Below are 72089 nucleotides of genomic sequence, written 5' to 3' on the forward strand. Positions count from 1 at the left end.
ACTATCATAGCTTCTCTCTGAAATCTTTCCTGGGACGACCATTGAAATTCAATCCAAAGTGTATACTGGCTTGTACCATCCTAAAAAGGCCTCAGTAACCAGGTTTGTTTTGGTAACAGCTTTAATTCCAGATTATATTACTATCTTATTTAAAAATAGAGATAAATAAGGGTTTTAGTGGGAGTGTTCTTGTTTTCTTTTCTTTTTTGTAGGGTCATACCTGGCAGTATTTACAACGTAAATAGGTAAATTTTACATCTTATTCTTGGCTTACTCAAGTATCACTTCTGGTGGAACTCAAGGACCATATGTTATAGTGCCAGGGATAGAAACCTGATACAGGATTTGAGGCAAGTGTCCTGCCCACTGTTTTATTGCTCTTTTATATACTTTAAAAAAAGTTAACCTTAGTAAGACTTCTTCTTTGGCAAATTTCCCAACCCCCACTCTGGAGAAACCTAGGCATATTTCTGTTTTCCTCCTCTCAAATTTTTTCTGTGTAAATTGCCTTAGAGAAAACTCTTTTTCAAAGGAAAAAAATAAGCCATCTTTATTTAACAAAACATGTTTAAGATGTATCATGTAATTTTTGTTGTTGCAATAACTGGGGTGGCACAAGTGTTTGTGTTATATATTTGTTTTTTTAGTGTGTGTAGACTTTGCCAGAGGTTATAATATATGATGTTTAACCCTAGTTTGTTTTTTTATTAAAAGAAAGTAATCAAAGTACACATTTTAAGCTGCCACCATTAGCTTATGTTCAGCAATATTTTTGTACAGCTCTGCCAATACATCTATTTGTACATCTATCCAATACTATATAGCAAGGGAAAGAAACTATTCATCAGAGCACAACTTAAGGACTCTATATACCTATATTTTAGGACATCTCTTCCACTTATTTATTTTATGTTGGACTACACCTCTTAGTGCTTGGAGCTTGCTCCAGATGTGCTACTGAGAATCAAACAGGATGTAAGAAAACTACCTAAATCCATGTATTCTCTCTCTGCCCTCCATGTCTTATATGATAAAATTTAATATAAATAAGCCTTAATGACAGAAATGGCAAAAGAGAATCAGAGATAAAGGTTTCATGCAGAGGCAAATGGAAGGAAAGGAAAAATCAGTTGTGGTGAAATAAATGACTCTTGCTGATAATTGCATGCACATATAGGATATTATGTAATACAGAAAAATCATATTTGGACACTACCTGTTACAGTCTCTACCTTTGTCAAAACAAATCACATCTTTATGCCAATAAATCCTTTTCTTTCTTTCTACATGCCCACAGATCATCTTCCACTCTAAAGCTTATGTTTTACATATGTAAAATGGGTATATTTCTCTGGTTGCTCATAGTATATTTTTTTATCTTTTTTAAAGTTTTTTCAATGTTTTCACTATAATTTTTTTGTGATTTCCTGAATATTTCCTTTTGTGTTTTATTGGCTCTCTTGAGTTAAGGAATGAAGACTTTCATTTATTTTAAAATACTGTCACTATATTTATAAAACATTCCTCTACTCTGTTTTTATTTCTTCTTTCTCAGAATCCAGTGTCATGCATGTTAAAACATCTAATATTGACTCTCAGATCTCAGATGTTTTGTTTCAACATGTTGAATATATTTTTCTGTGTTTCAGTTTGAAGAATTCACTGACCTGTTTAACCTTCAGTCATCTTGTAAAAAAGATTAAAATTATATCAACCCTATTTCATGGCTAATATACATTTAAAAATTTTTAGCAATTAAGCTTGATTTTTGTAATCCTTTTTTTGTTTTGTTTTTGGGCCACATCCTGTGATGCTCAGAAATTGCTCCTAGTTTGGGGGACCATATGAGATGCTGAAGGATTGAACCTTGTTGCATACTAGGTCAGCCACGTGCAAGGCAAACACCCTACTGCTGCGCCACCACTCTGGTCCCAATCATTTCCATTTTCTTTAAAGAAAATTATTATTCATTTGGTTCACTGAATTCCATTTAGAATCTTGAAAATGTGTATTACAAAGAGTGTATGTCTATTTTTAATCTTTACCATTGGTGAATTTACTTAGAATAAATATATCTATTTCAGTCTATGCCTATATATTTACTTTTAAGACTTTTTTTTTTTTTTTTTTGGTTTTTGGGCCACATCCAGTGATGCTCCGGGGTTATTCCTAACTGTGCGCTCAGAAATCACTCCTGGCTTGGAGAACCATATGGGACACCAGGGATCGAACCCAGGTCTGTTATGCGCAGCTGCATGCAAGGTAAATACCCTATTGCTGTGCTATCTCTCTGACCCTTTTTAAGACATTTTTAATTGAAGCACTATGTATTACAGTTACAATGTTGTCCATGATTGAGTTTTATTCATTCAGTGTCCATCTGTTCATCAATGCACTTTTCCCTGCAACAATGTCTTCAGTTTCCCTATCACATTCCCCTTTATTCACCCATTCCTGAAACTATCACAGACATTTTCTTCTCTCTCTCTCTCTCTCTCTCTCTCTCTCTCTCTCTCTCTCTCTCTCTCTCTCTCTCTCTCTCTCTCTTATTTCCTCTGTCTCTTCACATGACCTTTTTTTTTATCTTTCAGGCACTGTAGTTTTCCACTTTATTGCTGAAATGGTACAATGTCTATTACCTCCAATTCTTGTCCAGAGTTATCATTTCCAACTATCATTGTAATAGTGATCTATTTTCTGTTCTAAATGCACTCCTCCACTCATTGTGGCAAACTTCCTGCCATGGAACCGTCCTCCTAGTCCTACTCTCTATTATGTTTGGTTATAACCACATTATCTTTCTTCTTATAGAATGCAATTATTCTATGTATTTCCATCTTCCTCTGACTGATTTTGATCAAAATTTATTATCCATAATAACTAATATATAAAAAAATTTATGGCTTCCTTTTTTCCTAACAGCTTCATAGTATTTTATTGTGTAGATGTACCACTCTTTCTTTATCCACTCATCTGTTCTTGGGTACTTGAGTTGTTTCCAGATTCTGGCTATTTTAAATATAGCTTTATTAAACATAGTTGTAAAGATACCTTTTATGGATTGCTTATTTGGGACCCTACGCTATATTCCTATGAGTGATATTGTTAGATCATTGAGATGTCAATTTTTGAGGAATATTTTTGGGAAGTTTCTTTGAGGAATGTCTAAATTATTTACCAAAAAGACTGGAATGATCAAAATTCCTATCAGGAGTGAATAAGAGTACCTTTCTCCCTGAATCTGCAACAGAACTAGTTGCACTTATTCTTTTTAATGTGCTTAAATTTTGTACTGACAGAGAATATTTCACTCTTCTTTACTCTTTGCATCTCTCTGATAATATCTGAAACAATTTAATGTCTGTTTGGACATCTATAATTCTTTGAGGAAGTTTCTGGTCATCTCTTTCTCACATTTTTGGTGGAGTTCGCTTTTTTATCTTGATGAGTTCTACTACTGACTTATATATCTCAGGTATTAACCCCATAAGATGGATTGAGTAAGTCTTTTTATCCTGGCCACCATTTCCTTGGAGGTGCAGAAGCTTCATAGTTTAATGTAGTCTCATTTGCTTATCTTTGCTTCCAGGTGTTTCCCTAAAGGTGTCTCATTCTTGAAAATGCTTTTAACTTCAGTTAAAACTTGTTCTGTTATACCAAGATTAATTTATCACATACCTTAGGAATTTTTCCAGGATATTAATTTAATTTGACAATCTTTATTATATTACCATGTTTTTTAATTACTGATACTTTATAGGAAAAATTGAAATTAGAAAAAATAATGCTTCTCATATACTTCTTCCCAAGGATCATTTTAGCTATTCATGAAAGTTTATTGTACCATATTAATTTTTGAATTATTTGATCTATTTTTTAAATATGTCATTCATTAGTATACCCGAGCTATTGCATGAAATCTGTACAGTGCTTTGGAGAGTATTTTGATTTTAATTATGTTAGTCATCCCTCTCCATTAGAATGGGATTGTCTTTATTTGTCTTATTTCTTAAAATAGTATTTTGTAGTTTTCTTTATATAGGGCTTTTAGGTCTTTTGTTACATTGATTCTGAGGCACTTACTTTTCTGAGGCAAATTTTTAATGAGGTTGCTTATAAATGGTTTTCTATTCTTTTACTATTTGTATATTAAAAATCCATGTATTTTTGTATATTAGTTTTGTAGCATGCTACATTATTGTAAAAATCTATTAATTCTAGAATAGATTTGTATACTCTTTAGGGCTTCTAATGATAGTGTCATCCTCAAGTAATAATAATTTTAATTATTCTTTTCCTCTGTGTTACCCTTGATATCTTTTCCTTCCTAATTGCAATGGCAAATACTTCCAGTATTATATGGAAGAGAACTGGTAAGAGTGGGAGAACTTTTCCTGTGCCAAAAAGAAAAGACTTTCAACATTAAGTACAATGTTTTCTTTGGCTTTGTGGTAAATGCCTTTAAGTATATTGAGGAAAGTTCCTTCAGATACCATCTTGTTGAGAATTTTTATCATGAATTGATATTGGATCTTGTAAGATGATTTATTTGCATTGATTGATATAATAATATAATTTTTATTATTCCTATCAATGACATGGTATTATATAGATCTACTAACATATGGTAATCCATCCTTATATCTTTGAAATTAATCCTATTTGGTCATGATGTAAAATATTTTAAATGGATTGTTGGATTTTACTTTGTATAATTTTTGTTGAGAATCATTGCTTCTGTGTTCATCAATAATATTGACCTATAGGACTCTCTTTTTAATATATCTCTCTGTTTTTTGGTATCATGGTGATGACAGTTTCACAGAATCAGTTTGAGAGTGTTTCTTCAATTTCAAGTTTCTTTAATTTCCTGGAGGAGATTTAAAAGCATTTCAGTAGGTCCTTTTGAACGATCTAAAAAAAATTCACTAGTAAATGCACCGGTTCTGTTTTTTTTTCTTTTACTTTTTTTTCTTTATTTAAACATCTTGATTACATATATGATTGTGATTAGGTTTCAGTCATGTAAAGAACACCCCCCTTCACCAGTGCAACATTCCCACCACCAATGTCCCTAATCTCCCTCCTTCCCATCCCACACCCACCTGTACTCTAGATAGGCTTTCCAGTTCCCTCATTCATTCACATGATTATGGTAGTTCTCTTTGTAGTTATTTCTATAACTGCATTCGCCACTCTTTGTGGTGAGCTTCATGAAGTGAGCTGGAAGTTCCAGCCCTCCTCTCATTGTCTCTGAGGATTGTTGCAAAAAATGACTTTTATTTTTCTTAAAACCCATAGATGAGTGAGACTATTTTGCGTCTCTCTCTCTCCCTCTGAATTATTTCACTCAGCGTGATAGATTCCACATACATCCATGTATAGGAAAATTTCATGACTTCATCTTTCCTGATGGCTGCATAATAGTCCATTGTGTATATGTACCACTGTTTCTTTAGCCATTCGTCTGTTGAAGGGCATCTTGTTTGTTTACAGAGCCTGGCTATTGTGAATTGTGCTGCAATAAATATAGGTGTGAAGAAAGGGTTTTTGTATTGCGTTCTTGTGTTCTTAGGGTATATCCCTAGGAGTGGAATAGCTGGGTCGAATGGGAGCTCAATTTCCAGATTTTGGAGGAATCTCCATATCGCTTTCCATAGAGGTTGGACTAGATGGCATTCCCACCAGCAGTGGATAAGAGATCCTTTCTCTCCACATCCCCACCAGCACTGATTGTTCTCATTCTTTGTGATGTACGCCAATCTCTGTGGTATGAGATGGTATGTCATCGTTGTTTTGATTTGCATCTCCCTGATGATTAGTGACGAGGAGCATTTTTTCATGTGCCTTTTGGCCATTTGTATTTATTTTTTATCAAAGCGTCTGTTCATTTCTTCTCCCCATTTTTTGATGGGATTAGATGTTTTTTACTTGTAAAGTTCTGTCAGTGCCCTGTATAGTTTGGATATTAGCCCCTTATCTGATGGGTGTTGGGTGAATAGTTTCTCCCACTTGGTGGGTGACTCTTTTATCCTGGGCACTATTTCTTTTGAGGTGCAGAAGCTTCTCAGTTTAATGTATTCCCATCTGTTGATCTCTGCTTCCACTTATTTGGAAAGTACAGTTTCCTCCTTGAAGATGCCTTTAGTCTCAATGTCATGGAGTGTTTTACTGACGTGTTGTTCTATATACCTTATGGTATCAGGTCTGATATCAAGGTCTTTAATCCATTTGGATTTTACCTTTGTACATAATGGTAACTGGGGGTCTATATTCGCTATTTTGCAAGTGGCTAACCAGTTCTGCCAGCACCACTTGTTGAAGAGGTTTTCCCTGCTCCACTTAGGATTTCTTGCTCCTTTGTCAAAAATTAGATAATTGTATGTCTGGGGGACAATGTCTGAGCACTCAAGCCTATTCCACTGATCTGAGGGTCTGTCTTTATTCCAATACCATGCTGTTTTGATAACTATTGCTTTGTAGTACAGTTTAAAGTTGGGGAAAGTAATGCCTCCCATTTTTCTTTTCCCTAGGATTGCATTAACTATTCAAGGGTATTTATTGTTCCAGATGAACTTCGTAAGTGTTTGATCCACTTCTTTGAATAATGTCATGGATATTTTTAAGGGAATCATATTTAATTTGTAAAATGGGTTGCCTTTTGATGATTACTTCAATTTTCGCAAGAGTGATAGGTATGTTCTGGTGGTATTGCAAAATATCTTTGTTCAAATTGGAAATGTTATAGAAATCCAATAGTGCATTCATTTCTTTTAGGTTGTCTTCTTTTGTGGCACAAAGATTCTCAAAGGAATTTCTAATTACCCTTTAAATTTCTGTAGTGTCTCTTTCATTTATGTTTTAAGTTTTAGGACTCTCTTTGTGAGTCTTGTGAGACATGTTTTACTGAGATTTTTTTCTTCAATTCTCCCTTTATTTCTTCAATTTCTCTTGCTTTCAATGATCTTTTTTATTTTATTGAGGGTGTCCATTTCCTTATATCCACTCTACGTTTTATAATTTTTCTTCCTCCTGCCTGTCTTTGGCTCATTTTGTTGGTCATTTCCCAATTTCTTAAGGTAGGCCATTAAATTATTTATATAGGCCCTTCCTTCTTTATAAATGCATGCAAAACTATAAATTTTCCTTTAAATAACACTTTTACTTAGTCTCATAACTATTGATAATTCATGTCTTCATTTTCATTCGTTTCCAAGACTATTTTGATTTATTTTCTGCTTTATTCTCCAAGCTCACTGGTTGTTCAGTCGTAAGCTATTTAATTTCCAGGTGTGCAAATTATTTCTTAATTTATTTGTAATTCACTTCTATTTTCAGCACATCATGGTCTGAGAAGATAGTTGATACAATTTCTTTGTTCTTGATTTTATGGAGGTGTGTTTTATGACCCAACAAGTGGTCTATATTGCAGAATTGTCCCTTGTGCACTAAAGAATAATGTGTTTCTTTCTGGTTCTCAAGCATCTCGATTCTTATATTGCTTCTTTTGAATTTAACCTCAAAGGTTTATTATTGTCTTTATTTTCTTTTGAATTTTTCTCATTTTTATTATTGTATGGAAGTTTTCTGTACTTCATTGAGCTCACTGATTCTGTCCTCAGCAGCTGTTATTCTGCTCATGAAGCTTTCCAATAAATTTTTTATTTTATTACCAAGTTTTTCAGTTTTGATATTTAAGTTGTATTTTTCTCATTATTTTCTCGTGTCCTTTTGTGTTTTATTGGCCATACATTTTGTTTCTAAGTTTGAGACCATCGAACAGTCTAGTTATTTTCACTCTGAACTCTATTTTTGAGACATTATGTAGGGTTTAGTACTGATTGCATTTGCCAGATTGCAATCTTCATCCATTAGGAATGGTGGATTTTTATGTTGATTTACCATGGTTTCTTTTGTGTCTCTGGTGCTTTTTCTCCTATGTCATTGTTAGTCTTCCCCAATACCAGAGAAGCAAGTGTTAAGTGGGTAAAAGATAGTCATGTGTGGCTGTCCATTCAGGAAACCTCACCCCTGGGCATAGCATCAGGAATATCACAGACCAAAGTTCATTCTCTTATACAGCCAGTAGTCACTACCAGATATTTCTTTCCCCAAATTAATCATTCTGTTTGGATGTATAACAGATTATTCAGTGTAAATATAATAAAGATTAAAATTAATTCCTCCAAAATAATGCAAAACCTACCTTTAGGAGACTATTCATATGTGTGATTTTTTTATTTGTGTCCCTGTGTGCAGGTGTATGTATGTGTGTGTGTCTATGTAAGCAATGAGAAGTTGCAGTTCACAAACGGGCAATTTTTTGCATGAGGATGATCACATGTTTACTTTTCTTTGTGGTTTTGTTTTATAAGCTACTACCAGGAAATGTCCACGGCTTTATTTTGACTTTGAGCTTAGAAAACTCTAGGTGGTGCTTTGGGATCCTGTATGAGGGCAGTCAAATGTGGGTTTTATGCATGCAAGAAAACACTTTCCATGCTCTATAATAGTTCTGGCCCTCTGACTACATTTTAAACTAGATTCATTTCATTATCTTCCAAAATTTTGAGTGCATAGTCTAATTTTTTCTGTAGCAAGACCTAGGCTCTACTTTATTGAGGCATTCTAGAAAGGCCTTTATTTAATCACAAAACTATCATCAGTTTCCCCAGCTGTGCATTGTCTTTCTGCAATAAAATCTCACCAATAGTCTGTTTTGTCTGAGAAAGTTTTATTTTTTATGATTTGATTCTTTTTTTTCTTCCACATTTCTCCCAGTTTTCTGTATGGATTCTCTATATCCTGCTCCCTCTAGCAGGGACCCTCAAGTTTTTTAACCAGGGGGCTAGTTCACTGTCCCACAGGCCATTGTAAGGTTGGGTATAGTTAAAAAAGTAAAACTATGAACAAATTCCTATGCACATGACACATACCTTATTTTCAGGTAAAAACAAGAACAACAGCAACAACAACAAAAAACCCAAGAACAAATACAATATTTAAAATGAAGAACTAGTAAAGTTAAATCAACAAACTTACCAGTATATCAATGGGAACTATGGGCCTGTTTTTGGAGGGCTGTAATTTGAGAACCCCTGCCCTAGACTGAAAAGAAGTGCTGGGAGACAGAGAGAAGGAGGGGAGTAAGGGAGAGTGGTGCACATACCACAATAGCACACTGTGGGCTTAGTTGACTGCTAAGCAGGACAAGTAGTAGCAGCAAAAACACCCAGCAACCCAGATAAATGTTATTAGTGGATCACATGTGGCCCATAGGCCATAGTTTGAGGACCCCTAATATGGCCTTAGAGTTCAGTTTCAATGGACTTAGTAAAGATAAGAAATGGCTAAAGGAATTTATTACTTTCCTTATTTACTCAATAGTCATCAAAGGACTATGTTTTGAACTTGGAGAAACACCAATAACCAGGAAAATCATTGTGTCTATGTCAAAGGCTCCCTGCCACAGTTAAATTAGTTTTCTCAGTATGGTAAAAATTCCATTGGACCAAAGTTGACTTTAGAAATTGAAGAATGTATTTTCACTTAGTCCCTATATCATAGAATAAAAGATAAAGAATTTTATTGTAGACCTAATTTTGGAACATATGTGAGGTATTCAAATGGATGCATCAAATAAGAACTTAAATAACAATCATAAGAGAAAAAAAAAACAGCTAACAAAGAAACCAATGGGGTAACATAATAGAGAACCAGAAGATCTCTTGATGATTCAATGGAACATAAAGGAAAGAAATCCAAATATTTAAAATTTATTTGAAGATGGAAGAACAATAAAGGAAGACAAAAGAGTAAACAGCATGAGAAATAGACTTGGTTCCCGAGGAAACTATTTCAGATCACAGAAAATCATGTCAAGCAAGGCTGTTTAAATTATATAAAATGATGCTGGTGGATTTATTAAAAGAAAGAAACAAACAGTCCTACTTTTTTGTTATAAAAATATATTATTGATGACTTCAATAAGAACATGGTCAACAAGAAAGATGCCTATAGAAACTAAAGTAGATAGGACTCATGCCCTAGGGAGGACATTCAGCTGCTATTGATAGCAAAATATTATTTGGTATAAAGAAAGATATGTGACTGGAAATATAGTCTAGTGGACAGAGCATCTACTTTGTAGTTCAAACTTGGATTCTATCCTGGGCACCCAGTATGGTCCCCCAAGCATTTCTAATACTGAACACTAAGTGGAGAACCAGCAGTAAGCCCAAGAACTAAATGATGTGGCCAAAACTGAGTGGAGGGTAGGGAGATCTAATAACTCCATTTAGTGGTAGACTAAGATCTTAATAGATCAACCAATGAAAGTCTATTTTAGAGGTCTGGAGATAGCTTGTTTGGTCTTGTACTCAGATGTGAAACCCCTGCAGTTTGAACTAAGGTGTCCCTCAAGTAGAACTCTTATAGTCCCAGGCTCTGGTGTTCTACCAAGTATTACATTTATTTAAAGAAAAAGAAAAAAAAAAACAGAAACTACTTTATTATAATTTTTATTACTAATTTGACTTCTGGGGTCATACTCATCCATGTTTAAGGATTTCTCCTAGCTCTCCACTCAGGGATCACTTCTAGTGGTGCTTAAAAGATAATATTCAGAGCTGGGGGATTTCATCTACTAGTTTGGCTCGATTGGCTACATACAAATCACATGCTCTATGCACTGTACTATCTATTTAGCCCCTGATAGTCTAATTTAAAAGTTACAACAATAGCAATTTTTGCCCCTTTCTTGCTTTGTTGGCATTTACTTTATCTTTTCATGGGTGAATTCAGAGTTCTCAAGACTTACTCCTGGCTCTCTATTTTGATAATTATTCCCAGTGGTGCTTAGAAGATCAAATATGACGCCAGGGATCTAATAGTGCTATACATGCTGTACTTTCTCTTTGTCCCAAATAAAAGTACTGAACACATAGAATTGATTAATACTGTCTTGTGTGTGTGTGTGTGTGTGTGTGTGTGTGTGTGTGTGTACACCACACCTGGCTCAGGGTTTACTCCTGTCTCTGCACTCAGAAATTAGTCCTGGCAAACTCAGGGAACAAATAGGATGATGGTGATAGAACCCTTGTACCCAGTTCAACTCTGTGCAAGGTAAACCACCCTTCCCATTGTGCTACTGCTCTGGCTCCTGAATACCGTGTCTTTAATATTTCTGGTCACTCTTTCTCCTATTGGTGAGTTCAGACTATTCACTTATAGGCTGAAATTTATATATGTGTTTTAGTTAATGCAATCATTTTAGTTTTTTTTATATTTTTGGATATTTTAGATTTCGTCTGTCCTTTTTCATTTGTTTACATCTGCTGCTATTATATTTTTAATCTGAAATTTTTTGGTGCTTATCTCATTTTATTCTCTTTTCTTTTAAGTGCTTCTGGTCCATCTTATTGTTTTATGGTTAGCATGATGATTTTTTCAATTTTCTATATGTAAAATGGTATTAATTGGACTAGTATATTCTATAATTATAAAATACATTAAATCTCATTTTCTATGATGTTTTATCATCTTGCATTACAGTTGGTGATATTTCTGATTCTATAGTATAGTTTATTTTCTTGCTGAAGGCTTAATATTACTTTGATTTTTCATTTTTATTTCTTATAGACTAATGCTTTTCTACAGTTCTTGTAAGATAGGTCTAGTGATTGGAATCTATTAGATTTTATTTGTCTGAAAAAAGCCCCCTTTCTCCATAATATTTGACAATTTTGCAGGTGAAAACTTTTAGCTGGCATTTTTTATCTTTTACTATTGTGAATATGTCATATCTGTATCTATCAGACTGTAGGGATTGTGCTGAGGTGTCAGTTTAAAATCTTATAGATATGATACATGTTTTTTCTTCCCTCCTAGAAATCTTCAATATTTTTTCTTTATAGTTGATTATTGATTTTTGTGGATGTTGTTTATTTTTGTGTCATACTTATTGTGCTCAGGTCTGATTCCTGGCTAATTTCAAGGGTCACTCTTGTTGGGGCTCAAGGAACCAATCACATGCACCGCAAGGGAATCAAACTGGGGTTGAACTTTGCAGGGTAAGTACCTTAATCCTTATACTACCTTTCCAGCTCCAAGTTAACTACTTTTAGTAGTATATAAATCTAAAAAATTTATGATATTTTTTAGTATATGTATTTTATTTAAATTGATAATATTATAAACTATAACAAACTACTGTTAATTGAGGAATTAATAGTTTTTGGATATTTTATTCATACATTTAAAAATGATAAATTTAACAAATTTTATGCATTAGACTTGGATAGTGGTTATTCTAATGTATAATAGTAAATAACTATTTAAAATAAAAATAAATAATCTTCAAATCTCACAGATTGGAGATAATTTTTAGAAGGCATAAACACCAGATTATAAAATTCTAAGCAACAGATGCGAAGATTACTTGCTCAAATTATTTTAGATTTTCTCTGCTGAGTTTGTTTGGTTGATGTCCTAGCCAACAAAGCAGCCTCTTCTCTTGATATTTGCTTATTTTTTCCTAGGAATTTGGTTGCTTACAGTAAGTTTGGAAACAATTTTCAAGTATTTATTCCAGTTCATTGGCAGCCTCGCATAACTGGGCTTTAGATAATCAGTTTTTTACAGCGTTTGATAATGTCTTAAAAGAAAAAAAAATCTCTTGACAATAAAATCATCATGTCCCTATTTGCCATTAACCTCAGTGCTCTATTATTGTCAATTTGTTTTTAAGTGTGTGAAAGAAGCAAGTTTGTCTTTACTGTTATTTTTATTATTTAACTGCTAATACTTTAACACTTCTGAAAACAATATATATCCTGAATAATATTAATGGAGATATTAGAATATTGTTTAATTTTATACTATAAATTATATGGTAACCAGATATTCTATCTGCATAATAATCAGATATGAATAGGCATTAGTGAACTTTACCTTTTTTATCAGGGGGTGTGTTTCCAAACAGTTCTCAGGAGTTCCTGGGCCCTTCTTTGGTATTTCAAACCTGCTAAGCCTTCGTGCAAATTGGGGCTCAAGAAAGCACTGATGCTCAGGAGCTATAGTGCAAGGATTACTTTGGCCACTCCAGTGGTATTTGAATTGGACCATTTTCTGCTGCTTATTAGACATGCAGAAGTGTATCTCAACTTCTAATATATATGGCTTCTTTTTTTCAGCAATCTAAACAACTTTCACATTTCTCTTGACAGGTTTTAGACCAAGTTCAGGATTAGGCACACTAAGGGTTGATTCTGGTTTAACATCTTACTGTGTTCTCATGGAGCCTAGTTCTTTGAATACCTAGGAAGATACCTCTTTGTTGGTATTTCTTTCTCTTCCACCAAATTATATCTTTTATATCAAATTCCTAGAAACATCTATTTTTTATTTGTAAAGAGACCTAAAAATGATATTCACTTATTTTTAGAATTAAAACAAAACATGATTTCCATTCAAAAGACAGAGATATATTAATGTATTAATGAGTCAGGAAGGAAATACTAGTACTAATGGTAATTGTACTATAGTTGGATCAAATATTTTTTTCTCCCAGCTATAACATCGCCACTGCATAGAACAATCCCTTGCTTAATATATTTTTTAAAATAATAAAATTTATTCTACTATATTGGTCCTTGATAACCACAAAACAGCAAACCTTAGTTAATTTCTTTTTTTAAAATCTATTTTATGTAATTAGTATTTATCAAGTGCTTACTGAGGCATGTACTATATTAAAGTGAGAACATTTCTGATAATATGCATATAAATCCTGTGTTCACTGAGCACATATTCTCACAAAAGTGACAATTATTAGCTAAATTGTATTTGTTTAATTGAAATTGAGAAAATTTGTGAAAGAGCACATAGAAAACTATTCTGGAGACTTTTGAAAATATTTTATGGAAGTTCATTTAAAATATCTTCATACTGTAAAAGGTTACATTTGCCATAAACTTATTTGTATGAAGCAATACAACTTTCTATTTTAAAAATACGGTAATTATAAACACACAATTTGTCTTTCTCCTGGAAGTAACATTAAGATAGATTGTTATGCATTCCTTTGGGAGAATATAGTCATTACTTTCTACTGTCCAGTTACAGAGGTCACCTGCATTCTTTCACTTGTGATTATTTCCCTCAGTATTCAGTACCAACAAGGTGGTTCCCCTGGTCTCATGCTACTATACCTTCTATAGTTAAAGACTTTTGTATTTACACTGAGTTCATGGGCATAACATAGGATCAAGTTTTTATCTTAAGATTAACAAATAATCGTATTTTTATCTTCAAAATCAATTCTTATTTTTCATGTGATGTAAGCCAGTGATGGGTTCCATTTTTAGGACATTTTTACTTGGCGAAGGGTTATTATTCCATCAGCCACAAATAGTAACTAAAATGTGTCTGACTTAGACAGAGACAGAGAAGCAAGGAGAACAATCAAGGGAGATAAATGGAAGAATGCTCTAACCTAGAAATAGAATGATGTGACCAGAACTGAAAATGGTCTGTGTCTCAAGCAGAGAATAATGATAGGAGTTCACTATGGTCAACATTAAAGTCAGAGTATTTAGGTTCTTATATTGATTTTGTTACTCAGGAGGAAAATCACTCTTTCCATTAGCTAGAGGTTTTTAAAACTCCAATGAAACTAGCATCTTTATCAGCATCAATCTGAATGATTCATGTTAATGAATATATAAAGTTAGAATAGATGACCTATATCAGAATAACTTAATTCAAATTTCCCGTTGTTGTTTTTTAATTCTAACTATCCATCTATTCTAGAGGCTAGACTTGGTACTCAGACCACTTGACTCAATGTTGTCCACATAAGAGGAAAGTTTTGGAATCACAATAGCTAAATAAGAACGCTATTATGGGTAAAAGAACTACAGAACAAAATGTTGTCAAGAACAGTTAGGTATTTCATTTTTTAAATTAATTTTATTATTTTTTGTTGTTTTTTGGGTCATAACCCCTGAGCGTCAGGGGTTACTCCTGGCACTGTACTCAGAAATCGCTCCTGGCTCAGGGGACCATATAGAATGCTGGGATCAAACCCACATCTGTCCTGGGTCAGCCACATACAAGGTAAACGCCCTATCAGTGTGTTACCATTCAGGCCTCAATTTTTTTAATTAATATATTTATTTAAACACCAGGTTACAAATATGTTTGTAGTTGGGTCTACTCATAATATGTACACCTCCTTTCACAGTGCAACTTTTCTGCCACCAATATACCCCACTTGCCTCCTCTGCCTCTACCTATCTTCAAGAAAGACCTTCAATTTCTCTCACTATCATTGTCATGATAGCTCTTAGTGTAATTATTTCTTTAACTGTGCTTATCACACTTCCTGGTAAGCTTCATATTGAGTCTGGTCCTTTTGGTTCTCATCTCTATTGTCTTTGGGTATTATTACCATACTCTTATATTTTTCTTATCCCACAGATGAGTGAGAATTCTGTGCCTATCCATCTCTCTCCCTTTGATTATTTTTACTTAGCATAATAGCCTCCTTGTCCATCCATGTATAGACAAAAGTTTTCCCTCTTCTTAACATGATGCAAAATTTTATTTTTTATGACATAGGTAAAGTCCAATAGAGTCTTTAACTGGCTATATCAGAAATTATAAATTTTTCTGAACATAATTTAAAGTGAAAGCAGCATATTTTAATGCATATTGCTATTTTTTTAACAAATTGTATCATAATATATATCATAATGGATACTATTATTGGGTGTGTGGAGCCTGTGGACTGGTCCCTGCAAAAATCTTTTGTTTTGGTAATCTGATACATAACAGGTAGACATATGTTTCTCCTCAGCTGCCCAAGTCTTTGCCTACCTGTGTTAGATATTTCACAAATGGTGATATAAATATCCAAATTTCTCTTGTACAAAAAAACTTCTGACCCCCAGTTTTAACATTTTCTCCCTATCTTACATCATGGGTCTATATGTTTTGTTACAATTTGACTTGGACTAGTTCAAATGATTCCTATTACAGATTTTCTGTGTTTATATGCTTTTCCATCTTACTCTCAAAGACAGTTTCTAATATTAGAATTTCTCGCTTAGAGGTATATTTTTACAGATTAATATCTCTGTCTTTCCACAATTTGTTTCTTAAACACCTAATCTCATTGCTGTGATTATATTTGGAAGAGGGATATATAATTAAGACGAAATTTGGTCATAAAAGATAAATTTTATCAAAACAAATTAGTTTGTATACATATATCATAGACAATATTGAAAATATAAAATATTTTTCCTTTTTGCCATTCATGCTCTCTTGTAAGTTCATGTAAAGATATGCGAAGAAGGTGATGGTATTAAACCATGATGTATCCTTGTAAATTTGGCCTAACTTCATTCTTGAACATCTAGCCTTCAAATGTGCAAGAAAACAAGTTTCTGTTGTTAAGCATTCAATCGGTAATATTTTATTATGGCATACTGATTAGATTAATAGAGGTAATGTGAAAAAATATAAATGTATATGGAGAAATTAGTTTATAAAGCTCATGCAGAAATACACTATATTGCATATAAAATATAAATACAACTATATGCATAATCTCTTCTTTACTAAAAACCTGTAAATTTGTCAACAAATATGTACACTATTTTAGTTTAAATATAATGTACTTTATAAGCAGAAATTTTTAAAAATTACATGAAACTGTACAATGCACAAAGTTCATAACTCTTGTATATTTGAAGAAAATTATAATCTTTAGTTGATCTTAGATGAGCAATGAATGAATAAACTATGCTCTATAGTTGAAAATGAAGATGAGTTATTGGTGAACTAGAAATAAGTTGCTCTAGAGATTTGATTGTTTTAAAATTTTACAACTTAAATTTATCTAGGTGCTAAAACATTTAAGTATGTAAAAATTAGAATCTAGAGAATTAATCCTGTCCAAATGTTGTTTTCTTCTTCAGCATAACCAACACACTTTTGCTTTATCTCTTTAAATCCAGCTAAAGTTTCATTAATTATATGAATCACAATTCTGCTAATAAAATGAATTATAAGCCTTGAAAAGAATGTCACCTGTTCATTTTATATGACTTTTTTATTTTTAATAAAGCAACTACTCAAATCATTCATTTTTCATAGTCACAGAATGGAGGAATTGTTAGAAATTGACCTTGGTAATTAGGCTCCAAAGATGAAAAATTTTAGTGGTGACAGAATGACACATTTGAATGATTAACAGAGAAAAGGTGAAATTTCTTTGAACTTATCACACTTGAAATTTTCTCACTTATAAGCATGTCACTTTACCACTAAATAAGAATTATTGTTGAACAACATAGAAAGCTCTATAATTTTTCTTCCTGTTAATATGAATATATCACCATGTATCCTGCATCTATAGGTTTACTGTATATTCAGGTTAAAGAGGACTGAGAAGAGAACCCAAAGAGCTGGATCACATATTTTAAATATTGAGGTGCTTGGTCACTACATGGCCCCTGAATACCATGAGTATAGTCTTTGCTCACTGAATCAAGGGTAACTGCCAGGTGTGGCCCCAAAACAACATAAATTTAAGGAAAGAAAACTGGCAGGATAAAGACCCAGCTAAAATATTGTTGAACTAAAAATAGTGTAAAAAAATTGCATTTCTATTTGAATTTGGCATAACACTATTTATCAAATGTGTGAAATTTTGTGCTTTGACTTTTTAAAGACATGTAAGAATTGCAAAGATACAAGTTGTGCAGATATAATGATTGAATCTTAAATATAAAAATACTCTATACTGATCTAAAAGGTCATTAGTCATATTTTTCCTTTGCTTTGGTCTTGCTGTTGTTATTGTTATTGTTGTTTCTGTTTTGGTTGTGGATAACACACATATTTCATTGATACTCAACATTTTGCTATTGGAAAATGATGCTCACAGTGTGTCACACACTTTTTCTTTGGTGTATGTCATGAGCATGCCGGAGATCATACCCTTTTAATCACAATATTCATATACATGCTTGATGGGGTTAGTTGTGGTGCTTGGCCTGACCATATGCGATGTACCAGATTACATATTCTTTCTGCAGAGCCAAGAATACCAAATAGCTGTGTAACTCAGAATGTTCTAGGAGCATACAGATACTGTATGTATACAAATAGTATGATACAATCTCATTAATGAGGATACTTGCCTAAAGTTTTTTGCTATAAATTCTAATCTATTTTATTCAGCAATATACAGCAACATCTATGGAAATTTCATGATGCAAGGCAGGCACTTGTAATCATTGTACTATAAGCTCTTCTCAGCCCTGGCACCTTTTAGCCATGTTAAACCATTCAAATTCTATTGAGTTTAGGGATAAACCACTTTCAGCCATCAATATTCAGAAATTACTCATCAAACCATGTTTTAACTTTTAATCTGTCATGGTAATCATGTTAAGATATCTTGCAAATATTATTAATAGAAATATTATAAATAATAAGAGTGGTTTAAATTTTACAATGAAACCCATAGATGCGTGAGACTATTTTGTGTCTATCTCTCTCCCTCTAACTTATTTCTCTCAAGTGGTGAGTGCAATTAGAGAAATAACTACACTTACAACTATCATGACAATGTCAATGAAGTAGAATGCTGTCTTGAATACAGGTAGGGTGGGGAGGAGGGAGATGGGGGACATTGATAATGGGAATGTTGCATTGGTGAAGGGGTTGTTATTTTAATGACTAAAATAAATCTACAACTATGTTTGTAATCATGGTGCTTAAATAAAAATATTTCAAAAAAGAAACTATTATAATAAATTTTTCAGAACCCAAAGCACTATTTATTATATGCCATCATGTAGAAATTATTGACATTCTTATTCTAGTTTCTAAATAAAATATATCCTGTTCTAAATATGGAGAATCACATTGTTATGTCATAATGAAATTCTAATTTTTAACTAGTAATCATTTGTCACAGACCAATTGGTCTTGACACAAGAAATCTTCTAGGGTGCCTTGAAAGATGTCTACCGGGGTTAGCGAATGTGTCACCGAGGCCAAGGAATCAGGTTGGGTCAAGCTCTCATAGCACAAGCACCAAGCACAAGCACAAGCTCTCAAAGCACAAGATAGAATACTTATATTCAATTTCTTGACAGATTATAAGGCTAATTTACCAAAAAGGCATACGGGTAAATTGTTTAAGGCATATCTTTGGGAGGCCCTAATGCCTGTGAGTACAGTTTATTTTTTAAGAATCTTTTCTTTCAAACATCCTCTCTGGGTGAACAGACTACTTTGAAAATTTTCCTGTAATAGCAGACAACTTTAAAAAGAACCCTCGCTTTGGCAATTAGGTCTTTTATAAAGTTGGTGCCTTCCTAGGTCTCGGGATTTGTTATCACGGGGGTTGTAGCAATCATTAACTGGCATTATTTGTAAATATGGCCGACTTCTATAATATTTTTCATTTTCTTTGGATCAGTTATTTTGACTTCAGAAAGAGTTATTTAAGTCTCAGCACTTCTTTCACTCACTTTTCAATTAACCTATTCCAAACTGTGATGTATAGGGAGAGAAAAAATTACATTGTACTTGGGTAGTATTCTATAAGTACTAAGAAACAAAATAATATTGTTGAATAAATAACAACAGAATAAATAGAAAAGAAATTTAGACAAGAATTCTCATGAATGAGATTGTATTATAGCATTTGCTTGCATACATATATTAATATAAATGCAATAACACCCCAGTAACAGTTCTGAGATTCCAGTCCTTGGTTTCTACCTTTCTCATATTATTTCTTTATGAATACTAAATAAAATTAGATAAAAATGACTAATTTAGGGCCCGGAGAGATAGCACAGCAGTGTTTGCCTTGCAAGCAGCTGATCCAGGACCAAAGGCGGTTGGTTCGAATCCCGGTGTCCCATATGGTCCCCCGTGCCTGCCAGGAGCTATTTCTGAGCAGACAGCCAGGAGTAACCCCTGACCATCGCCGGGTGTGGCCCAAAAATCAAAAAAAAAAAAAAGACTGATTTAATACTGAGACAAGAAATTTACAAAATGAACCCAAATCCTCTAATATTGCCCACAATATGGGTATTTCTATTAACTGGAAACCACCAAATACAAATAAGCATTAATAGAGTGATTTTAATTTGTTGTATTTTATGATAATACATTTTATCTTTTATCATGTGATTTATAATTCTGTTAATAGGAGTTCCTCATGAACACAATTCCAACATCACCCTCTCTGTGAACTCTGTCAGTGTCTCCACTTACCTCTCAACTACCAATCCAAATTTTGTGTGGATCAGATCAGTTCTCCATTATATTGCCTTTCAACCTTGTTGCTACATTTATGTGCATACTTAAGACCCACATATGAAAGTATTTTAAAAGCATACAGGCATTATAAGAATAGACTTCTAGTTGCCAACAATGGGATGATTTTTAGAAACAACAATATCAAATCAAATTGTAATTCAAAATATAAAATAAGTATCGATGAGTTTATATTTATTTAAGTGAATGAATAAATTTGAATCAATAAACTATCTCTGACACAGAATAATTGTAAATTATTTATGTAATTAATCTCTCTTCTTTAAGGTAGAGTATATCTCTCCAGTTATTAGAACTAAGTTGTACACAGTGGAATTTTTTTCACACTGAAAAAAATCTCACAAATTCTATCTTAACTCAGATTATTAGATTTAACATTAAAAATGATATTATATTGACAGAATTTCCCTTTAATATATGTAAAGAGGAGATTTTATCTCTGTGGTTGTCCTTCCCCAAATCATAATGTCATATCCCATAATTGAAAAATAATCAGAAAAGGAAAATTCGGGGCTGGAGCAGTGGCACAAGTAATATAGGGTGTTTGCCTTGCATGTGCCAACCTAGGACAAACTGTGGTTCGATCCCCCGGCATTCCATATGGTCCCCCAAGCCAGGAGTGATTTCTTAGTGCATAGCTAGGAGTAACCCCTGAGCATCACTGGGTGTGACCCAAAAAAACAAACAAAAAAAATAAAGGAAAGGAAAATGCACCAAATAACAGCAATATTGTTAATAAATGTTAATTAATCTAAGATTAATCTATGAAATTATTACAGTCAAAAAGAAACACTTTTTATTGATAGAACATTGACTAAAACAAACCAGTCATTCATGTGCAGAGATGGAGATCTCTAGGTACAGAGACCTGATTTTACCACCCAAGATGGAGCAGAAGTCTCCCAGACACCACAAAAGCACCAACAGGAGAGCAAATGAACTAGAAAGGAGTCTATAGTTAATCCCATGACAATATACTTTAAGGATGGAGAAACCCTGTATCTCTTAGACCAAGGGAATTCTTTTTCGAATGACTCCAATGTTTACTGTGCCTATGCGGGGGTGGGGGGGCGAGAGAGAGAGGAGAGAGAGAGAGAGAGAGAGAGAGAGAGAGAGAGAGAGAGAGAGAGAGAGAGAGAGAGAGAGAGAGAGAGAGAGAGAGAGAGAGAGAGAGAGAGAGAGAGAGAGCTTTTTGTCGATTTCTTTGATTTGGTGTGGATATTGAACTGGTTGTCTCCATTTTTATTTATTTATTTTTTTCTTTCTTCTTTTCTCTTCTTCCGTTTTATGCTCTGTCATGTTTTTTATCTCAAGTCCATGCAAGTATGTGGTGCCTATCTTTATTGCTGTAGCACTCACTGGATATTTTATTTGGTACTTCTTTTTATACTGATGTGGTGTTCCACCTTCTTTTTCCCCTTTGTCTCTCAAACCGAGGATGAGAGCCTCTAGAAGGACTCTGGACATGTTCGGCATATTTGATTTTTACCCCATTTTATTACTTTTCTCTTCTTCAAACAAAACCACATAACTGTAACTATCTAATCCCGCCTCCCAATTAGAGGGGGATATGATGGAGGTACCATGGCCAAACAGTTGAAAGATCACGAAGTAGTAAGATAGGCTTGGAGGGGACCACTCATTCTAGCAGCCCTGGGGATGAGGGTGGAGGCTATGGAAGGCAGGACAGGAGCGGAGGTAGAGGGAGGACAATTCGGTGGTGGGAATTCCCCTGATTCAATGTTAATATGTACCTAAAATATTGCTGTGAATGATATGTAAGCCACTATGAGTAAAATAAAAATTATAAGAAAATAAAAAACGAAATAACAAACAAAAAAAACCAAACCAGTCATTAATAGACTAAGAAAAAGGTTTATATTTCTAATTAGTCTTAAAATATGAGATGAAGGAATATTTATATCAGTAGTTAATCCTATATCTTAGCAGCATTGAAGAAGCAATCTTATTATCTAGCATCTATTTATCATCTAGATAAAGAACATACATGTAAATATTCAAGTTATGAAGATTTCCCTAAACATTTTAGAAGTCATTGTGGTAGAATTAATATTTTGCTACACTGCTAGAAGGAAATAGCATTAAGATTTCATTGTCATCATAAATTATAAGTCTTGTTGAATTTTGTTGATATTCATTTCATTAAAATATTAGTAATTATTAGTCTCCTAAACATAGAGAGATATCTGCTTTAGGGGGAAGTTATTTGAGACCAAAATGTACTTGACAACAAATATGGTAGGAACTGTGTTGATTTATAAAATGCTCTAATTTCCAAATACATAAGGCATTGAAATTTTTTTCTCAAACTTAGTTGAATAATTTAGTATCAAAGACATGTCTGTAATGTGTGTTTAATTTTTGTAACTATGCAATTAGTTAGTATTTAAACATAATATGCATAATGTTTTTTAAAATATACAGTGTATTATTTGATTTAGCAATTTAACAATGTGCTTTATCATATATCTGTATTCACCTAGTATGTATAAGGGAATGAAATTTATAATTAGCAGCATTTGTGAAATACACACATATATATATATATATATATGTATGTTTGTTTGTTTGTTTTTGGGTGGCCACACCTAGTGACATTCAGGGGTTACTCCTAACTATGCGCGCAGAAATCATTCCTGGCTTACTGGACCATATGGGATGATGGGAATCAAACTGCTGTCAGTCCTAGGCTAGTGCAGGCAAGGCAGATGCCTTACTGCTTGTGCTACCCCTCCAGCTCCAAGATATATATCTTTATTAATGTCCATGTAATATGTCTGGTGGGAAATTAGGCAACTTTTTAGGGCAATAGATTTACACATCTAAAATTGATCTCTGCCTGGAAAAGAAGCATAATTTATTGAAATGTTTATATATTATAGTTGTTTTTCATTAGTATTAATGATAAAAATGCATGTATAATTTTAATGTCTAGATAATATGACTTAGAAATTATGATAATTTCTGAATTTACATAATACAAACTCAATATGGAAAAATAACATCTATTGTTTCTAATCAGATCAGTTTCTGAATTCTTCCATCATGCTAATTTCAGTTGCATAGTGGAAATGATTGAATTTGCCTTTCCTTTCATTTGGTATTTGTTTAAGCAAACACCTGGGGATTTCTGTCTATAGGGAGACTATAATGAAATGATTCAAAGATAAGCTTACTTCAAAATGATGTTGTTTTCTCTTTTAATATTTTATGTTACTAGTACAAAGTTGACATTTCCTTCTATTGATATTTATTTATTTTTTTATTTTTCTATTAAGTATTTCACAAGTGTTAAAACATTCATCAATGCAATCAGAGAAAGATTTGAGATATTACAACTTAAAAAATAGAAATGTAAAGTGACGTTCATTAAATTTTATGTATAAGTTAAAATGGAACAAGAAACACTTTAAGTATTTTTCAATTAGTTTTTGGAATTCAAATTAATTCATCATTTCCATTTTACAAACTGTTTCAATGCATCAATGAATCACATTAATAAATATAATTAATAATCAATCCTATTAATACATTAAACAGTTATGATAATATAATGCCTACTGTTCTCTTTGCTTTTGGCACCAAATACACATACATTTTTTTTGTTTGTAATTTTGTAATTCAGATGAGGAAACACACTCTAACAGTACTAACATAATTTAACATACAAGATATTTAATGTAATTTTTCTACTATTATTGAGGCAGAAGTTAAACCTAATAGTGCTTGGAGCTATTCCTTTTTCTGTTCCTGATGTAACTTCTGGTTCTGCTCAAGAAACCATAATTATATGGTTCCAAGAACTATACCTAGCATGTCAGACAGGTATTACAGTGTCTAAGTTTTTGTACATGATCAACCTGGTTTTGATATCCAGCATTAGTCCAAGCCCATCCAGAGTGATCTTTGAGCACAGAAATAGGAGTAAGCCCTGAGCACCACTGGAAGTGTGCCCAAAACAAAACCAAATTAAAAATTGATCCATATCTTCATGAAACATACACTCAGTACCTTGAACATTCTCTTTGGGTTTTTGAGTTCATTATAGATCATAATAGAATTACAGAATTTAGATACCGTTACTTTTATGAAAGTTTATTATATTAAATTAATTTAATATTAAATATATGAAAGTGTTAGTATTAAATATTTAGACTTTGAGGGGTAGGAGAGATAGCACAGAGGTAAGGCGTTTCCCTTTCATGCAGAAGGACGGTGGTTTGAATCCAGGCATCCCTTATGGTTCCCTATGCCTGCCAGGGGTGATTTCTTTATTTTTTTAATTTTTTTCTCTTTATTTGAATATATTGATTACATAAATGATTGTGATAAGGTTTCAGTCATGTAAAGAACACCCCCCTTCACCAGTGCAACATTCCTGCCACCAATGTCCCAAATCTGCCTCCATCCCACCCCACCCCCACCTGTACTCCAGACAGGCTTTCCAGTTCCCTCATTCATTCACATGATTATGGTAGTTCTCAGTGTAGTTATTTCTATAACTATGCTCACCACTCTTTGTGGTGAGCTTCATGGAGAGAGCTGGTGTTCCAGCCCTCCTCTCATTGTCTCTGAGGATTGTTACAAAAATGACTTTTATTTTTCTTAAAACCCATAGATGAGTGACACTATTCTGCATCTCTCTCTCTCTTTCTGACTTATTTCACTGAGCATGCTAGATTCCATGTACATCCAGTATAGGAAAATTTCATGACTTCATCTCTCCTGATGGCTGCATAATATTCCATTGTGTATATGTACCACTGTTTCTTTAGCCATTCGTCTGTTGAAGGGCATCTTGGTTGTTTACAGAGCCTGGCTATTGTGAATAGTGCTGCAATAAATATAGGTGTGAGGAAGGGGTTTTTGTATTGTATTCTTGTGTTCCTAGGGTATATCCCTAGGAGTGGAATAGCTGGGTCGAATGGGAGCTCAATTTCCAGATTTTGAAGGAACCTCCATATCGCTTTCCATAGAGGCTGTACTAGACGGCATTCCCACCAGCAATGGATAAGATTTCCTTTCTCTCCACATCCCCACCAGCACTGATTGTTCTCATTCTTTGTGATGTGCGCCAATCTCTGTGGTGTGAGGTGGTATGTCATAGTTGTTTTGATTTGCATCTCCCTGATGATTAGTGACGAGGAGCATTTTTTCATGTGTCTTTTGGCCATTTGTATTTCTTTTTTTAATCAAAGTGTCTGTTCATTTCTTCTCCCCATTTTTTGATGGGATTAGATTTTTTTTTGTAAAGTTCTGTCAGTGCCCTGTATATTTTGTATATTAGCCCCTTATCTGAAGGATGTTGGGTGAATAGTTTCTCCTACTCAGTGGGTGACTCTTGTATCCTGGGCACTATTTCTTTTGAGGTGCAGAAGCTTCTCAGTTTAATGTATTCCCATCTGTTAATCTGCTTCCACTTGTTTGGAAAGTGCAGTTTCCTCCTTGAAGATACCTTTAGTCTCAATGTCATGGAGTGTTTTACCGACAGGAGTGATTTCTAAGCATAAAGCCAGGAGTAACCCCTGAGCGCTGCCAGGTGTGACCCAAAAACCAAAAACCAAAATAAAAAAAAAAAGGCAAAATATTTAGGCTTTGAGAAAAGAATAAAGTCATATGTGTTTTAGAGGATAAACAAAGTTCGATGTTTCCTAAAAAAATAAAATGCAAATTTTAACATGCATTACAAAGATTAAAAAAGAAAAGTAATAAAAAGTAGAGAAAGATGGGTATATATAGCTAAGATTCTTAGCCCAAATTTTTCTATTTTCATTTGGAAGTTCAGTGATATAATGACACTGATATGGTGACCTACTATTCTAGATAAGTGCTAGGAGACCACACTTAGTCAGTTGAATATAATTGTGAAAAAAATAAACAATTAAAAATTGCACCTTTGATGAGGTCATAGCAATAAGATAGGGTGTTTTCTTGCATGCTGCCAGCCCAGATTCTATCTCTGGCACCTCATATGTTACCTGATATCTGCTACGAGTGATATTTGAAAACAGACATAGGAGCTTTGTTGTATATGGCCCATAAAAACCAACCAATCTTACATCTTTTCTTGCAGATTGCAGCAATTCTAAAGAGCTTTCTGGATTGAGAATTCTCTTTGCTGGAATATAATGAATAATACAGATATAACCTCTACATTTTTAGTGCTCTCAAGGCAATAAAATAGACAATTGATAAAGATGTATTTGCTCTAGATTTACTTAAAAATCATTCAATAGAAAGTGTGTCATAAAATTCATAATGAACTCTTCAGAGAGGATCAGTCATGCAAAGCTTATTTTTGGAGAAAGATTATTCTAGTAGAAGGAAGAGTATGTGTAGCCACTGTCGATGAAAATAATCTTTATTTAGAAGAAGGTACAATAAGAAATCAATATGGTTAAAATTACAGACAAGGTGTCTTATGTTTTCTTCCCTAAGAGAATGAACATTGAAGAATGAACTTTAGATGAGAATGAACACTGAATTCATAAAGCACATGTCTCCAGAGCATAGAAATGTTACAAGAGTTCTTATGATATATGAATAAAGCACTAGGATTATTAATCTCTATAAAAGGAAAATAATATAGGGGTTAAAGGAAGAGTGAACAGAATGTAAGAACATATTATATGTAAATTAGAATATGTTGATGGATACTTTTAAATTATCTTAATGATCAGAAATTAATATCTTTTAAAAATATTATTTGTTGGCAGAAATAAAGAGATAAAAATAAGATTGTAGAAAACCAAATGTGATAATAGAAAAATTGGTTATCATCAAATTAAAATGATCTAGAAAGTTATGGTTGTGGTTTAAGTGGTAAATTTTATATAATAAGAAAATCACATTGTGAATACTTTAGAAGTTAATTGAATATATTTTGCAAATGTAAATGTAAGACATGCAAGAAAGGGAAAAGTTAAGGACAAAACCAGACTTTTTACTTCAAAATCTGAGTTAAATGTTTTCAAAGCTTTGAAATTCAGAAATAAATTATGTAAAAAAATATACTTTTAGGAGTCATCTATAGATGGATAAAATTTAGTCAGATGACTGAAATTAATATATATGAAAAGAAGAAGTTCAAAATAATGTTGTATAGAAATATATAGAAATCTCATAGAGGAGAATTTTATTGGGTGAGAAGCTTGGAGACTATATTTAGAGGCAAAAATAAAAGTACTTTAAGAATGAGGGCTTGGTAAACACTGGCAAGTACTGTTAAATATATGAAATAGTTGAAAAATTGATCACCATTATAAAATGTTGACGCTTTTCAGCAAAAAGTTTTTCACTAAAAATAAACATTAATTTCTGCCATCTATTCATTTAATATACATTTATTTGCCGTTTTTACCATTATCATAATTTTAAAGATAGTAAAAAGAGCCTAGTAATGACCAATTAGAGCATTCTGTAACTTTTAGTTTGGTAGTAAATTTCAGTTGTCCTTTGTCATTACAAATATTGCTTTTTCAAAATGCAATTTATTTTATTTTTTAATTAACTTATTATCTTTATAATAATTATTTTTTGGCCACACCCATGGCTCTCAGGGGTTACTCCTGGTTATGCATTTGGAAATCATTCCAGGACCATCCTTGATTGACCACCTGCAAGGCAAATGCTCTCCTGCTGTGCTATCGCGACAGCCCCCAAAATGCACTTTCCCCAAAATGCACTTTAATTTTAATAAAATGTTGTGTCTATACTGTAGCACTGTAGACATTCTCTGTATATCCCTCAGGAACTAAGAGCATGATACCAGGGTTAGAAAATAAGAATCCAAAAATTCCCAGTTATTTTCTTCAGTTATTCCCAGTTATTTTATTTCTCTAAAAAATAAGAAAAATAATAGAATTATTCCATAAGCTATTGAAACAACTGGTTAAATTAATATTGCCTGACATAAGGTACCTGCTAAGATTTTGTAACTACCAATAAAATACATCTATAATATTTTCTAAAGTTTCTTTTAGAAAACCTGTCTGACATCTTTAGGACCTTTTTCTCAGTTTTGTGTGATTATTGTATTTTTATTTAGATTTTTCTGATGCATTTGTAAATGGTTCTTTCTACATAATGAACTTCCTTCAAGAAAATATTGTTCATGTTCACACATCAGTTCATGAGTCAATGATATCATCTGTGACTGCTTGACTGAAAACTTGGGTGATAGTTTGTGATGGAAGAGGGATTATAAAAAGTCATATACAATAAGATTGGAATTCAAGGTAAATTTAAATTTTAAGTAGGCTTTTTTATTACAGAGTTTTTACATTCTGCTAAACTGACTGCCTGATATGTACATAGCAAATAGGTAAATAAATACATGAGCTATGCTTTCTCTCTGTAACATTTAAAGGGAAACACTAACTTTTCCTTTATCTTAAATGTCTTGTATAACAACTGCATTATTTTTATAAAAATATATTTACAAGATATGATTCATGTCATGCGATTTTTATATTTTATATTATTGTATATAATTTTTTAAACTTTCTGACATAAATTCAAATAATCATTTATAATATTTATAGATCTATTTATAAATAACATTTGGTTTGCTGTCATATTAAGAGTGAGAGAGCTAGTCACAGACAGAGAATTTAAATGCCCAGAAAAAGTTACCTAAATCTTGAATATATTCTTTCTTTTTTCTAAGTTTTTTCATCTGAATTTGGCCAATTTTGTCTTATTTAAATATTGACATATTTAGTCAAATATGTAAGATACTAACAATTATATAAGCTTACAATAAAGTATGTATGAATACAAAGTTCTTTTTCCTTCTTTCCTTTTTCTTATTTTCTCTCTCCTCATACTCCTTTTTCTTCTTATTCTTCCTCTTCTCCTCCTCTTCTCTTCCTTTTCTTCTTCCTTCTTGTTGTTCATCTCCTCCTCCTCCCTCCATCCCTCCTCCTCCTCCTCAGCTTTCTCTGCATCCTCCTCCTCCTCTATGTGCTCCTTTTCCACCTCTTCTTTTTTCATTGAAGCTCCACTTCCACCAACTTTCATAAATGACTGCTTATGATGCTAAGACGCTTCTAGCTTCTTTTTTATCTCTCTATCAAGAACTACACGTATCATAATAGGATTGCTCTATTTGTTGAAATGAAATGTCAGTTTAAGTAATCTCAAAACAGCACTTGGATTACAAAATTTCAGTAAGCAATGAACAGATGCCTTCTAGTTTATAAAATTGTCAACACTTTGAACTTGTTTCCACAAAGAATCAAACATTTTATAAACTTTATGACATAATGTGAAAGATTGTATTAAAATCATACAGGCATTTTACACCCATTTTTGTGTGATTATGGGTCACTCTTGGAAAACTAAAATCAGGGCTTTTTTAATCAAAGAGAGAGAGTGATGTCAGAGCTAATGGTAGATTAAAATTATAGATACACATAATACTTGTTTCAATAGATACATAATATTTGTTTTACAGTGGACATTCCATAATAACTATAGTTAACTTCATATCACCTAAGAATAAAGAGCTGTGATCTTTTCATACTGTGGGATAGCAAATTGATTCATATTCTTTAGATTGCAATTGGGAATCTTGTTTTCTCAAGCTTCTCATTCAAAGAGGTGTTAAAATCCTGGACCTGAACAAGAGTTTTCTTCCTGTAAAGGCTTTGTGAAAACTCAAACTTCTACACTGATTGTCAATGTTTAATAATTCAATGGAAGTTTGTGCCTATAATATGTGTCTACTAAGGTGCAAAGGGTGATAAGTATACTTGTGAACTATTCCTGAGTCCTGTACTTGGGTATTCTAATTTTCAGTTCTTGGCATCATTTTTAAATATCTCCAACAGAGAGATCAGAAATTATATTAATGTCGATACTATGTACTGGAGTAACTTACAGAAAGAGTGATAAACTGAGCTCCATTGTTTCCTAATTATTAAAATTAGGTTTATAATAAAATTTATAGTCTCATAGAAATTAGAAACATATTTTACTACTTCTTCTACCACTTCAAAATTTAGATTATTTAAATATTAACTACTAGTAAACAAATATAAAAGTGACCCAAATCTTGGGATTTCAGTAATAATTAAAACAAACAACATTCTCTCATGAAACACATATTGAACCTTGATATATTAAGGAGTATATGTTACTATTTATAAAGAGAACTTCATGAAATGTTTTTGAAGCATCACATTGTTATGAATCAATTTATTTGAAAATCATCAATAATCCTCTAATTGGACATGATTACATGAAGTATAACTCAATGATCCTTTTCTCAAGGCACCTATTTTCAAGATAAGTTATAAAGTTCTATTTAGATCAGAATAACCACCTCAGGTTAGAATTTTATCCAAGATGCATTATTATATATAAAATTTTGCTCTAGAAAGCTGTATTGAGACACGGTGCAACTAAGGGAAAGTGTGGGCTCTTATTTTGATTCTGAAACAAGATATCAATCTCTTTGCTGCCTCTAGTCATCTATGTGTTTCTTTTAATAATTAACCCCTCTCCCAAGATCCAAAAAGAAAAATCAGAAGCAAAACTTTTTCAAAGGAAAAACTGCAAGTTGTTTTATCATATATGGAACATTTTCCCAGCTGATCTGTATTCACTGTACAGTTATCGCTTTAAAAACTTTCAGATAAGGGATAGTGGGAGTTCAAGTGATAGAGACATGGATGAAAATCATGACTTTACTCTCTGGCAGCTCTTCAGAGTAGGGCAAATTTCTTATTTGCATTAAGTTGAACGTTTTTAACATGTGCAACATAAAAGCATTTCTTATTAAATTAATAGTTTATTAATAGCACATTTATAGGAGTAATATGAATGTCATAATCAAAACACCAGTATTCAGAGAGTAATAATTGTTTTAATATTATTATATGTAAAAAGATTAAGGAATAAGGAAATCAATGAATATTTATTTAATGTCTAAGTAGGCATATATTAAATGTAAAGAAATGTGGTAAGGGAGTAATAAAAGTTCAAAGGTAACAAAAGCAGAGCAAACTTGTTCTCAGTAGGAAGATTTCCACACTGAGGGAAAATTTTGTTTGACAGGCTTTGCTTGTTCCCTGATATATTATGACTTTTTAAATAATTTAGTGTTAAAATCATGAAACTCATGAAGATGATATATGAATGCCTGTAATGTATACAAATTTTTTTTAGTATAATCTTGTTACTTTTCTCATTCATAAGGAAATTATGTTGTATTTACCTGCAGACAATTGACTATTAAAGAAAGCTTCTGGAGTTTAACGATTTTGCTGAGTTTATCTGTGAAAATATTAACAACTACAAAAGCTAAGGTCAGAGAGTGAAAAATGTCTTGTGAAAATTCTTGTTAGTAAATCTGTGATCAAAGGAGCAGCACATCTCTTAACTCAAAGTCAACGTAAATACCTGAGTAATACAGGCACACAAATTTTATCTTTATACAGATCAACACTAGCAACACAAGTATTTAGGAATATTTTTTTCTTTATAAAAGTTAAGAAATAAAAGTCACTTGTGTCTTGGTCTTACAGCATTAGAATCTTAAAACTTTCTGGCAATGGCATGCAGTTCATTAGTGATAACCAAAACTTGCCCATATTTTCAGTGAGTGATGAACATCACCTAGGTCTTGTGTTCTTTTGGCTCTTGGTCTGAACAATGACTGCAAATACTGACAACATTAAAATGTCCAGTTTTAGCAAGAATGCTACTAAGACAGTTTAAGATACTTATCATTAATTGATATTAGATCTTTATCACCTACTAACTTTCAGATACAAATAATAGGCCTGTCTTCAGCAAGATACTAATTCAATGTACAAAATTAACCCAATCCTTGATGATTTCCATTTGTTAATTGCTTCCATACCAATCATGCTCATAGGCTTTACCTTATAACTTAGGAGTTGAGTTGTAATACTTTTCTTTATTTCTGTACTTAAAATATTTCTCATTTTCTTTTTTTGTGTGTGGTTGTTGTCTTGGTTTGGTGACCATATCCAGCAGTGTTTGGAGCTTACTCCTAGCTCTATGCTCAAGGGTCTCTCTTGGGAATTCTTGGGGAAAACTTTGGGGTGCCTGGGATCAAATTCAAGATGGCCCTGTGCAAGACAAGGACCCTACCCACTGAATTCTTTCAGGTCCACCAGAATATTATTTTTAAATTGTTTTTAAAAATATGGCAAAAGTTTTTTTATTATGCCACTATTACGCTGTAAAGAGTGGAATGTACTCTATTTAATCACGTAATTTGTTAAAAAATGAACTTCTTCTAAAACAAAAAGACAAAAGAACAAAAATTAAAAAAATGTGAAAAGTAATAAAATAAACTAAAATAGATTCTTATATAACTTATTATTATGTAGTAATAACATCTTCTTGACATTACTGTTAAAAAGTATTAACAAAATTGCATTCAATTCACTTTTGAGGTAGCTCTGATATATTTCACAAGAAAATAATTCATTTTTCAAAATTTGTTTGTCATGAGAGGGATGTATCTACATTGTTGATAAATGTAGTGTTAAAATTATATGCATGAGAACTCATAATTAACAATATTGTTACCAAGAAACTCAAGTAAGGGGCCAGAGAAATAGCATGGAGGTAGGGCATTTGCCTTACATGCAGAAGGATGATGTTTCAAATCCTGGCATCTCATAAGGTCTCTCGAGCCTGGCAGGAGCGACTTCTGAGCATAGAGCCAGGAGTAACCCCTGAGCACAGCTGGGTGTGACCCAAAAACCAAAAAAAAAGTTAAAATATTTTGATGATTAAAAATAAAAAAACATATATGTCAGTATATGTTATACCAATAAGGAGTAACAAAACTAAAGACCTTAAAATAAAAAAACTCGAAATTTACTGTATCTTAGACAATTCTTACTATTTTATTTCTAGAAGATTTCTTACATAACAGACATCTATATTTTGAAAGTGGTACCAATTGCTTTTGGCATTGTCTGGAAATGGGAGCAGAAGTCTAGACTTAACTCTGATTTAGAAAAACAGTTCATTTCTTTAGAACTTGCAGACCAAACATCTTTTTTGACCTTGTAAGACCAAGCAAGGACAAGGGCAGCTCTGTAATTTTACCCTGTTATTTAGGTTCAGTGTGTTCCTAAGGAGAAAAAGGAAGGAAAGATCTAACTGGCAATCTAATTCTGGTGTTGTGACACATTTACTGACACTGGTAAACTGGGTAGACATTGTGTTCTATTCTATATTTTACTGTATGCAAAATTCCAATCTCTGAGCCTTTATTGCTAAAAAAAATTTGAGTATCAGAATTTATATTCCAGCCTAGCAGAGGTGAATCAAACTAACAAGTTTGCTATCTAATCATGGAAAATGGCTCAGCATTGGAAATGGAAACTCAGTATTGTACAAGCAGGGGAAGATTTAGAAGATAGAAAAGGTTCACACACTGCTAAAAATATTTAGCAAATAGGTGAAAGTATCAAGATATAACAAGATATAATATCTGTTCCCTTTATAATTGCACCAGAAAGGCTAACATATGTGAGAGTATTTATAAGTGAATAAAATGAAATGTAAGTGTATTAGTGAATACAATACAAAGTTATGATAATATATAAAAAAGAATCTATACAAAGAAAATTAAAGATGACATATATAATTATAACAGTTAGATGGAAAGGCAACTTATGTACTCTGGAAGTGTACATATTGCTAAAGTGGCCAGTTTTACTAAATCAATATGTAAATTTAGTGTAATCTTCATAAAAAATGCCATGGTAATTTTTAACAAAACACATCATTCTAAAAGCTGTATGTAAATTAACTAAAAATACTGCACAGCTGGAGTAATTCTGTGAGAGAAACATTCAAAAAAGAGTCATAGTACATGGCTTATATTATATTAGCATATTATAATTCTTATTAGAAAAGTATAAGCTATAGTACTTAAAACAGTCTGTAATTAGAACAAATAAGAACACAGATCAGGGCCCGGAGAGATAGCACAGCAGAGTTTGCCTTGTAAACAGCCGATCCAGGACCAAAAGAGGTTGGTTTGAATCTCGGTGTCCTATATGGTCCCCTGTGCCTGCCAGGAGCTATTTCTGAGCAGACAGCCAGGAGTAACCCCTGAGCACGGCCAGGTGTGGCCCAAAAACCAAAAAAAAAAAAAAAAAAGACAAAACCAAAAAAAAAAAAGCACAGATTAAAGCTATAGTATGTACGAAGAGCACAGAAATAAAGCCACATCAAAATAGATGTTTAATATATAACAAAAGAGTCAAACCTACAACAAGCAGTGTTTGAAAAAGTGGTATGCATGAAAATAAATAACAAGATCATTATTTAACACTTCATAAAAATGGAATCAAAGTCAGTTAAGGACTTTTATATTAAACTTGTAACCATAGAAGACATAGCAGAACACATAGTGTGATATACTCCAGGGCCGTATCACCAGCAATGTATCTGGAGTCTCAACTCCAATGCAAAGAGACAGAAAAGCAAGAGTAAATAGATCTATAGACAAAAGTTTTCTATAAAGGAAAAATTAGTACAATAATGTAATAGACAACCTAGCAATTAGTAAAATATATTTGTATATCATATTTTCATATATATCAATATATAAAATATCCAAAAGAACTCAGATAACTTCACAAAGCAAACAACCCTGTTAATAATGAGCAGAAGATGGGAATATAAACCTCCCTGTTCTGGCCTGCAGGACTCTGTTATTCGTGGGTGTAGAGGGGTCCCAGTCTGAAAAGAGAATGAACAGTTCACAAAGAGGAGAAAAGATAAAAAGTGGGGAAAATAAACAATCTAGCAGAAGACAGTGGACTCAATTGTCACCATTTATAGGAACTAATAGGAGACCTAGTATGGTAGCAACCACAGTTACACAATAAAAGAAAGAAGAGGCCAAGAGGTCGTTGAGAATAAACAAGTAGGTAAAGAGTACTGGCCTCTTCCAAGCCTGAGAAAATATATTTGAAAATATATAGTACCCCCCACTCGAACTGGTCTCTTCCCAAAATAAAAGTCCATCCTCCCATTTTATTTTAAATATATATGATAGGCCCCCACGCGTTTTTTGAAATGGAGACCAATGAGAAAAAAAATACCAGTGAATGTCACGACGTAATGTCCTGACGTACACCAGTGTTGCATTGGCCACCATCCACCAATGTGTCGGGAGAGAAAGGGGGAAAGCCTGAGGACCGTGATTGAGTCCACCTGGGTCGGCAACCAGGGAAGACCTGGAGTAGAGGAGGAAATAGGGGAATGGCTGGAGGCCTGCCAAGCCTCCCAGCAACCCCCAAGCTAGGGAAAATCCTGTGGTTTGGGGTGTCCCCTAACCCCATACCTGGGAAAAGCCCGCCTCCAGGATCAAAGCACACCGGAAAACAGCTATCTGTCTGGCCCCTCCCTCTGCTCCTCCTCCCTAGAGTAGGTAATGGGGGGAAGCCTGGAGGCCCCTAAAAGAGTCCACCTGGAACCCACAGCAGGCCACCCGACGTGGCACTCAGGCTGGGCCTAGAGTCCAGGGGAAAATAGGGGAACCGCTGGAGGTCTGCCAAGCCTCCCAGCACCCCCCAAGCTAGGGAAAAGGCCTGCGGTCTGGAACACCCCTTATTATTAGAGAAAATCACATCAAAATCAAAGTGGCAGTTTATTAATATGTGTAAAATATATCTGTAAGAAGTTATGTTATATCATAATCACAAACAAGAAATGTGGGTGAGGGCATGAAGATAAATATACCTTGTTAGTAGGAACATAAACTGGTATAGACACTATGGCATATGTTACAAAGATTACTGAAACTAGAAATAAAAAATTAAAAATGGCCTTATATTTGTAATTTAGGCAATTATCTGAAAACTACATTTACAAAAAGTTGCACCTTTTTATAGCTTTATTATTCATAATAATTAAACATGGAATATACTTGTGTTCACTGACAAATGACTAATTGAGAACGTGTAGTTTATGGCCTCAATGGAATGCTACCCAGCCTTTAAAAAAAATGAAATTATGACTTTGAACAAGAGGGATATAACTTGAAGGCTTATATTAATTGGAATAAGACAGCCAGACAGTAATTAGATGGCTTCTCTCTCTTAGAATTAAAAATAGTGAAGTTTGGCTGAAGAGATAGCTCAATGGACTAGAGCACATGATTTGCATGCTGGAGGCCTGGATTGGATTTCTTGAGTCACATAAACTGCTGAGTATTATCAGGTACCCATTTATGATCAAACATAAAGCAAGAAGTAGCTCATGAAAATCAGACATGAGGTATCAAAACAAAAACTAAACATTAGATAAATTTAAGGAACTGGTAGGAAAAAAAAACACACAAACTTTTAAAGTGATACCACAATAATTATCATTGGTAAATGGAAAGGTTTGAATTTTCAAAATTGGTAGAGTCAATTTAACTGTAGAGTTAGTAATGTAATTTTACTAGTGCATAAAATTAATATGTATCTCTGAGATTCTACACAGTATTGTTAAACAAACAGTAATTCAAACAAAAAATGTCCCTGTCTTTTGACTACTTTTCAAAGAGTTGCAGCACATAGCAATGCTTTTGCCTTTTCCGCTTAGACAGTAATTTTTCTTTATTGTTGACACATTGCTTCTACTTCATTAAAAAAAATCCATTTTCTTAACATTCTCAATCCACAATGTGTCTACAGCCACCAAAATAATCAATTAGGGGCCGGCACGGTGGCGCTAGAGGTAAGGTGTCTGCCTTGCCAGCGCTAGCCTAGGACAGACTGTGGTTTGATCCCTCTGCGTCCCCCAAGCCAGGAGCGACTTCTGAGTGCATAGCCAGGAGTAACCCCTGAGCGTCACCGGGTATGGCCCAATTAAAAAAAAATCAATTAATTTCCACATGCCTATAAAAGTTCATGCCAGTATTTTGCTCTTTGTGACACAAATATTAGATTTGATAATTTTTTTCATAATCTGTGTTCTAGCATTTGCTTATTTTATGATAAAATGATAAACAACCATATTAAATATAACAAGTTTATTTTTACAAATTTTATAAGAAGCATTTGTAATCTCTTGAACAAAATAATTACCAGGGACGTAGCATTAATTGGAGATACTATCATTTTATAGCCACTATTTGTGGTTGTTATTGTAAAACAATTTTCAATTTAGAGAGCCTATTTACTTTATGATTCTCATATGCATAAATTTAGAAACATGGGACTTGGAATCTGGTCATTCAATAGCAAATTTAGAGCATTTTATATTTATCTTCCCACAAGCAAAAATACTCTGATCAGTAAATATGTATTGATGGTATTTCATTAGTAACATTTGCTTTTATAATATTTTTCTACAATTAAAAACATCTTTACCCTCCCTTGAAAAATATTGAAATTAAAGCTCAAATGTTGCATAAGTCGATTTCCGGTATCTGAGCTTTATTTAACAAAAACCATTTCATTATAGACAAAAGAAAAACCATGTTTTCTTTATAATTTATGTTAGTAACATTCTTAGTAGCATGTCTACTATCAAAAGTCTATTTCTTGGGCCTGAGCAATAGCATAGCAGTAGGGCGTTTGCCTTGTGGGTGGCCTACCCATTTTAATTCCCTGCATGCCATATGGTCCTCCAGACTGACAAGAGTGATTTCTGAGTGCAGAGTCATGAGTAAACCCTGAGTGCCTCCAGGTGTACTTCCCTCTCAAAAAAAAAAAAAGCCTATGACTCATATGTAGTTTTTAACGTGTGTCATTTCTGTTATCTTGAATAAGTACCTTTTATTTAATGAAATCAACATAGAGATTTAATACATATATGCATATAAAGAGATTTTTCAAAATTCTTGAAATATTAAATCTACATTGTGTATTTGGCCTACTAAAAATTCATTCAGCTCATTCTTATTTATCAATAGCTTCTCTTAATCCATACCGCCTGCTGTTTCTTGTTCCAATAAGCTAAGAAAACACTAGCATCTGTCTGCAGCAAATATGCAGGGGATGCGCTAGCACATTCTAATGAAAACCAAACAAGTGGTGAATAAAATGTGGATTTAGAAATGGTTTGAATTTCTTTTGAGCATACTATTTTATTCTGATTAGGTTTTTGCCTAGTTTACATCAAGTTCAACTTCATTTCATATAAATGTATATAGACTGCATATAGACTGCATTTGTCACCACAGCTGATAAAAGCAGAATTTAGTGAATGATACTTAATATTTATACTTTTCTACTGAATTCAACTTGAAGTCACATCTAGTATACAATGTAAAATATAAAAAGGAATATTGACTTAAAATATAAATTCAAAATAGTTGTTATCTATCTTGAATGTGATTGAGCTGTCCTCTGCTGGATAAGACCTCATAATAGCATTACAAACATTTGTAAAGTATTTCACACAGACTTAGTAAAGGGTCTATTTAGCTTTGTACCAGGGCTAACTAGCTTATTTCAGAACAGAGGTAGTCTTTTTTTGTTTGTTTGTTTGTTTGTTTGTTTGTTTTGGGAGCCACATCCAGTGACACTCATGGATTACTCCTGGCTATGCACTCAGAAATCACTCCTGGCTTGGGGGACCATATGAGATGCCGGGGATTGAACCGTGGGTCCGTCCTAGGTTAGCACATGCAAGGCAAATGCCCTACCTCTTGAGCCACTGCTCCGGCCTATGAACAGAGGTTGTCTTATTTGTGTATAATGATTTAAGTTTCAACATAATACTCAAAATGTAAGGTTAATTTTCAATAAAATATCCATAGAGTTGTCATTAGTAAATATATTAATTCACATATATAGTCATATAGTGATTTTCAAATAAATGAAGACTGTTCCTTGTTCCAAGAATATACCATTTAGATATTATTTAGATATTTATTTAGATATTTATATATCTATATATTTATATATATTCCTATATATTTAGATATATATACCATTATGTTGACTGTGTATTACAAATATTGATACATTAGTAAGTAACCAAGCATCTGGTTTCCTTCTTTCTCTTTTTATTAATAGTTCAAGAGTTGTGAGAAAAAATACAATGGCAGAAAATTATATACATTAGTGTGAAAATGTGTAGAAGTAAAAATATTGATTAGAAAGAGAAAGGAATATTAAAAAACAAGAAAATGTTGACACGTGAACTACGAATCTCTGTGTGTGTCAAAACTTCCAAATGGTGTCTCATAAGTGTTATTACACATTTAATTGTATATTTGTTGTTGGTATTTTACTTTTTGGTTACTTAGGGATGGTTTTGGATACAGAAAATAATATGATGTCAATTACATCAAATTTAACTAATTTGTAATCTTGGAGGGCACTAAAATCTATTGACTAGTAGGAAATTCTAAATACTATATAATTTATGAAATTAATTTTTGTTTTTTGGAATTAAAAAGGCTTGAGTTGTAGATCACTGTACTTTTACCAAACAATAAAATACTGAGAAATGCTTTAAAAATAGTTATGATTCTTTTATTTTGATCTATGTGTCTATAAACACCTAAAAAGTTGCTGGGATATTATAAATATATACTGAAATGCTAGAAACAATGGTATTTACAATAGCTGTGGTTCAATAGGTACACACATTTTCCAATCTTTAATAATCTTCATCCTTTCCTTATCCCCTCGTCTTCCATTCCTTCTTTCCTTTCCTTTCTTATGTCTTTCCTTTTTTAATATTTCCCTTATTTACAACCTTGAGAAATAAGAATTTAATAAATATATAAAACCTTTTAAAGTAGAATTATTTAATGCAATAAAAACTTCTTAACAATTACCTGAGACGGTTAATTTCAAAATAACATTTTTCTAATTATGTTCTTTCTGTGTATCCTATATAATGAAACATGCATAAAATATTTTATTTGCCTGTACATGTTAAGTATACATCCAACTTAAGAAATATGTATTTTAAATGAGAAAATTTTAATGATTTTATGTCTACATAGATTTTCAGAAAAGTCTTGGGGGATATCAAAGTTAAATAAGGTATTTTAAGGCATGTTATTTGTTTTATTTCCTCTTGCATTTTCAGTTATATGTTTACACAAAACTATTTTTAAATGAGCAAGGTTAGTATTTTTATGAATTGCCTTAGATGACATATAAACAAGTTGGTCCTAATTAATATGTTATTGGGCAAAAACAAGAACGAATCCTAAATTTATAAAAGATTGCCTTGTTTTTCTATTCATTTAACAATAGAATATCTTATCTACAGGGCCCTATAAAAATGATCATAATTTATTTTTAGATTAAAAACCAAAAACAACAAAACCCTACCTATTAATTGCTGCCTTTGTATTGCATTATTTAACAGAATGATAGTCCTGATAGTTTTCCTGATAGTACAGATGTAGTCTTACTGCTTTTAGTTAACCTCTTTGCTTCAAAACTGAAAAAAAATTCACTTGCAGTTTAAAAAAAAGAAAAGATAATATAAAGTACTTACTTTTGAAAAATCACAAAATTACAAAAATTCCCCTAGAAGAATTGGTGTCAGAGGCACAAGCATGAATATCTTCAAATGGAAAAATCCCAAGTATTAAAAGTAAACAAGATTTTAGCATACAGATGTCTTTTCTTACATGAAACCAGACAATGCAGGTTTGTGCAGCTTATTATATAGTCATTGCTGCCTCTTCAATAACTCATTTTGATATTTTGTAATTTGCCAAAATGCGCCTTTGTGATCCCACAGGCTCTTAACTACTTTGTAATGAGAGTGTATGAACAGATGGAAAATGTTTTCAATTTCAGAGAAAACCACTAATGGATGTCACCAGCCATTAGAAAAGCTCAGGTGGCTTCATTTTCCAAGGAAAGTTATTGTCATAAAACTCTTCATTTTTTAATGAAATGTTTGCTCATTTATACCTAGATGGTAATTTAAGACTGCACAAGTCTAAACAGATTAGACCTAGATCTGGAAATTATTCAGTGTTAAATAACCTGGAAATCCAATCTTAAGAATCTCACCTGAAAACAGTAATACCAATTCAGACCATTATATTTGAACAACAGAAATCACTATAAAAAACAATTTCTCTAAGTAAATGGCAAAAAATTTAAGTAAAACATCAAATCCATGCTTGAGCTTTGGTGATGATCTTTCTTTTAAAGTAAAAAAAAAACATGCCTTATGTTTCTCATTTGAATCATTAGCTAATAGGTATCAAATAAAAAGATCAAGAGAATTATCATGGAAGACATCATGCTCAAAATGTAGTCAATTTTATATTAAAATATTTACTGAATCTTCAAAAATTAGAACCATTATTTGTGAATTATAGCCTCAACATTTTACGTTGACTTCTTTTACAATACTTGTTCTAATATTCTGTGCAGGAATCATATAACTTAAAATCTAATATAAACTTTGTTATTCTTTCACTTTAGAAAAATTTTGTCTAAAATAATGCCATACCATTTTCACTATGATTGATCTAACTGGTGTTTATTTGCAACTCTATCAAGAATTATTTATATACAGGTTAGGAAAGAAGGGATGTTATAGTTAATTTTGAGCAAAACACACTCTTGTATTCTTATTACTTTAAGGGGGAATTTTGTAATTCCATTAGTCAGGTGTTAAATACTTAATTTTTATTTTGGATAAATTCCTCTTTTCTTAAAAAAATGAAGGTGTTTTGTCACCATTCAAAGTGTTGTTACTACACTAGTAATATTATTTTCATGATTAATACATAAAAGTGATTATAAAATATCACAACCTCCACACAATGCTATGTGCATTTTAGTAAAAAAGCTTTCAAAACGACTAAAAACTTAAATCTATCTTAAATGAAATATTGATGAATATTAGTTTTATTTCTCTCTTTATTTATTTATTATTGTTTATTTATTTTGGTTTTGGGGCTCCATCTGGCAGTGTTCAGGGCTTACTCGGGGCTCTGTACAAAAGGGTCCTCTTAGTAGGTTTGGGAGGTAATGGGGGCTGCCAGGGATCAAACCCAGATCAAGCATATGCACTACAAGTGTCTTACCTACTATAATATTGTTCTGTCCCCTACGGTCAATTTTAATCTGAACTCAATATTTATCTTCAATTTTATTGAGGAAATCATACCCATTACAAGAAATATCCTAAAGTATTTAACATGTCTATAAAAATATCTTAGTATCTGAATTTTCACAATTGTATAGTTTAGAATGCTGCTCTTTTAAAGCCTGCCCATCTTATCTATATGTCCTATTTTCTTCTGATATATTTTTGCTTTGTTTCAGAATTTATTTATTCAGAATTCAGAACTTATTCATTTCAGAATTTTCTGACTTGTATTTTTATTATGGTTTACCTATATATAATTTTCTATATTTTATATTTGTATAAAATAATCTAATACTTATATATATTCCAAATTTATTTTTGCTTCATAGTTCCTTAACTTATTTACCGTGATAGAAAATTTTTCTTGCTATAGAGCTGAATATTACATAAATATACCACTTATTGTTTATCCAAGAATTAGTCAACAGGTCCTTTGGTTGTTTCCATAATTTATTCATAGCAAAATATATTTCAATAAACACTGGGTTGTTTCCATAATTTATTCATAGCAAAATATATTTCAATAAACACTGGGTTCAATATAACATTTTTGCTAGTACTTATGATTAGATGTATTAAAATCTTTTTCTATTTATCTACAATTATATATTTTTATTATTTTTATTTTATTAAAACCATTATGATTTAAAAAGTTTTTCATAGTTGGATTTCAGACATCATGGCCATTTCCATCACCAGTGTTGACATCTCTCCATCAATGTTCTCAAATTCAACCTATATCATCTGTCCTGCCCCCAGCTTGCTAGCATAACAGGCTCATTTTAAGTTTAGCTTGTTAAAGTTTGGGTCTCTTGATTTTAACGTTGTTGCTTTTGGCTTGTATGTTTAGTTCTGTCCTTTTTTTATTTATTTTTTAATTATCTTTATTTAAACACCATGATTACAAATATGATTGTTGTATGATTTCAGTCATGTAAAGAGCACCACCGTCTTCACCAGTGCAACATTCCCACCATCAATGTCCCAAAACTCTCTCTGTTCTTTTTCTAACACCACCAATAAACCAGAAACCACTTGACTAGATGCATTAAAATCTTCAGTGGAACTTCACCCAAAAGTGGAACTACTGGATCATGTGGTAGGTTCCATCTTTTCAAAAATAAGTTCTGGAATATTTTCTAAATTTATTTCAAAAAATGTGTTAGACCACCAGCAGTTCACATTATTATTTATTTCTTCATAGCTTTCCTACCCTTGTTATTAACGTTGTTATTGTCATAGGGAAATGAGAATTAGTGAAGTAGCTTTTACTAAAGTTATTAAAGATAACAAACCATATAGTTAACATAATTGACAATAATACATTTGTTTCCAGATAAATTAAAGCAAAGTTATTGAAAAATAGAAATAAAAATAAAAAATAAGGATAGAGTGGTAGCATAGTAGTAGGGCTTTTGCCTTGCATGTGGATAACCCTGGAGATTTAGATCTTGGCATCCCATATGGTCTCCAGAGCCAGGAGTGATTTCTGAGCACAGAGCCAGATGTATCCCATTAGTACCACTGGGGTGGTCCAAAACCAACCAAACAAAAAAGTAAATAAAAAGGAACTAAAGAAAGCTTAAAAAATTAAAAAGGAAAAGTACAATAGCAAGCACATTTGCGAAATTATTGTATCTCCAATGAAATCACTAATTCAATGGCAATGGGTCTATTAGTCTCATTATTAGCTGTCCATTCTGTTAAATAGGTCAGTTCCTATAATGATAAGAGCATCAAACAAATGAAGAAAAATTCAAAAAACTATTACTGATATTATGACTTGTAGGGGCATTTACTCAGCTGCCAGGCCTGTTGGAAGAAGAAATATATAGAGGGAGGGTACCTGTACTCTGTTCAAAAAAATCTTGGTGATATCGGCCTCCAAATTGGTATACCTGGAGTTTGGTCACATGGTGTCCCCAAAGAGAACTGTGGAGAGTCAGTGATTAGGCAAGACCATAAGAAAAAATGTGATTCTGGGTGATGGAGGTAGCAGCCATGGCTTTGGCAGGACAGGGGGTTTGGCTCACCATGTCCTTTCAAGATGGCTGACTTTCTGCTACATGGACTGGTGTACTCATCCATGATTTTTCACAGCTCAGTTTACATCTCATTCAAGAAAAGAGTGAGACTATGGAGCTGGCCAAGTTGTAACATGGAGACTGAGTTTGTAGTTGTGTAGGGTGTAGTTAAAGCTGACCTGTTTTCTATATAATTATTGGTTTGGGATTACAACTAAATGGCTTTAATTTATTTTTTATTTATTTTTGTATTTTATGTTAGAGAGCATTGTAGTTTCATTCATTTTTCTAGCACTACTGTTACGAAGAGCTTCATTTTCTAATCTGTTATTAGAGTGCCATTAATTGAAATTTGATATATATGTATGTGAACATGAGTATTTTGATTCTATTTCATCTTTATATCTATTTTATCATGTAATGCAGTTCTAAATATTGCTGTTTTGTAATATAGTTTGGAGTCAGAAAACATAATGGCTCAATTTTTTTCTCAGAATGCTCAGATTATTTCTGGCCTTTAATAATTCCACTTAAATCTTAAGTTACTTGGTTGTACTAATTTAAATGTCATTAAAATTTGGACTAGAATTTCATTACCTTTCTTATACTGTTATTACTATCTGTATTATTACTCTGCTTTTACTAGCTTCTCTTTTTATTTTTCTGTTTTATTCCTTTCTGTTTTTATGTTGCTTTAGTTTTAACATCAGATATTTATTATATTGGTTTAACTTCTATCTTAGCACCACTTTTCTGCATTTCTTGATTTTTATAATTTGTGTTTCATTTGTTTCCATGTACATTTAATTTCATCTTTATTTGGTAGTTACTGAAAGCATGTTGTTAGCTTATATTTGAGGTCTTTATAGCTAAATACTGCTCTTTTCCTGACTACATAGTCACTTTAGAACATTTCCATCAAAAAATAACTTGGCATATTCATTGTAGGAAAGGGATGATTTTTAGGAAGTAATAAAATCAAGAAATGATAATTTTTAAATGACTCTATCATGGACCTGAAGACTTAACATCTTTGGGGTGTTAAGAATTGAAACCTGATAAGGCTCTGAATGACCACACCAGTCTGACAAGGTGGTAGCCACCTCACTCCAAAGAAAAGAAATTTCAATAGGATCAATGATCATGATACCATTGTAAGAAGATCAACATTTTTTTGAATAGCTATTGCCCTATTCCCTTTGAAAATATCTAAGCAACTTTATTCTTTACATAAAAAGTTCCTGGGATGGAAAGTTTGGAATAATATTATAAAACCAACTTTGTAAAATCAAACTTTTAAGTTCCAGTATTTCCCTTTTCCAACTTAAGAAATGCAACTCATTTCCATTACTTTATGATTTACTGCTTTACTCTCTCATCTTTCCTAAAAGAAACTGCTTTAAGACACTCTTCATTTTCTTTGCATATTCTTTTCTGTCAAGTAAAATATTAACAGAAGTATTGGGACTGACTTTCTATAACAGTTCTTATCTCTCAAGCATATGCACACCATCAACCATTCTAATCCTTTTAAGTTTATTTAAACATGTTTTATAACCCAACATATGGTCTTCAATATAAAGTGTTTCATTTGCACTTTAAAATATACATTTTGTTATGTAGAGAGGAATGGAGTGTTATGTACATATCTATTAAGGCATTTTTATTTTCTGGCTCATAATTTAAGGCTCTTATTTTCTTATTTATTTCAATTTGATGTATAGTTAAAAATAGTTTTTAGGGGCCGGGCGGTGGCGCTGGAGGTAAGGTGCCTGCCTTGCCTGCGCTAGCCTAGGACGGACCGTGGTTCGATCCCCCGGCGTCCCATATGGTCCCCCAAGAAGCCAGGAGCAACTTCTGAGCGCATAGCCAGGAGTAACCCCTGAGCATCACAGGGTGTGGCCCAAAAAAAAAAATAGTTTTTAAATCCACTACTAGATTTGTATTTCTGTTTATATCACTCTTCCTTTTTTGTTTGTTTGTTTGTTTGTTTGTTTAATTTTGGGGCTACACCCGGTGACACTCAGGAGTTAGCTATGCATTCAAAAATCGTTCCTTGGCTTGCGGACCATATGGGATGGCAGTGGATCTAACCACCGTCCATTCTAGGTTAGCGAGTGCAAGACAAACGCCCTAAAGCTTGTGCCAGCGCTCAGGCCCATATTTATATAATTATGTCAATTAATTGCTTAATGCATTTTGGTATCTCTTAAATTGATGCATATGTTAATCAATTTCTTCCTGTTGCATTAACACGTTTGCTTTATAGTTAAAATATTTATCTGGTGGGCCCGGAGAGATAGCACAGCGGTGTTTGCATTGCAAGCAGCAGATCCAGGACCAAAGGTTGTTGGTTCGAATCCCGGTGTCTCATATGGTCCCCCGTGCCTGCCAGGAGCTATTTCTGAGCAGACAGCCAGGAGTAACCCCTGAGTACCGCCGGGTGTGACCCAAAAACCAAAAAAACAAAAAAAAAACAAAAAAAATATTTATCTGGTGTACATACAGACTATATAACTATTTTGCCTGTTTAAAGCTATTTTTTGCTTTTGAGTCTTCCAACATTGAATTTTAATTGTTCACTTCTCTTGATAGTTAAGCCAGTTCTGTAAGCAATAGAGTTGGGTTATCTTTTGTTGATCCATTAAGCATTTTTCTTTTAATTTTTAAATTCTAGGATTTAATATTTAAGAAAAATTTTAAAATAGAATAATGCATTGCTATTTCAAGTGTTTTAGGGTTTTCTATATTTATCTTATTTTTTGTATTTGAGCTATTTTTCCAACAATAATTTAATATTCATTTTAAGTGTTATCTGAATTGCTTTGTTTTAGAATCACACCCAGCTGTGCTCAGGACTTACTCTGGCTCTGCACTCAGGGATTTCTCCTGTTGGTCTTCAGGGACCAGGTGGGGTGCAGAATATGGAACCTGGATTACCACATGCAAAGCAAGTGCCTTTACTCACTGTACCAACTCTCTGAACACTCTCTCTATATTTTTTATGTTTTCTCTTTCATATATATTTTATATTGTCTTAAAGATTATTGTACAGTTCTATACTTTGACCAGTGAGTTGAACTGATCCTTTCATTTTATGGATATCTTAATATCTTGATATCTTCACCTCTCCCCCACATTAACAAGTTTTATGTCTTGCTATTTATTAATGAGAATGATTTTTGTTTTATAAAAGACACTAATATTTTTTGCAAGGCTAGTTTTGTATTAATAATTTACTTCAGCATTTGTTTATCTATAAAATTTTTTGTCCTTTCCTTAAATAATTTACCCTAAAATAACATTTCAGGTTAGAATATTTTAATAAAAATTTGTTTCCTTAATAATTTTCCAACATATCTTGCTTTAATATTTTGTCTTAAAATGTTTTTATGGAAAAGTCTCGTATCTCAGAGAGGTCCTATTGTTCATAATTAGCTGCTCTTTAGATCCTTTCAGTATACATTATCTTTGTTAACAATTTTATTTTAATATGTATGGGTATGTCTATTTGAGTTTATTTTATTTATAACTTTTAAGTTATTTCAATTCCCAACTTTACCTCAGCTTTTGGACCTGAAATTCAGGTGCTTCTAGTTTAGTCATGTGGTAAATCCTCAGTATCTACTTAGACTAGGGTAATCTAGAAAGTCATGGAATTTTTTTAATCACCAATTACCGCCAAGGAAATGGTATATGTTCTAGTTATGAATAAGATACTTGGCTCCTCGCTAGCTATTTGAGGTTGTCTATTGATACACAACCGATTGATAGTGTGTATCTGCATTCTTAGTACTAACCATGGAGCTCTAATATTTATTTACTCATTGCCTTTTGAAGGAAGACCTGCTTGGGTGTTTTTTGTTTTGTTTTGTTTTTTGCTGATCTTATAATAATTTTATTCACCATGACTTATATGTAGTGTTAATGATAGTATTTCATATATATGCTATTTCAACCACTGAAGCAGACTAATTTCTTTCTTTCTGCATGGTCTTGGGGACCTCATCTGAACCACTCTTCCACCACACCTAGATCAGTTCTGTAGACAAGTTCTCAAGTTTTCTTACTTTGAGCCATTAGTTACTCCTTTGTTATGCTTTTTTTAGTCCATGTATAAGAGCTATCATGCTATAATATTCCCTCTCCTTCTGGTTTTCTTAACTTATCATGATGCTTTCTGTTTCATCCATGTTTTTCAAAAGTTGTAAAGTATTCCACTATACTTTTGTGCACCAGTTTCTTTTTACAGTTATCTAGTCTTAGATGTTTGGGTTTCTTTCAGATACTGGTTATTGTTAATAGTGCTGTGGTGAACATAGGAATTTTTCCTTTTTGGAAAAATAGTTTTTGTACTCTTAGATTCCCAGAAGTTGAATTGAGGGTCATATGAAACTTGATTCTTACTTTTGTGAGAAGTGTCCATATTTTTTCCCAAATGATTGAACCAGACAAAATCCAAATCAAAAGTGGGTGAGAGTGCCTTTCTCCCTACATTCCTATAAACCCTGGTTGATTTTTTTTTTTTTTTGATGTGTTCCAGTAACACGGCTTTTTGTTGTCTCGTTGCTGCTTTTGTTTGCTTTTTTACTTAATACATCTGGTAAGTGCTTTATATAATTTTGACAAAACCCTTTGTCAAATGAGTGGTAGTAAAATATTCTTTCCCAGTTTGTGAGTGTCTTTTTATCCTGGTCATCCTTTTTGTTCTGTTTTGTTTTTCTTCTGGGCCACATTCATTGGTACTCAAAAGTTATTCCTTGCTCTCATCAGAAATTACTCCTGGCAGCCTCAGGGTACCATAAGGATGCTAGGGATTGAACCGACTTGCCTGCATACAAGGCAAATGCGCTACCAACCATACTATCTTTTGAAAGCTGGTTTGTGTGTGTGTGTGTGTGTGTGTGTGTGTGTGTGTGTGTGTGTGTTTGTTTTGGGGCCACAGCCGATGGAGCTCAGGAATTACTCTTGGCTCTGCACTCAGATATCACTTCTGGCAGGTTGGGGGACCACAGGGGAAGACAGGGATAAAACTCAGGTCGGCAGAGTGCAAGGCACAAGCCCTACCTGCTGTGCTATCACTCTGACCCTGGTCATCTTTTTCTTTTTACTGATGCCAAAGGTTTTTATCTTGATCTGTTCCCAATTGTTTATATTTTCTTTCATTTGTGTATGCAATCATTGAATATCTCTCTAGATTCAATGCCATGGAGGGTTCTGCCTACAGTTTCTCAGTAAATTTATAGATTTTTGATGTGCTATGTTAAACTATTTTGAATTAAATTTTGAATATAGGTGCCAGAGTGGCTGCACAAGTGGTAGGGAGTTTGCCTTGCACACACTAATCTAGGACGAACCGTGGTTCCTACCCCTCAGTGTCCCATATGGTCCCCAAGACAGGAGCGATTTCTGGGCACTTAGCCAGGAGTAACCCTAGAGCATCACCAGGTGTGGCCCCAAAACAGAAACAAAAATATTTTTGAATATAGTGTGAGAAGATGAAAGTTTGTTTTTCCCTGTCTGTGCACTCAGTCATTGCGGCCTTCTTAAGCTATCTGTTTCATTTTATCGAATTAGATGTTTATCTTGTCTACCATCTTGTCACAGCCATTTAGAGTGTTTGTCATCTTTATAGAAGCCTGATTTGGCCCAGCATTCTGTGAATCCAATTTGTTTTTTTATATAAATGTAACTAATCTTTGCAGCAAATGGATATAACTTCTTTCTTTTCTTTTGGAGGACCACACATGATGGTTTTCTCAGAGTTTATTCATGGTACAGTGATCAAAGAGCCCTTCTGAGAAACTCATAGGACCATTTGTTACTGAGATCCAATGCAAGTTGGCTGTGTGAAAGGCAGGTGACTTAACCACTGTAACATTTCTCATAAATAAGTACATATTTTATTTACTTTTCAATTTCTTTATTAAGATGGTAATATTTTCTAACCGCATCTTTTACATTTTTCTTATATTGGAATATTTTTCAAAATTAAAAAAGTTTAGTAACTCTATTTGTCCTATTGTCTATATACATTCTACTAGTTACAACAGCATAGATATGTGCTCCTATATATTTACATATTTTTTAAATTAATTTTTTTTTAAAAGCTTCCTCATCAGATCCTGATTTCACCTTTTCTTGAAATCTATCTCCATTCTTGAACATTCCAACAAATTTTCTTTTCTCAAGACTATAAAAGACATTTGACTATATGATTCAATGAATCTCTAAAATATTCTCTTCTTTCACTTGACAGAAAGCTTTTAAATTTTCTTCTATTACTTAGCCAATTTATTTTTAGAAAAGTTCATCCTCTAAAACCAAATTCACAATTGCTGAAATACTCTAAATTGGGTTTTGGATCTTTTTCTAAATATTTCTCAATGATTATGCCTATTGAAATTTTACTTTCATCTCTATGCTGCTGACTAGAATTATAAATTAACATAATTATCTTAATTAATAAATAGAATTAGTAAATGAATCAAAAGAATATATCTATTTTCTCTTCAAAGGCTTTAACTCTATCTTTCTTCTCATTCTATAATTGACAGATGACTTTCTTTTCAAAAAAAATTGAAGATATTCACTTAATTTTAAATGGTTTTGAATATTTTAAGAATTACCACTACCATCTACCTGAAATCTTGAATTCAGAACTAATCTTTTATCATTATTAATAATAATTTACTTTGTATATATAGTAGTGACTTGTTCTGTATTATCTTTTTTCCTTTCATTATTAGCAAGATTTATTAATTAAATCCCTGAAGTTATCTATTGGAATGTATCTTGATATTTCAGATATACAATTTTAAACTATTTTCCATTATTATTGCATTAAATTGTGTTACTATTAAAGATATGCCAAGTAAATGTGCATTAAAGGGCATGAAAGACAGTACAATGGGTAAAGTGCTTGCTTTAGACTCAATTCACCCAAATTTATCCCAGTATCCCATATAGTCCCATGAGCCCAACCAAGAATAATCCATGAACGCAGAAGTAGAAGTAAGTCCGCATTGCAGGACCTCACTAGCTCTTCTTCCTTAGCCAAGTATCAATATCACTAGTCCCTGGGCCTTCTAAAAACTGCTTAAGAATGGAATTCTTCCTCCTTTTGAAAAATATAACAAAACTCAATCATCTTTTTATCATCTATCTATCCTCATGTATAACAGAATTACTTTTTATTTATCCCTTCCTTTCCCACTTCCCCTCCCATTCTCTTCCTTTCACTTCTATTTTTATCCCATTCTTCCCTCTATTCTCGAGGTCATACCCAGCTGTGCACAGATATTGATTTTGGTTTTGTGCTTTGGGTTCACTTGTGGTGCACCTCAGGGGTCATTTGGGTGGCTGGAGATGAATGCTGGTTTGCTGCTTGCAAAGCAAGCACTAAATCCATTGAATCTCTAGCTTGAAATACGCTCTTTTCTAACTTTTATTCCTTCTCAAGAGCAATGCATTTTTTATAGTCCTATATTTTAATTGAGATGATCTGAGAATTCTACTTCCTAAAATTGATAAAGTGCCTTTGTCTATTTTAACTGAACTGTCTTTGTACTTTCAGGCATTACTTTGGATCTTTCTGAAGTCTTTTTGAAGGATTTTGTAAATACATCAATCAACTTTATTTTAGATTGTGAAATTGTGGTAATTGCATGTTGCTCAGTAGCAAATTACATCAAAATTTAGTTACTTAAAATAAGCATTTATTATCTCATGAAGTGTCTGAAAAATCAGAAACTTGGGAGTGACTTGGCTGGTTGGATCTGGCTCAGGCTCTCCAATAAACTTGCATTTAAGTTGCTAATAAGTTACTTATCTGAAAGAAGTTAGGGTCCACTTTCAGTCTCACAACCATGGAAGCTAAGAGGGCTTTCAATTCCTTGTCTATAGGATTACCTTGGCACCTGGTTTTCCCTAGAATAAGTGATAAATAACAAGAGCCCAAGAAAGCACAGTATTTCATATGGCCTGATTTTGCTTAAATTCAGAAACTATTAAATCTCCTTTATTTTGTAGTTAGAAATAAATTACTAAAGTCAGCTAACACTCAATACAAGGATATGAATATCAAGGAATAAATGTATTCAACTTTGTATAAATTTCTGCAGTACAAGTGTAGTACCAATACTTTGCTTCTTCATTCCCTTAATCTTCTCCTGTGACCTCATTTACACATATCTACTAGATCCTTTTCTTAATATACATATATTAGTTTGTTTTGTGTGCCTTAATTTCTATTAATTCGACTGATCTGTTTTCTAAATCTCTATTGTACAAGTTCTCTGTTCTGCTGTGTATAATCAGATATTAAATCTATTCATAAAATTTTATTTTTCTGTTTCAAATTTAGTATTTTCTTTTCTAATTTTATTTATCCATTGTAAAAGTAAGTTCATTTTTTAATTTCCTTTAATAATGTATTAATCCTTGAGATTTAGAAGATCAATTTTTGTTATTGTCTATCTTCAATCTTCATTTTTTCTTTTATTAAATAATTTGATTTTCCTTTTATAACATGAAATTTTAGCTATGTAAAAATAATACAATATAGGGATAAATATATTAGGAAATGTTAATAAATTCACATTTCCTCTCAATCTTCTTCATCCAAAATTATCCTAAGACATGGGATTTAGAACTTCTAAGTTTGAACTGATGGGCATATTATTTATTCAGCTAAAATATATTTTAAAAATTATAACTTTTATTAAAATGCTATAATAAGGCTTCTAATATTTATGCTTAACATTTGAAATCTGCTATATATTTGTTTTTTATGAGCACTGCTAGAAGGAGTATTATTGAAGTTAATAAATAAAAAACAAATTGTTTTTTAAATGCTATATACTTCTGTTTCTTTTCCATCTCTGTCCATTGATCTATAAAGTTATAAATTTTTTGTCAGAGCTCAATATCAAATTATCTTTCCCAAGCAGAGTGAGTTTGTCACAAATTCTAGACCACAATTATATGATTTTGCCCTTTGCATCTGCACAGTACATCATCAAATGTCAAGCTTTCAAATGAGTGAAATTTAACATTCACATCAATGTATATCCTTCCTTGCCTTCAGAATTTTTACATTTCAAATACTGACCAACATATTTAATTTTTGTTGCCATCAAAGAATTGTTGCTGTACTTTATGCAAATTATATAATTTTCATAAGCATTTGCTTGACCTCAATGATTGTGTTTTTGCCATAAACAAAGCTGTTCAGTATACTATGATTAAAGGTATAGTTAATACACAAATAGTTTCTATTTTTCATAACTCATAATCAGAATTTCTGTGTCAAAAGAAAAGAAGGCACATATTAGACAATTTCATCTGTGAATATGAATAAATAACCAAGGTGTCAGATAAAAACAAATTAAAAATATTCAGGCTCTTCTTGCAAAACTCTGGTTAGGTAGGAGGAAGAATTAAGGGAAGAATAAAAAGTGGAACTGATAGAAAGTGTTGAAGAGGTTAGTACTTGAGTGTTGAATATAGTATTAACCAACAATTTGAAAAGTTGTAAAATTGTATCTTTAAAGCAAATACACCTCCTATCAGCCTGTTACCTCAATATCTCAATATGAGCAAACAATAAGTGTATGTAATAGATTAAATTAAGTTTTCCAGAGTTTTACTTGAATTTATCAAAGCATAGAAGAAAACTGTAAACATTTAGTTTATTTACTTTTGAGTAAAATCTGCAGTTGTCAGGGTTTACTCCTAGCTCTGTGCCCAGTTCCTAAAGGTGCTCAGGTGTTGAGAATTGAACCAAGGCTAACTACTTGCAAAACTAGGACACTGTACTCTTTGAGGCTGCTAAATTATCAACATTTTTTTTTTGTTTTTGGGTCACACCCGGTGATGCTTAGGGGTTACTTCTGATATGTTCTCAGAAATTCTTTCTGGCTTGGGGGACCATATGGGACACCCAGGGTTCGAATTGCTGTCTGTCCTAGGCTAGCGTGGGCAAGCCAGGCCCCTTTACTCTTTGCATCACTGCTCCAGCCCCAAATAGCAATGTTTTTAAAATTTTTATTGTGATTGAAGTGCATTACACAGAATTATTTACAGTACATAGTGACAATGAATGAAGGGCATTCCCACCACCAATGTTGTCCTCCCTCCACTCCTGTTCCCAGCATATCTCCCATATTTCCCTCCTTTACCCCCCAGAATACTAGCGTAACTGGTCTCCACTTTACAGCTTGTTGTAGATTGGGTATCTATTCTGTTGTCATTGACTTTGGGTTTGGTGTTCAAGTCTGATCATTTTTTATTTTCACTACATGTTCATATGACTGTCCTGGTATCATCATTTTCCCCCCTCAATTTATGAGGCTGAATGATTCAAGTTATGGGATTCTGTTGGAGAGCTGACAACTTAGTCCAGGAAACTAGATCCCCCCACACCAGAATGGCCTTTAGGACTAGACCTGGTAACTTGGGCCCTGGGGTAAGAGGGGTGGAGGAAAACTCCTCCCCTGTGTATACACAAACTGCAGAGGCAAGAGCTGGGCTCAGAGACCCCACATACTGGGACTTCTGTTCCTCTTCCACTGGTATGCTGAGGCACTGGGCTGGACAGCTAGCCAAAGACCCCCTGGGCTGACCACTTAGTCCAGGCGACTAGATCCCCCAATTAGCAATTTTTGACTTCCTCTTCTAGCTTCACATTATTTACTCTTAGTTACAAGAAGTATGTTACCTTCTTCAGTTTGTGATATTGTTTTTATTTGTTTTTTATTTAAAGTTTATGCCATTGTCCTATTAGTGGCAATTTTCTAATGATTAAAAATCTTGTAATGGACAGGAGTGAAAGGACAGATCGTAGGGCATTTGCCTTGAATGCAGCCAACCTGGGTTCAATCCCTGGCATCCAATATGGTCCCCTGAGCACCACCAGATTTACCCTTTAGTGTAGAGCAAGGAATCCTGAGAATCTCTAAGTGTGGCCTCTCCCAAAATCTTGTCATTCATGATTTTTAATCTGATATTTTTATAATTTTTGTTTTACTTAAATTATTTCCCCATTTTATATATTTAAAGGTAAATTTTCTGTCATTATCCTTATGAAATAGTTTATTGTCAGTGTATCTCCTTTGTAAGTGTGTTTTATATAATAGATTTAAATATTTTATTTTTATTCACTTATATATATTTCCCTACATGTAAGTTTATGATAACCCTTAGTATTGGTAAAGAAATTAGTTCCTAAAAGCAATTTAATATGAGCTATTGAATGAGTTATGAAATCTTCTGTCAAAGAATCAGATATTTTAATTTAAAGTTGAAAATCATATGGACCCTGTCTTAGCATATCATTTTAGAAAGTCATTGAGAAAAGGTACAAAAAAAAAAAAAAAGAAAAGAAAAGAAAAAGATTTCATGCCGTCAGACCAAATACCAACTCAATTAACTCAATTCCTGAGGCCATCTAGAGAATCAGGAATAATTCAATTCAACAGGAACAATAGTTAGAGTAAAACTGAATAAAGATCTCTAAATCTTGGAAGCCTCTTTACTTGAAAATACTCAACCAATGGAACTACACACAAACACACACACAAACACACAACAAACACACACAACACACATAAAACAATTCAGGACTGCTTGGAAAAATTCTAAAATAATCTATTTTGTGAACTATATGTTTCAAAAATATTTACCTCCTATATAGGGGTGTGTCCTTCATTTTATGTTTTTTTTTCTGAATTCTTTGCTAAACTTTTCGACTTTGTTAATTTTGTATTGCTTGAAATGTTTTTTCATACACAAAGACAAAACACTAGTGATGGTTATCTAATATGGAGTGTGAGAAAAATGGAGGAAAACACAAGAATGTAAAAGGCTGACAAGGATTTATAGGTATGAGAGAGGAGAAAATAGAAAAAGAGAAGAAAGAGGAGAGAGAGAAAAGAGAGGAGAGAGGAGAGAAAGAGGAAAGAGAGGGGAGCGAGAGAAGAGAAAGAGGAGAGCAATGGGAGAGAGAGGAGACAGAGAAGAGAGAAAGAAAGAGGGAGAGAAACCAAGGTGGTGAAGATTTAGGGTCACAAGAAGAGGTGAAATAAGGTGTGATCCAAAGCAGTACTATCACACAGTTCAGGCATGAACCTAGTAAAAGAGAATGGAGATTGAGGACTACACAGTACCCCAAATGAGATTAGTAAAATCCTTCTCATCCCCAGGTCTCTGGGATGGTAGGGACTGTATGACAACTAGCAAACAGGGATCATAAGCAAGATGCATGGCTTAATCTAGCATCTACTTTGTTTAGATAAGGGTTAAAAAATATGAGATGTCCACGACTGATCCGGGTTTGATTCCTGCCATCCCATATGGTCCCCTGAGTCTACCCGGAGCAGTCAGAAATTTGAGCGCCGCTAGGTGTGGCCCAAAAAGCAAAAAAAAAAAAAAAGGTGACTTGAAAATATATGAAAATGTACCTTGAATGTGTGGGGCTATTAATGTATAAATTGTGTACCTACCCTATACCAAGGACTTCAAGTCTTTGTGATTTGCAGAACTCTCAGCACTGACTCTTAAACCTATCTCTGTCCTCTTCACTCTGTATTCTCTGTTCTTCCAGAAGACCGGCCACTTAACTCAAAATAGAGAAGATTTATGGAATAGAGGCACTCAAATCACTAGAGCACAGAAATTGAAGCAAAAGAGTTCGTTTAGAGCGAAACCTTTTGTTCTTTAAAGTCACATTAACCTTAACTACAATTTTGCTGTGTAAACCCACTTTGTTGCTTGTTTGTTCGCTTCTGCTTTTAAAGACATAAAAACACGGAGTTGAACCTTTGTTCAGGATGAGAGTTTTCAGGAACACCCGAACTCTTGGTCTGTGCAGCAAATTCCTTTCTCTTTCACCCATTTTTGCTGCAATCTTGATTGTTAGACTTTCCCTGATAGGAGAAACCTGTGTTCCCTCTTGAACAAATCCGTATCTTTCTCTCCATGATTGAGAGTGACATTTTCTTTTGCGGTGAAGTCTATATTATATAACTTCCCTTCAGTTTAAGAAGCATGGCTCAGAAAATGTGATTGGTATGCACTGATGCAGGAGCTGTGCCACTGGTCTTCTCAATGATTCAAGGTTCCCAGTTTCTTCAATATTTTCTTCAATATTTTCAACTAGCAAAGTATTGTAAAATAAAGATGCTCAGACTCAGAGTTGAACATATTGGGTGGGGGTTTATTGGAAAGTGAAAAAGAAAGATAGTGATGTTAGGCTGGAAGCACGGAAACCAGAGATAGTTAAAGAATAGAAAGTTTATTAGCTATCTCATTACAGAGGATCCCAGGCCAAAGAGACCTGAGATTCAGACAGATTTTATATATGTGTATTTATCCTACTTTTATATATATAGATATATCTATGTCTATATACTATATACAAAGGCAAGAAAACCACATTCCTACCTCATTGACCTATATATAGTAAGGTCACAGTGGTAGGGTATCTTAGACTCCCTGGCGAGGTTTAACACATCTAATTTAGGAAGTTGTCTTAATTGCTCCACCTTTTTATTTTGGTGGTGGTGGGGTGTTAATGGCTCCTGGAGTATTTTCCCAGGAAGTGCTTCTTCTGAGGTAAAATTGCTGTTTCTGAAATAACCAAAATAAAATGGTCCATGACAGGATATCTTGACATACATACATATACACAAACATACATACTTATATGTATATATATATATATATATATATATATATGTATATATATATATATCATCCTAACTATGAACTGTTATATTTTGAGTTTTCAGATGGGAATTTCTTTGTTCAAGACAAAACTCAGATAAGGGGGAGTGTTAATTTTTGTAGGTTTCTCACTGGGAGAGGAGGAACTTAGTACAGGACTAAGTTAAGTAAGGCTTGTTCTCTTTTTGTTGTTTTGGTTTGGCTTTAAAGCTAGCAGGCAAGTAGAGACACACCCTTCCCATCTCCTACCCCACAAGACAATGACTTCTTTAGATGTAATACAATATAGAGATAGAATTTAAGGAGTTAATTTATCATTGATAAAAGTCTCACCGAGCACCACTGCAGACACAAAGAAGACTTGACCCCTAGAGAGAAAGGCTCCAGTAAGACAAAAAGACCTGAAAGGAATATCAGAGATTATCAATATACCCTCAATATTCTTCCTTAGCAACCACCCTAGCAACAGGACTCTTACCTAGGTAGAAAGCCCCAGTGGGGAGGTTAGCAAAATCCTATAAAAGTTAACTTAAAACAAAGGCAGTACATGTGCTGCCTGGGCATAGGGAGTCCTGAATCTCCCTTCTTAAAATGTGGATTCTCCTATTTTCATGCTGAGTTTAGTACCAGGGCTCCCTCTACATTTGAAGAAGCCAGCACACACTCTTGAGTCTGATACTCTCTCCCTTATCCTCTCTTCCCATTCCTTACTATCTCCAAATAAAACCTGTTTTTGTTTTTGTTTTTACTTCACTGTTGGTCTCCTGAAATTCTTTTCTGTGATGGAAGGTAATGGATCTGAAAGACTGGGTAAGACCTAGGACTGACTTTGGTCTCCTTGCAGGGCCCACAATCTTAGATCTTTCCAGCACTTCCCTAGTAGGTAGAAAGTGAGAGCTTAATGGCCTTTTCCTTTCTACTTCACATAAGTCACCCAGGAACCTCCACCAGCATCTTTGTTTGTTGGGTTTGTGTGTTTGTATATTTGAGGGAGGGAGGTTACAGGAAAGCTGAGTCTGTGTTACTTATAAAATAGCCTGGTAATTGCAAAGAATAGGAAGATTCCTAGTTGATTCCCAAGAGATCTGGATCCTTTCAGACCTTTTAGTTTTATGTATTTAACCATTAACCCTCTATTAACTCTTATCTTAGTCTCTTGTGAGCCCAGGCCTCGGGCATAATTTATGATCTTGGGGAATTTATAGACTTAGTTTTCAAAAACAGAGTCCAGAAATTTGAAGGAATGTTTAAAATGCATAATGGACATCACAAAAATGGAACTTTTCACAGCATCTGGCAAGGGAAACAAAGGCTTCCATTTTAAGGGCTAGAGGTTCCACACATCAGCACAGACCAGGCATAATGACTACATTTGTGGGGTTGGTGGGATTTTAATGTCTGTCCAGTGAATGAATTTATGCAAAAATCTCCAATCTTGATCTCTGGGCAATCACTTCCATTAATATTATTTTTCCTCCAGGTCTTCCTTGAGAGTAATGTGTGAGAGCGGCTTGGGCTCTCACATGTACATCTTCATTTGCTCTAAAAAGATTTTATGGAGAATAAAAAATCACTAAATACATATTTTTGAGGGGCAAGGAGAAAGTATCCAAAGGGAGATAGAAAAGCTGTCTTTCTTTCTCACATGTTAATAATTTTAGATTTTCTATCTTTTCCGTTCTCACCCCATTGCCCACTCACCAATTCTCTGATGTTTGACATCCTGACTCTTATTTGGCCATTGTCACATGTTGCCATGGTAACCATGACCTGTCATTGGATAGATGGGTTTGATTGTGATAAGGTAAAAAATTATAATGGTCATATAATGAGGGAGAATTCTCTCATTGGTCTCCTAGGTATGCTTGCTTCTACTGTTTAGAACAATCAGAAAGATCTTGTCCTAAAACATTTGTGAAGTTTCTTTACTATGTAAATTACTAGAGCCTTTCCCTTGGCCATCTACTTTCATTGCTTGTCTTTCTCTGACCTATTTCAATGCTGTCATGACCCCACACACTTCGTTTGCTATTTATCTCCCCAAAACTTGACTAGCAAACTAATACTTTTATTCCACTTTATAAAAATGCTGATGGTCTCTGGACACTGAACAAATTATTTGGAGCCAAGTGATAATGAATGGCTTGTAGTTGTGTCTTTTCTGAAGGGTGAGAGATGTTGGACTTAAATTGTTGCATTTTCTTGTTACAAGTTTAATTTGTGGCTATTTTAGAAAGTAACCCTCTATGGGCCAGAATTGTGACGCAAATGGTAAGGGTTTGCCTTGCATGCACTAACCTAGGACATACCGCATTTGATCCCATGGCTTCCCGTATGGTCCTCCAAGTGGAGCAATTTCTGAGAGCATAGCCTTGAGTAACCCCTGAGTATCAGTGGGTGTGGCCCAAAAAGCAAAAAAAAAAAAAATAAATGACACTCTTGACCTCATTCTCATTTATGCATTGAAAGTATAATAATCAACATACCTATCAGAGTGAGGGAAAATAAAGTTTGATATTAAATTAATTAATTAATTTGATAGTAATTAAGTAAGCCATAAAATGTTGCTACTACTTTTGCTTCATGAGATGCAGGCTACCATAATCTGTTATATACTCACTTTCTTCATTTTTCAAAGGACATTTACAAAATTTTCAAATGTCCTTTGGTTTATTATTAGAAAATTCTGAGATTTAGTTGCCCTCACAGATGAATGTGCTCCAGCATATAAAAATAGTTCTTAACTCTCAATTCTATTTATTTTGCTTCCAGGCTTCTAATATCCTCCAGGCTTGCCTTTTTCATTTTGCTCTCAATCAGAGACCTATCCTTTGAAGAGCACCAGGGCTGACTCTGATGTGATTAATGAATATTGTGAAACACATATTTCCTAAATTATTAGATTTTTTTGTCATCTGGCCAGGCCAATGTTGGTGGGAACTGATTGGTCATGGATTGGTCTAATTCTGCCAATGTGCCTATGAAGTCAGCAAAGTAATAGTTCCTCTGAATTTTCACTATAGTTTTATGTTATTTGCTCAGACCTTGCTTATAATAATCATAGGAGATTTACAAGTTTAGTTGAAAGCAAATAAACTTTATCGACATTTTATTGGCTTACTGATATGAAAATTAGAATTAGGCAAAACAAAAAAAGACCCAGTAATTCATAAGATCTTACTCAGAAATGATTATCTCTGAATCTCTCCTGAGCTCATTATCACCAGTTGCCATTCCAGAATCCTATTCAGAGACTTGTTAGGTGTTTTTGAGAATACATATTTTCATATATATTTAATATTTTGATACTTGTATTTCCATTCATTCAAATTAAATTTTAGTAATGAGGCTGCTTATTTTAGGCAATTGACCCTTTCATATAATGAGCCAAAGATAGGAAGATTTAAAAGTGTTGAGAGAAAAAAAAGAAGTGGCACTGAAGAGGCAATCGACAAATGTCTGCAACACTTTCAAAGTTACATATTTTCATATTGAGAAAGTTTATTTGATAAACACCACCAGGAATATATTTGCTTTAATCAAAATCAGTGTCAAGATTCTGCTGAAAATTACTCTTTCCATGAAAATGATGGAAAAATGATGATAAATGAAAGGAATGAACTAGATTTTAAAAGGGATTTGTGGCTGTGTCTAGGCACTCTTTCTAAGAAACACCTTGAAGAAGATGGAATGCCTGTGGATTTTTCACCACATCACCTTTAATCTAGAAATATCTAAACAAAGAAATACTAGAGCTATGATAAAGTTTTGTGGCCTTGGTTCATATCTAGTTGGAAACATTATTTTATTTTTTCATAGAAATATAATTGTCTAGGGGCCAGAGAGAACATTGGTAGGACTTTTGCCATGCACATAGTTGACCCAGGAAAGACCTGGGTTTAATCCCTAGCATCCCATATGGTCCCCCAAAGCCAAAAGCGATATCTGAATTCATAGCCAGGAGTAACTCCTGAGCATCACTGGGTGTGGCCCAAAAAACAAAAAGAAAAAAAATAATCTAATTCCTTTAGATTCTAAGAAACCTTAAGTTTCTCTCCTTAGTGTCTAATAAGTTAGATAAAATGAGAAATTCTGTAAAAACTTCAAAATGTTAAAATAGATTTGTCATTGTCATTGTTTGTAGTTTTGTTAATCAGACAAGGCAGATCCAAAGGTTTGAATTCCAGGGAATTAGCCCAGGAGCACACACCATGGGGTGATGTTACACAAACGAGGCATGTAGTTTGACGTTTGGACAATATATAAACATTAAAATTAGTTTGGTTGGAATTACATTGTATATACTAGTCAAATTTTAAATAAATAAATTTGGGAAGAATTGTCTTCTTCACAATATTGCTATATGTGAACATTTAATATAAACATACTTAGTTCTTTGATAATTTAATATATTAAGGTCTTATAGATTTTCTTACATAGATCTTAAACATATATTATTAGATTGGTACAATGGTATTTTATTATTTTAATTTGTTTAATAAAAATTTTAATTAAAATAAAACATGTTTAATTTTAAAATCTCTTTTAATACTAATACTTAAAAATGATTGTATAGATATGTTGAATTCTGCAAACTTATTATAATGTTTTATTAATTCCAAGAGATTTCTTTGCCTTCCCTGCCTTTCCCTTTTTTTCCTCTTACTCCCTTTTCTTCCTTTTCCTTTCCTCCTGTTTCCTTCCTTCCCCTCATCTTCCATCCCTTCACCTTTCCTTCCCATCCCTTCCCATCCCTTCTTTTTCAGCCCATTTTTCTCTCCCCTTTCCTTCCTCTCACTTTCCTTTCTTTCTTCCTCTCCCTTCTTTCCACTCCTTCCCCTCTTTTAACCTCCCCCATCTCTTCTTTTTTCTTTCTTCCCTCTCCTCCTCATTTCTTTCCCTCTCTCTCCATTCATTCCCTCAACTTTCCTTCCTCTTTTCTTTTCCAATTCCTGTTCTTTCTTTTTAAAGAAAATTTGGGACATTTCTGTTAAGTCTAGTTTTACTGTTTCATTGGGATCATTTTCCAAATAGGCTGAGAAAATATATAGTGTTATAAATTAAATTCATAGTTTCATACCTGCAAGGAACTTGTTTCACCACTGATCTTTATCTCTGGGACACACTCAAAGAGTTTTTCTTTCTCTAATTTTCAGATTTATAACATAAAATATATTGTAATGAAGAACAAATTTTTTCTTTTCTAATCTGTACAATTATCTCCCCTATTATTGTTTTTCATTTGTTAGTCTATATGATATTTAAAATAAATGTCAACAGGAGACAGTTTGCCCTCTTCTCAGTTTCCCTGAAAGAACTTTTTTGTTTCTTATAATTATACGATAAAAAATTAACTATAATGCTAGTCATAGAACTTGGGGAAGGTACTGATACTATCACTCTTTTCTTTATTAGATCTTTTTTAAATTAAGAGTAGGTTATGTCAAATGCTTGTTTTCCTGAACCTATTGATATTGGCATGTGATTTTTCTTTTACTTTGAGTGATGTGATAGATTATATTAGTTCATTTTTATGTGTTACATGAATATTAAATACCTGGGTTAAGATTTATATGATCATAAATATTATAACACATTTTATACATTATATGCATTATATAAATACATATTATAACACATTTTAACTTTGATTTACAAATATTTTTGTTATTGTTTGTGGTTTTGGGCTACACACAGCAGTTTTCAGGAGTTACTCCTGGGTCTGCTCTTGGGAATCACTCCTGGTGGTACATGAGTACATATTAGATGATGGTTATCGAACCTACATTGGCTATAGGCAAGGTAAGTGCTTTACCACTGTGCTATTCTCTAGCCCATCAAATATTTTGTAAAAGATTTTGCATTCTTGTTTTTTGAGATACCTTGTTTTATAATTTTATTTAGCATAAGTTCTCTTTTCAATGTGGTATTAGATGATTCTGGCCTCATATATTATTAATTAGAAAATATTACTTCTGTTTTTATCCTTTGAAAGAAATTATAGGAAATTGGAATATTTTCTTCCTTATTGTAGAATTTACCAATGACATCTTCTAAGACTGATATTTTCTGTTTGGGCAGATTATTAACCACTTATAAAATTTATTTAACAAATATTGGTTTAAAATATTAGAACTCCTGGGGCCAAAGTGGTGGCACAAGCAGTAAGGCATCTGCCCTGCCCACGCTAGTCTAGGAGAAACCATGATTCGATTCCCTGGTGTCCCATATGCTTCCCCAAGCCAGGAGCAATTTCTGAGTGCATACTCAGGAGTAACAGTTGAGCATCACCGCGTGTGGTATAAAAATAAAAATTAAAAAATAAAATAAATATTAGAACTCAAATAAAGCTTTCTTTCTAAAATAAAAGATTCTACCTACACATACTCATTTTTCTATTTTATTTATTCTTTTTTATATATTAAAAATCATACAGATTTTATTCAAAGTATTTAATATGATAAAAGTTAAACAACTTCTTTATCCATAGATAACATATATTTAAAAAGTAATATATATCAAAATACATAAATTATATTGATAAAATTAATTATTTAATCTAGTTTCACTTGATGTTTCTCGTGTATTAAACACTCTTGTTCTTCCAATTATTCTAAATTTAACCACTTTTCAGTAATAGTTTTATAGTTATTGTCTTAAAATGTCATATATATTTTTCTTAAGGAATTAAATATTTGTCTGAAATGTTACAGAGGTAGAGCAAATTGTTGAGACAACTTTAGTGAACAAGTAATATAATTTACCAGACAAGTAAGAAGTTTCAGGCAAAGAAAAGTTATATATGATTAAGTAGATAATAAGGGTCGGGGATATATATATATTTGAACATGTTTATTTGAGATCTGATTAGGTATAAGTATTACAGCTGATTGCTGCCATATTGGTTCTTCAACCTCAGTCACAGAATGTTTCAAACACAGCAACTATTCAAGCTATAGGGCTGTCTAAACAGCTTAATTTATAATTAGTTAATTTAGGTCTACAAGATAAACTCCTGCAATTGTTTCATAGAGATCTCTCTCTTTTATTTTTAGCTAATACCTTATTTTAGTTAACACCTTCTACAAAATTTTAGAATAAATCTTCAAATTTTTCTTTTACTTAATAACCAGTTTCAGAACCTTCAAAATAATATTAATAACTGAATAAAATATTTTTGTTATTCAGAAAACTCAGTTCACTTTCTGTATGACAAAAGAAAAGGAAAGAATTAAAATTTCAATGGTTGGGGCCAGAATGATAGCACAGCATCAAGACATTTGCCTTGCACTTATGATCCCAACAGACCCAGGTTTGATCCTTGGCATCCCATATGGTTCCCCAAATCTGAAAGGAGTGATTTCTGAATACAAAGCTAGTAGTAACCCCTAGCACCACTGGGTTAGGCCCAAAAATTAAAGACCAAAAAATTTTTTTTAAATACAAATGGCCAAAAGACATAAAAAAATGCCTCACATCATTAATCATCAGAGAGATACAAATCAGAACAACTATGAGGTACCATTTCACATCACAGAGAATGAGCACATCACAAAGAATGAGAACAAGCAGTGCTGGCAGGAATGTGGAGAGAAAGGAACTCTTATTCACTGCTAGTGGGAATGCCATCTAGTCCTTTATGAAAAGCGATATGAAGATTCCTCCAAAAACTGGAAATTGAGCTCCCATACATTCTAGCTATACAACTCCTAGGGGCATCCCTAGGAACACAAAAATACAATACATAAATTCCTTCTTCATACCTATATTCATTGCAGTGTTATTTACAATAGCCAGACTCTGGAAAGAACCAAGATGCCCTTCAACAGATGAATGACTAAAGAAACTGTGGTACTTATATAAAATGGAATATGAGACAGCCTTCATGATGAAGATGAAGAGATGAAGTCAAGAAATTTTCCTATACATGGATGTACATGGAATCTATTATGCTGAGTGAAATAAGTCAGAGGAAGAGAGATAGATGTAGAATAGTCTCACTCATCTTTGGATTTTATAAAAAATAAAAGACATTATTGCAATAATTCTCAGAGACAAAGGAGAGGAGGGCTGGAAGGTCCAGCTCATAACATGAAGATCACCACAAAGAGTGATGAGTGAAGTTAGAGAAATAACTATATTGAGAACTATCATAACAACGTGAATGAATGAGGGAGGTAGAAAGCCTGTCTAGAGTACAGGCAGGGGTGGGGTGGGGAGAAGGGAGATTTGGGACATTGGGGATGGGAATGTTGCATTGGTGAAGGGGGTGTTCTTTACATGACTGAAACCCAACGGCAATCATATTTATAATCAAGGTGTTTAAATAAAGATATTCATTAAAAAATACATCACTAGGACTGAAAGGGACAAACAGCTATTAGCAGATTGATTTCTAATATTTAACACTTGGTGTAGAGCTTTATTATAGATAAAGCTCTCCAAAAATTAGCGGTGTTCCAGCTCACCCAATTTCAAACGGCTTCTCTGGAATGCCCATGACCAAGGCCTCCCAGTACACTCAGGGTGACTTTGACAGTAGCCCTAGGATTGACAGTTTTTCAGTCATTGGTAGAGAAAGCTTTTCCTTTAATGAGACAGTACGATTTTGAGGAAACCAGTACTTTTGGACTGAAAGACATCAATTGGGTGCAGAACATTCAGGGTTATGCCAATGACCTCTGGGTATTGCCAATAGGGAAACCAGAAGTCCCATTCTCCATAGTCCACTCACCCTACTGCCATTCCTGTTCGTATTCTTGATTTGCAATTGAAGTTCTAGATGAAATGTCTTGGCAGAAAACAAGTTTAGTGGTCCGTGAAGAACATTGTGCCAGTTTCCTAATTTAACCACAGAGGAGATTCACAGTGTGTGTTAACATGAAATATTTATGACAAACTACAAACACACATGTAGAATGGCTGGTTACTCCTCTTATTCCAAAAGAGCATTCCAGGCTGGAGCAGATTACTCACCCAGCTGAACACCAGAGGGAGGGCTCCACAGTTCAACGACCATAGTGCCTATGGTTCCCCAAGCACTGACATAAACGCCCTTTAAACAGAGAACATGAAATAAAACCAAGCACGACAGGATGTCAATTGTTTCATCCATTGTTTGGTTTTGGGCCACAAGAACTAGCACACAGTTGCTCAAGAATCTTTCCTGGGGCCTGAGAGATAGCATGGAAGTAAAACGTTTGCCTTGCATGCAGAAGGTCGGTGGTTCAAATCCCGGCATACCATACGGTCCCCTGAGCCTGCCAGGAGCTATTTCTGAGCATAGAGCAGGAGTAACTCCTGAGCGCTGCTGGGTGTAACCCCAACCCCCACCCCCCCAAAAAAAAAGAATCTCTCCTGGAAGGCTTAGGAGACCATACGAGATGCCAGGGATCAAACCTGATTGACTGTGTGCAAAGAAAGGGCAACCCTGCTGTACTATTGCTCTGACCCCAAGGATTTTTTTTATTGAGGAAACATAGTAAAACGAAGGACTAGAAATACTTGAGTTTTTAAGGCATTTGCTTTGAGGGTGCAGTGGTTAGTGTTCTTGCCTTATGTGAAGAATGTCTGAGTTCAATGCCAGGCATCCCATTCATATGGTTCCCTGAACCTCATTTGTTACAGGAATAAGTATGGAAGATGAGGTATTTTATTTGTCGTTGACTTATTTATTTTTGTTTGTTTCATGGGAGGGACACTCTGCAATGCTAAGGATTTACTAAGCCTTAGTACTTGGGCTACTGCTCAGGGGACAATAAGTAGTGCCAGGATTAAACCTCAGTCAGCTGAGTCCAAGGCTAATTTCTACAATTTTTACTTTCTCTCCAGACCCTATTTTAATATTACTTATTCAATGACTTTTTTTTCTCAGTTAACTATTATATTTCTATTTTAGTTACTATTAATGATGAGGTTTTTTGTTTTGTTTTGTTTTGTTTTGTTTTGGTGGGGGTACTTCAATCAACACATCACCCACCAGATTGTTGTTGCTCTCCTCTGTTGTCTAAGGGTTACACCCTCCACTCCCCACTATGTTAAACCTGGTTATAAAGACTATTTTACATATTCTGTGGCTTTAGGGCCATTTGTTATTCCACTATTATACTTCAATACAACCCACAGAAGAGAGTTCATGCTGTGTCTATACCTTTCCTTCTCCCTTCCTTAACTCAGCATGCTACTTTCCAGATCTATCTAAGGGGCAGAAAAGTGTATAATTTTGGCCTACTATTAGTGTACTAGAATTCCCTTGTACATATATGTCACTGTTTGTTTAAATGGTTGGGACAATTCATTAGTAAATCAATCTGAGCACAGGCCTTTTGTTGCTGGTGTTAGTGGTTGTTTTTGATTCTCACCAAAAGATGTTAAAGGCATACTTGTGAGTCTGAGCACAGGGGTCCATCCTGGCAGTGCTAGGAACACCATAATCAGTTCTAGGAATCAAAATGGAGTGGGTCACATGTCTGGCAAGCTCTCAACTCACTGTAGTGTCTCTCCAGCCCCACTGAAGGATTACTCTTGTCAGTACTCAAGGGACTATGCTATGCTGGCTTTGCACTTGGTTTTCTTCCCCAGGAATCCTGTACTCAAGTCTTGTCACTGGTTCTGTTTCTGCCTTGGAACAGGCTATGATTCTCATTTGTAAATAATTTTTTTCATTTTTATATTAATAATTTTTATTTTGATCAAAGTGGTTTACAAATCATTCACAGTAGCATTTCAGGTACACAGTGACATTGAATCAGGGGCTTTTCCACCATCCATGTTGTCCTTCCTCCACCCCTGTTCCCAACCTGTATCCCATGTCGCCCCTCCTTTGCCTCCTTGCTAAGCACTACAGCAATACTGATAACAACCAAACACTAACCATGGTTGTGAAATAGAGACGAATAAAAGCACAGGTAAAAAAAAAAAACAACAACAATAAGATGAAACCAGAAGACACATCATCCTTTGATCATTGCAAAAGCCAAAATCGCTAACTACAGAAGACAGAACTTAACTACTATGACTGGGCAGAATATATCCTGGGACCAGTAAAAAAAAGTCCCTAGTCCAGGCTTTGGCCTACAAACTATATAACCACCAAGATCTCTGAGACAACTGCAACTGAGCAGAACTTCTAGAAACATAATGACTCTATCCTTGGCCACGTCCTGGGATAGGGGCAAAAACCAAGACCACCAACTACAGAAGACCGAGTAAAACAACAGTGATGGAACGTAACTTCTGGAACTGTAAAGAAAGATTCCATCCTATGACATGTGCAAATACCAAGATCACTAGCTACAGAGGCCTGATTTTTTTAGAGGCCTGATTTTATCATCCATGAAGGAGCAGAAAACTTCCAGACTTCACAAAAAGATCTAAGAGAGTAAAAGAGCATGTACAGAGGCTGTAGTTATACCCATGACAGCATACTTCAAGGGTGCAGAAACCCTGTATATCATAGGCTAGGGGAATTCCCTTATATCTCCAATTTTTACAGTGCTTATGCAAAAAAAATAATAGCACAAATTAAATACTTTTTTTTAATTTATTTTTAAAGGTTGTTGCCTGTTTTTTTTTATTCTCTTTTCTTTCCCCCTTTTTTCTTTTTTTACCGGTGCTTTGATTCATTTGTAAATAATTTATCACTTGTTTCAGAGCTCTTTGAATGAATGGAAAGTTTCAATGACTGACTACTTTATCTGGAAGTCAGGGAGAGAGTAGAAAATTAAGGCCTTGCACCTGGCCAACCATAGTTTATCTCCTACCCTACATAGAGTTCCCTTCAAACCATCAGGAAGAATATCTGTGACCAAAGCCTATATCAACAACAGGTCACACAGGAATCATTCAGTGACCTGTATCACTGCACTGACTTTCAGGCATGAGGCTGAGAATCACTCCCTTGCATTGACTCAAATGCCAAATGACAACACAATGACACTGCTGTTTGGGATCTATTGCAATATAACAAAATGTGTGTTCTCTAGTGCACTACAATGAAATACCCAGAGACAATAGATATGAGGGCCAGAAAGAGCATCCTATGATATGAAGCTTACCACAAAGTGTGGTCAACTCAGAGAAACAATTGCACTAACCACTACCGTGACAATGATAGTGAGAGAAGCACAGTGCCTATCTCGAATACAGGTATTGGTGGGGGAGGAAGAAAATAATGGGCATTGGTGCTAGGAATGTTGCACTGGTAAAAGGGGTTGTATATTTTATGATTGAAACCCAACTACAAATATGTTTGTAAACCTGGTGCAAATAAAGAAATTATTTAATCTAAAAAAATGCTCCACATCACTAATCATCAGGGAGATGCAAATAAAAAAAAAAACACATCACAGAGACTGGCACATATTACAAAGTATAAGAACAATCAGTGCTGGAGGGGATGTGGAGAGAAAAGCACTCATTCATTGCTAGTAGGAATGCCACCTAGTGCAGCCTTTATGGAAAACAATATAGAGATTCTTAAAACTGAAAATGTAGCTCCTATACAATCCAGCTATTCCACTGCTAGGGATATATCCTAGGAACACCAAAATACAATTACAACTATGATCCCTAGTTCCAGAGGTCTGTCTAAGACTATTGCAATGGAAGGGGACCTCTGAAAACATAACGGAAGACGCTATCCCAGGCCCCTTCCTAGGATCAGCGCAAAGACCAGGACCACCAAACACAGAAGACAGATTAAAATGACACTGAAGGAACAGAACTTCTAGATCCACAAAGAAAGACATAATCATAAGTTCAACTCCTTGACTGTTGCAGATACCGAGACCTCTAGATACAGAAGTCTGATATTATCACCCAGGATGGAGCAGAAGTCTTCCATACACCACAAAAGCACCAAGGGGAGAGTAAATGAACCTGAAAAGAGTCTATAGTTAATCCCATGACAATATACTTCAAGGGTGGAGAAACCCTGAATCTCTTTTTTTTTTTTTTGTGATATATTTTTTTTATTTAAACACCTTGATTACATACATATTTGGGTTTGGGTTTCAGTCATGTAAAGAACACCACCCATCACCAGTGCAACATTCCCGTCACCAATGTCCCAAGTCTCCCTCCTCCCCACCCGACCCCCGCCTGTACTCTAAACATACATTTTCTACTCATACATTTTCATTATTAGGACAGTTCAAAATGTAGTTATTTCTCTAACTAAACTCATCACTCTTTGTGGTGAGCTTCCTGAGGTGAACTGGAACTTCCAGCTCTTTTCTCTTTTGTGTCTGAAAATTATTATTGCAAGAATGTCTTTCATTTTTCTTAAAACCCATAGATGAGTGAGACCATTCTGAGTTTTTCTCTCTCTCTCTGACTTATTTCACTCAGCATAATAAATTCCGTGTACATCCATGTATAGGAAAATTTCATGACTTCATCTCTCCTGACAGCTGCATAATATTCCATTGTGTATATGTACCACTGTTTCTTTAGCCATTCATCTGTTGAAGGGCATCTTGGTTGTTTCCAGAGTCTTGCTATGGTAAATAGTGCTGCAATGAATATAGGTGTAAGGAAGGGATTTTTGAATTGTATTTTTGTGTTCTAGGGTATATTCCTAGGAGTGGTATAGCTGGATCGTATGGGAGCTCGATTTCCAGTTTTTGGAGGAATCTCCATATCGCTTTCCATAAAGGTTGAACTAGACGGCATTCCCACCAGCAGTGGATAAAATTCCTTTCTCTCCACATCCCCGCCAACACTGTTTATTCTCATTCTTTGTGATGTGTGCCATTCTCTGAAACTGCACTCTCTAAGCAAGTGAAAGCAGAGATTAACAGATGGGAATATATTAAGCTGAGAAGCTTCTGCACCTCAAAGGAAATAGTGCCCAGGATACAAGAG

This window comes from Suncus etruscus, chromosome 16 (assembly GCF_024139225.1).
Source record: "Suncus etruscus isolate mSunEtr1 chromosome 16, mSunEtr1.pri.cur, whole genome shotgun sequence".
NCBI lineage: Eukaryota > Metazoa > Chordata > Mammalia > Eulipotyphla > Soricidae > Suncus > Suncus etruscus.